General features: G+C 42.7%; 1 protein-coding gene across 1 annotated transcript; it reads left to right on the top strand.

Moving 5' to 3' along the window:
* Positions 1 to 21,303: 21,303 nt before the first annotated feature.
* On the top strand, positions 21,304 to 45,833 carry LOC142758996 (vomeronasal type-2 receptor 26-like). Its single transcript, XM_075860769.1, has 6 exons — positions 21,304 to 21,308; positions 21,423 to 21,714; positions 25,287 to 26,090; positions 44,320 to 44,529; positions 44,682 to 44,805; positions 44,926 to 45,833. The coding sequence occupies exons 1-6, from the start codon at positions 21,304 to 21,306 to the stop codon at positions 45,831 to 45,833; spliced, it is 2,343 nt and encodes a 780-aa protein (XP_075716884.1).
* The last annotated feature ends 15,115 nt before the right edge of the window (positions 45,834 to 60,948 follow it).

Here is a 60,948-nt window from a genome sequence, read left to right as displayed (position 1 = left end):
CCTAATATTGGTCAAGCTTCAAGAATACCTGAAATCATTGACACGACCCACGCATTTATTGTAGGAACTCTACTCATAGGAAGTGATCTAAATTTTTACTAGATCCACTACTTGACTTCATTTGAAGTCTCCTTATCAGGAAGAGCTTTACCAAACATTCTCTTTTACTAGGTGTCAACTGGAGACATATGTACCAGTCAGACATAAACTGTACCAAACACTCCTCTCCACACATCTTGTGTCACAAACTTGATTATGTTTTCTCCCCTTGTCTATACCCAACATAACTGATGTGAAAATACTCCCCTCTGTATATTCAGATAACTCCCCGATGATCCTCTGCACCTCTTTCACCAGACAACCTTTGCCGTGAAGGACATGGAGGCTCAACAGAAAACCTACTAAACTTCGAACACAACAGTTAGAGCATATCAGCAACCGTCCAATCATATTTCAAAATCAATGCCACCACATCGGTATCTGTTTATTAAGGGAAGACCATAATCAGAGGTGAACTATTATTTTTAAGTTCCTACCAGAATAAAATTAGAAAACATTCGGTCTCAACACTTTACGAAGAGATCTCTAAACTAGTACAAACACGTAAAATACCCCAAAGCACAGACATCTTCAGACAACTTTTCACTAAAAGACAAAACTCTAAAGATCTTTTAAATAAACAATCCGCCCTACGCAACCCATTCACAATACAGGAGAACAAGTCCATTCGGTCGAAGAGCCCATCCTGAAAGAGCCCCGGACCAAACAATACTATAAACCCTTCAGTACAATACTACTATCCCACTTACTTAACATGTGCAATGCCATTTTAAATAGATCTCAGTTTCCAAAAACAAACAATAGAAGCTCATATTTCACTCATACATAAAGAGAGTCAGGATCCAGAAATGTGCAGCCACCACAGACCTACATATTTCCCTGCTGAATACAGATGTGAAGGTCATTACAAGTATTCTAGCACAACTCCTCAGTTCACTATTGTCAAATCGAATCGCTCCAGAAGAATTGGACATTGTACATAAAAGAGAAGGGAAAGATGAAAGATATGAATGCTAAAGAAAAAGGCCCCCATTGGTAGTGTTGGCCACAGATGAGGAGAAGGCCTGTGACAGGGTGGACTGGATATTCATGCTGGAGACCTTAAGTTCAGTCAAGTTCCTGAAACTTTTATTTTGGCCATAATGCAAATGAACGCACAGCCAACTGCAAAAATGTGTCATAACCTCATACTCTCCCTGACTTTTCATATATTAAATGGCACAATATAGGGCTGCACCCTTGCTCCCCTGCTTTTTGTTTTAGTGATGTAAACCATACTACAGAACATCACACAACACCCCAATGTCAGTAGCATTACAACACAAAGTATACAACACAAAACAGCAGTCTTTACCGACGATCTACCCATAATCAAGACTAATCTCATAGTCCAAATCTAAACCATCCTTTATATCTTTAAGAACACTGAAAACTTATTAAACGTAACAAATATAATTCAATCTACGACTTACTACCTAAAGCTTCATCAGGCATGGTGGAGACTTGAGTAGTGTGGACAGCTGCTCTTTAACTTCATTTTGTCTTGTTAGCCATTCGGCGGTATCATATCTTCAGGACGGCTATTTTGTTTCTCTTACTGAGAGCAATAAAACTTTTTTAATGAACTAACACGATACCAAAAATGTTTTCTTCTTTTAACCACTTAAGGCGCTTTTAACTACCTTCTGATGGCCCTGTAGAGCTATTATCTCCTTAGGAATAAAACGCTGTAAACATTGACCCGACCATCTCAACCTTAATTCTTCTCCACTTATACAAACCACCAAAAATGTAAATAGAATCTTGTTCAGCGCTTTTTATTTCATGGATATTGCAAAAATGTAATTCCAGTTTTCAGATGTTATCCATGAAAGCTATCTAAAGCTTTTCTACAAAGATTTGTTTCTTGCTCTTCATTTTTTTCTGCAATAGTAAAGGTCGAAAGATTAACTTGACTACACTTGCAACACCCAAACATTTGGAGGAATGGGTGCCTCCGATCTACTAAAAAGCTTTCGCACAGCTGCCAATATGAGAACAATAGAATGGGTAAGCAAACCTGACAACACACATTGGGTAGTAGCTGAGGAACAAACAGCCCCAAAACCCCTAAGATCAGATTTACTAGCCCTTCAGATAGCATGAAAGGAACACTGTTCAGAAATAAACCAACAATAACAACTGTAAACCTGGTCTATTTATACAAACACCCTCAACCCAACCCCTTCTCCCTCAACTGAAGTTGCTGAACTCATTGGCCTATAAAAAGAAGGTTCATGCAACCAAATCTCCAACCCCTCGCCCAAAATACATGTCATACTAGACTCGCTCTGGTCAGATGTTAATACTATTCCAGAAATCTCAGACAGACTCTGCACGGCCCAAATTATACTTTCTCTACTATATCAGACTTAAGAAAGAAATCACTCCCTATAACACCACAAGTCCCCTCGATAGACAAATGACCACATATAAGACCTTTCTGGCACAATCCAAATACCCCCTAAAAAAAAAATTCAACATGTACCAGCAACTATTTTGTAGGGCGTGCATCTCACATGGACCATCACATTGAGTAAGAGCTAAAGAAAACTCATAGAAGGTCATCACTCGCTGGTTCACAACACTGGTCAAAACCCATAAGTGGTTCCCTTCTATACCAGACGCTTCCGGAGATGTAACCAAGAAAAGGAACTTACACATATGGTGGCTATGCCCAAAGCTACGGAGCTTCTGGGATACAGTTTTAGCTCACATCAGACGCATTTGCATAGTGCCCGACCAAATCTCACTAACCACTATGTAACTTATTAGACCAATACATCATTTAGCTAATAGCTGTAATATATTATATCTATATATTCAAGCGGGAGAAAAAACACAAATTCCCCCTCTTTGGAGTACAACACCCTACAGTCTGACGTTGGCTACATAAAGTAAATCGACTATATCATATAAAGAAATTGCAGCCTTCTCAAGTCGTTCCTACCCACATTTCCACCGCATGTGGAAACCTGGACCGGCATTTCTCACCACAACCTCAGTCTTTTCATTACTCACAAACTCCTATCAGACAGTTTATGATCATCATCCCACTACACTCTTCACTCGCGCTTTAGAGACGATTACTTTACCTTCAAACAACCTCATCCTTCCACCACCCCTTTTTTTTCTTACCTCCTCCCACTTACCAACCCTCCCCCATAGTTTCAAAAAGTTTTATAGCTTCAAAATTAAGTTCAATCTGAAATATGACAACGCTCACTATCTGGGATAAACACACTAACAAACACACTATTCCTGAAGTGTCTAACTAGAGAAGACTAAACCTACACTCCTGATGAACTCTCCGAGGATTTTTATTTTTCATATTGCAAATCTCTGTTATGGTTGACTAGAAGACATCCCTCGAGACTTGTACTTATGTTATTGTATTGAACTTCACTGGTTTGTGTTGTTCTAAGAGATTAAATAAAAAGAACATTGAAAAGAGAAGAGAAAGAGATAATTACTGCCCAACTGGAAACATTTTGTATTTTAAGACCATGAGGGACATCTCAGCCAATAAACAGCTATTCCTAAATACAGGTTACACGGAGGTGTATTATACTGTACTGTATAAAAAGAGGGGAGAAGCTGACATCTAGTACATTGTCCCCTGTCCTACACCATGCTTCATGACCCTGCGCTCTACAGACACCTGCTCCTGTTCTGTTATATTGGGGTGCTCTGTCCTACACCATGCTTCATGATCCTCAGCTTTACAGATACCCGCTCCTGTTCTGTGTTATTTGGGAACACCGGTCCTACACCATGCTTCATGACACTGAGCTCTACAGACACCTGCTCCTGTTCTGTGTTATATGGGGGTGCTCTGTGTTATTTGGGAGCCTCATGCGCAGACCTCTACTCTCAGCACACACCAGGACTGCCCTGTTACTTGTACTGATTCTGTATGTGACACATTGTAGATCCCAGAATCCTCCACCAGCCTGTCATCTGCATCTAGCCAAGATTGTTGAGGATTATGAATATTTTCAGGATGGAGACATCATTATCGGAGGAGTTTTCACCGTCAACTATTTTATGAATGGACTTGTAGAAAAGAACAATCTTCCTGATTACATCTGTTTGAGGTAAGTGTGAATGTCTCTGGTCAGTGTTGAGGGGCTCTCAGGTCCACGTCTTCTGGACACCACAGATCCTGTATCCATGAGATCTCTGACATTAGACAATGTTATATCCCCGCTCACAGGCTGCCTCTTCATGGTGTGGACAAGTCATGTCATCATTTACAGTAGAAAGTAATCAGGAATTTTCTCAGTCGTTAGGGACTTCTATATCATTATATTGGGAAAAACAGACTGGCACTGCCTTGCCCAAATTGTGGATCTTTAGCTACCTCAGAGATGAAGACAAACTGCTATCATATAATTTTCTGTACAACGCTGTGGCGGTGCTCTGCGGTTGACACAAATTGGAAGAACCTCGGCACCCACTACTGAAGCAAAATCTACTTTTATTAAAATCCTGGTAATGGGATGTGGAAGTTTTCATCATCCTCATCAAGGAGGCCTTGGTGAAGCATGACCACAGGTGAAATGGCTGTAGGTTAAAACTCCACATCCCATCACCAGGATTTTAATAAAGTAAGTTGTTGCTTTAGTAGTGAGTTTCGTGGTTCTTCCCATTTGTTATATGGCTTCTATGTAATGAAAATCTATCCCAGAGCCGCTGTCTACTGTACAGGGTCACTGGGCTCAGAGGTCATTTCATTATATTCTTTGACGTTTTTCTACACGTCTTGGTGCAGCCTGGAGAAGAAACAGTGGATGGGAATGCAGAATTGACAGCATCCGCTCAGACTCCAGCCCTACACAACAGCATTACTGAATTACTCGTATTTACAATGCCTGGAAATATTAACCCCCTGGACTTTTTCATCAAATAGCAGTTGATTCTATTCAGTTGTTTTTGACAGTGATCGACATAGGCAAACCCTCTCCAAAGTGCGGTATATACATAACAAACACCCTCTCCAAAGTGATGTATATACATGACAAACCGTAGTATAATTATCATTACTATTTACCCCGTCAGACCAGTATTCAGCCACTAATGTTTCATTGGATTGAGGCTTAGATTTCCATTCCCATTGTTGTTCCTGTGTAACTTGAAAACTGTAGTGGGGGAGGGGGCATGATATAACAGCACAGCATTGAGCTTCTCAAATTAAAGACATGCAGGTACAACACTGCAGGATCTATGTAACAGGCTCCAACAGGCACAGGAATATGAACAGCTTCATAAATTGCCATACAGCTCCAATATGAATAGTGCTACACAGTGCACATAGAAATAGTGCCGGACTGATTATGCCAATGTAAATAATGCCAGAGCATCCATAGTGCCAGTTACCCTCGGGCACTCCTGTAATAGACATAGCTAATCTGGAGGTGCCAGCCTCTCCCACATTGTGTCCGGAGGTGCTAGCCTCTCCCACGTTGTGTCCGGAAGTGCCAACCTCTCCTACATTGTGTCCGGAGGTGCCAGCCTCTCCTACATTGAGCCCGGACGTGCCAGCCTCTCCTACATTGAGCCCGGAGGTGCCAGCCTCTCCTACATTGAGCCCGGAGGTGCCAGCCTCTCCTACATTGTGCCCGGAGGGGCCAGCCTCTCCTACATTGTGCTCGGAGGTGCCAGTGTTTCCTACATTGCGTCTGGAGGTGCCAGCCTCTCTTACATTGTGCCTGGAGGTGCCAGCCTCTCCTACATTGTGCCCGGAGGTGCCAGCCTCTCCTACATTGTGCTCGGAGGTGCCAGCCTCTCCTATATTGTGCTCGGAGGTGCCAGTGTTTCCTACATTGTGTCTGGAGGTGCCAGCCTCTCTTACATTGTGCCCGGAGGTGCCAGCCTCTCCTACATTGTTCCCAGAGGTGCCAGCCTCTCCTACAATGTGTCTGTAGGTGCCAGCCTCTCTTACATTGAGCCCGGAGGTGCCATCCTCTCCTACATTGTCCTCGGAGGTGCCAGCCTCTCCTACATTGTGCCCGGGGGTGCCAGTCTCTCCTACATTGTGCCCGGGGGTGCCAGCCCCTCTTACATTGTGCCCGGGGGTGCCAGCCCCTCTTACATTGTGCTCGGAGGTGCCAGCCTCTCCTATATTGTGCTCGGAGGTGCCAGTGTTTCCTACATTGTGTCTGGAGGTGCCAGCCTCTCTTACATTGTGCCCGGAGGTGCCAGCCTCTCCTACATTGTTCCCAGAGGTGCCAGCCTCTCCTACAATGTGTCTGTAGGTGCCAGCCTCTCTTACATTGAGCCCGGAGGTGCCATCCTCTCCTACATTGTCCTCGGAGGTGCCAGCCTCTCCTACATTGTGCCCGGGGGTGCCAGTCTCTCCTACATTGTGCCCGGGGGTGCCAGCCCCTCTTACATTGTGCCGGGGGGTGCCAGCCTCTCCTACATTGTGCCCGGGGGTGCCAGTCTCTCTTACATTGTGTCTGGAGGTGCCAGCCCCTCTTACATTGTGCCCGGTGGTGCCAGCCTCTCCTACATTGTGCCCGGGGGTGCCAGTCTCTCCTACATTGTGTCTGGAGGTGCCAGCCCCTCTTACATTGTGCCCGGTGGTGCCAGCCTCTCCTACATTATGCCCGGGGGTGCCAGTCTCTCCTACATTGTGTCTGGAGGTGCCAGCCCCTCTTACATTGTGCCCGGTGGTGCCAGCCTCTCCTACATTGTGCTTGGAGGAGCTAGCCTCTCCTACATTGTGCCGGAGGTGGAAGCCTCTCCTACATTGTTCCTGGAGGTGCCAGCCTCCCCTACATTGTGTCTGGAGGTTCCAGTCTCTCTTACATTGTGTCCAGAGGTGCCAGCCTCTCCTACATTTTGCTCAAAGGTGCCAGCCTCTCTTAGCCAAGGCAACATGGGGCAGAAATCAAACAACAATCAGTTTTAAGATCCAGATGATTTTTAAGCTTCATTTTTCTGGCTCTCGAGAAGTAAAGTTGTACAAAACAGTAAACATTACAATGACGCTTATACATTTATAATATAAAAAGTGGCAAATATTAAATAAGAGAAGGAAACTGGTGCCACAAGCATGTGGCCCCAGAAAATAAGTGACCATTATATTAGATAAACAACAAAAAGCTACAGAACAATATGTAAGAAGAGAACAGATCATGCCGCGTGATATCTCAGACAGTAACCCCCCCCCCCCCCCCCCGGGATGGACTGGTGAATATTTCCCATGTACAACTAAATTGTGTAACCTTCCCTCCAGTCATAACAGGACATTGCCCCCATGTTATGTAATGAATATTGGGAAGTGGGGTATTCTTCCAATAACTTGTATACTAGGAAAGTCCTCATTTCCCAGAGAGAACATGTGAAATAATGAGTTTTTTGTTTCGTCCGGTCTAGTAGCGCTGCTTGGTAATGTGTATGGGAGCGCGGTCAGTCCACATAGTCAGACATATGGAGGATGAGGAAACGTGACGTAATAACCATTCATCCACTAGGAAAAAAATCAGTCCTGGTGTTTACCTTATGGTCATGTGAATAAAATGTGAAGTTCTTTTCATTTACATGTTAGGAACTTTTCTATACATGAAGTGCTCGAGATCAGACCCAATCATTTAGGGGAGTAGTGGGTTTCTAGTGGTGGGGGAAGTGGAGTCTAGTTATGGCTACAAAACAGAACTGAAGACTCCCATAACGGATAAGTGACCCTGTTCAGATTGTTAAATATCATGAGCAACTTTTTGTCAAATTTGCACTGGTGTTTATAAGCGACATTAAATGTCACGATGACAAATATATAAGTTCACATTGATTCCTCCCGCTTAACAACTTAAATGCCACGGTCAATCGCGACTGCAGCATTTAAATTGTTAGAATGATGGGGGCGCACTTTCAAACACGTCATCGTGACCCCCCCAGCGGCGGGATCGGCCGGTGACGACGGTTGTCATGGCAGCCTGGGGGCCTAATAAAAGCCCCCAGGTCTGCAATCTTTGACTGTCAAGATCACAATATACTGCAATACATTGTATTGCTGGTTCAAGTCCCCTAGGGGGACTAATAAAAAAAAGTTAAAAAAACTGTTAAAGATAAAAAAAAAAACCTTTGCCATTTTTTTCCCTAAAGCAATGTTCAAAAAAAAAAGTTTACATAACTGGTATCGCAGTGTCCATAAAAATCCAAGCTATCACAATATAATGTGCTAGCTGCTAGGTGAATGCCGTAAAAAATATTAGACATAAAACATGTAATTGCTGTTTTTTGGTCACCTTAGCTCTAAAAAATTTAAGCCCCCACATCGATAAATTCATGAAAAAATAAAAAAGATCTGGCCCTCAGAATATGGCGGCACAAAACATTTTTTTTTCAGCAAATACTTTTATGTTTTTAAAAGTCGTAAAACATAAAACAAAAACATATAAATTTGGTATCGCCATAATCGTATCAACCTGCAGAATAATGTGAATATGTTGTTTTTACCGCCTAATGGACGCCGTCAGGGCCGCCATCAGGAATTTCAGGGCCCCCTACAGCTACATTTTCTGGGCCCCCCTACCGTGGCACCGCCTGTTAACGGTACTCCGTCCAGCACTATATCATGGTACCCAGGGCCGCCATCAGGGGGGATATTAGGGGTACTGATGTGAGAGGCCTGGCCAAACCTAATTGAAAGGGGGGCCCAGCAAACTGCCGCGACTTGCCTTTGGTAGAAAAAAAAACAGGCCCCTGCAATGGGGCCCGTTTTTTTCACCAAAAAAATGTCATGAGCTGCGGGCCCCCCTTTCAATTAGGTTTGGCCGGGCCTCTCACATCAGTACCCCTAATACCCCCCCTGATAGCGGCCCTGGGTAGCATGGGGGACGTCAAACACCGCCGCCCGTGCGACCAATCGCGCGCACCCGCAAACTCCCGCGCATGCGCACCGGCGACCGCCTGGAACCGCGCACCGAATTTTGAGGCAGATTTTGACCTGCCCACACTATCTTGCCGCGTTTTTTGCCCGCGGCGATTGAGGACAGCAGACAGAAAACGCACCGAAAAATGCATTTTCTGCCCCCCATTGATTTCGATGGCAGGTCAGTGGCGGAACCGCGGCAAGAAAGGACGTGCTGCTTTTTCTTTTTTCCGCGACTGGCTCCCATTGATTTCAGATTAAATCAATGGGAGGCGGTTTTTTGGAAGTTGTTTGGTGCTGATTCTGACGCAGTGTCCGAGTCAATATCAAGGCCCAAAAACTCTGTGAACTGGGCCTTATTGTTAGGGCTTATTCAGACGAATTTGTAATACATCCGTGCAACGCGTGTGATTTTCACGCGCCTCGCACGGACCTATGTTACTCTATGGGGCCGTGCAGACTGTCAGTGATTTTCACGCAGCGTGTGTCCGTGTGTCCGCTGCGTAAAACTGACGACATGTCCTATATTTGTGCATTGTTCGCGCATCACGCACCCATTGAAGTCAATGGGTGTGTGAAAATCATGCCCAGCACTTCCGCAGCCGTATAAACTATGAATGAAACCAGAAAAGCACCACGTGCTACAAACATACAAACAGAGTGTCATAATGATTGCGGCTGCGCGAAAATCACAGCCACGCATCATACGCTGCTGCCACACGGAGCTGTTATGGACCTTTTGCATGCGCAAAATACCACGTTTTTTGCGCGTGCAAAAAGCACACGCTCGTGTAAATCCGGCCTTAGTGTAGGAACACACTAGGCATGAACACTGCGGATTTTATGCAGCACATTTTATTGTGGATAATCCGCAGCGTATCACAGTCGCAGTAGAGTGGGTCAGATATGAACAAATCTCATCCACACGCTGCAAAAAAAATGGACCTGCAGTCTGGCTTTTGGCTTTTTAAGCCGCAGCATGTCAATGTATTCTGTGGGATCGCTGCTCCTCTGTTCGGTCCAGACGTCCAGTCCTTCACCCCCAGCCAGGCTCCAGGTAAGTTTTGTCCATGTGTGTCCGCGGGTGCGCGCGCGCGGTTAATCGCGGTTGCGCGGGCGATCGCGGGTGCGCTCGCGGGTGCGCGCGCGGGCGGTCTCGAGTGCGGGCGTTCGTGGGTGCCCGCTCACGAATGTGCATGCGCAGGAGTTTCCTTGTGCGCGCGATCGGGTGCGTGCGCACGGGCGGACGGTTTGATGGCCCCCCATGACGAGGGGAGGGGGCCTGCAGCAGCAGCAGCTCACGTCATTCTTTTGGTGAAAAAAACGGGCCCCATTGCAGGGGCCCGTTTTTTCCTACCAAAAGAATGTTGCGGCAGTTGCCGGGGCCCCCTTTCAATTAGGTTTGGCCGGGCCCCTCACACCAGTACCCCTAATACCCTCCTGATGGCGGCCCTGGACGCCGTAAAAACAAAACCCCCCAAAAAATTGCATCATCGCTGTTTTTTGCCCATTTCAACCTACAAATAATGTTTTTTTCAGATTCCCAGTACATTATGTAATAAATAAATGGTGCCATGAAAAACTACATCTTGTCCCTCAAAAAACAAGACCTCATATGTAGGTCGTAATTTGCTAAATTAAACAAATCGTTTGTCGCCATATTCTGAGAGCATAACATTCATTTTTCCATCAATATAGCAATGTGAGGGATTACATTTTGCGGGGCGAGCTGTAGTTCAGTGATACCATTTTGGGGTTTATGCGACTTTTTGATCACTTTTTATATCATTTTTTTGAAGCGCTAAGGTTACCAAAAAACAGCAATTTGCGTGTTCAATATATATATATTTACGTCGTTTACCGAGTGGGTTAAATAATAATATATTGTGATAGTTCAGACTTTTACGGATGCGGTGATACCAGATATGTTGATATATTTTTTTTAACATTAATTTAGGAAAAAAATGTAAAAAGTTTTTTTTTTTTTTACTTTTAATACTTTAGTTTTTTTTAGTCTATTAGTTTTTTTGGAACATTATAAAAATAAACTTTATTTAACAGTTTTTGTTTTTTTTATTAGTTGAAACAGTGATCATCTGATCGCTTGCATGATATACTGCAATACTAATGTATTGCAGTATATCGTGATTCTGACAGTCTCCTTTGAAGCCCTGCCAGAGGTAGGACTTCAAAGGATTACAAAGATGGCAGACCTGGGGGTCTTTGTTAGGCCCCCAGGCTGCCATAACAACCATTGTTACCGACCAATCGGGCAGCGGGGTTGCGCGATGGCATGTTTGAGGGGGTGCCCCCCTGATTCTTCACTTTAAATGCAGCGGTCGCGATTGACTGCGGAATTCAAGGTGTTAAACGGGCGGAATCAAAGTGAACTTGGATGCCGCCCGTTGCAGTGAGGTGTCGGCTGTGTAACACAGCCGTCACCCGGGGTGTATGGAGTGAGCTCAGCCCGTGAGCTCGCTCCATACTTCCCTTTAACCCTCATCACGTACAGTTACGTGATAATGCGTTAAGAACACAGCCAATTTTTTCAAATCTGACATGTCACTTTATGTGGTAATAACTTTGGAATGCTTTTATGAATTCAACAGATTCTGATATTGTTTTCTCGTGACATATTGGACTTTATGTTAGTGGTAAAATTTAATCGATATGTTCAGTTTTTATTTGTGAAAAACACCAAAATTCTGAGAAAATTTGCAAAAATTAGAATTTTTCTAAATATACATGTATTTGCTTGTAAGACAGTTAGTAATACTACACAAAATAGTTACTAGTTTACATTTCCCAAATCCTTTTATTTTTCTAGGACGTTACAAGGCTTAGAACTTTAGCAGAAATTTCTCACATTTTCAAGAAAATTTCAAAAGGCTAATTTTGCAGAGACCAGTTCAGTTCTGAAGAGGCTTTGAGGGCCTTATATATTAAAAACCCCCAATAAATCACCCAATTTTAAAAACTGCACCCCTCAATGTATTTAAAACAGCATCAGAAAGTTTCTTAACCCTTTAGGTGTTTCACAGGAATTAAAGCACAATTTACAATTTTCATTTTTTTTGTTGCCAAAATTCATTTATAATAATTTTTTTTCTTTAACACAGAAGGTTTTACCACAGAAATGCAACAATATTTACCACAGAAATGCAACAATATTTACCACAGAAATGCAACAATATTTATTGCCCAGATTCTGCAGTTTTTAGAAATATCCCACATGTGGTCCTAGTGCCCTAATGGACTAAAACACTGGTCTCACAAGGGAAGAAGCGACATTTGGATTTTGCTGGAATGGTTTTCGGTGCCACGTCACATTTGCAACGCCCTGGAGGGACCAAAATTGTGGAAACCCCCCAAAAGTGACCACATTTTAGAAACTACACCCCTTTAAGGAATATTTCTAGGGGTATAGCTAGCATTTTTCCCCCACACATTTTTTGCAGAATTTATTGGAATTAGGCAGTGAAATAAAAAATCTAGTTTTAGCTCATATTTTTTCATTTTCACAATAGATAAAAGGAGAAAAAGCACCCCAACATTTGTAAAGCAAACTCTTCTGAGCACAGCAATACCCCATATGTGGTAATAAACTGCTGTTTGGACACACGGCCGGGCTCAGAAAGGACGGAGCGCCATTTGACTTTTGGGGCTCAAATTTTGCTGGATGGTTTGCGGCGCCATGTCACATTTGCAAAGCCCCTGAGGGACCATAACAGTGGAAACCACCAAAAAATTACCCCGTTTGGGAAACTACACCCCTCATGGAATTTATCTAGCAGTATACTGAGCATTATGACCCTGATGTTTTTTTATTGAATTTATTGGAACTAGGCAGTGAAAATCTACATTCTTTCCACTAAAATGTTGATTTTTTTTTTTCATTTTCACAAGGAATAAAGGAGAAGAAGCACCACAACACTTGCAAAACAATTTCTACTAAGTTTGGCAATACCCCATATGTGGTCACATACTTCTGTTTGGACACATGGCAGGGCTCAGAATGGCAGGAGTGATACTTGGCATGCAGATTTTGCTTCATTGGTTTTTAGGCACCATGTCGCATTTGCAGAGGCCCAGAGGTACTAGTACAGTAGGAACTCCTGAGAAGTGACTCCATTTTGGAAACTAAACCACTCAGGACATTCATCTAGGGGTGTAGAGAGCATTTTGACCCCACAGGTGTTTCATAGATTTTATTAGAATTAGGCAGTATAGGTGAAAAATTTAATTTTTTCAAAAAATATGTAGTTTTGCTCTCAATTTTTTTATTTTCACAAGGGAGAAAAAAACAACACACAATTTGTTGCCCAATTTCTCCCGAGTACCAAAATACCCTATGTGTGGCCCTAAACTGCTGTTTGGGCACATGGCAGAGCACAAAATGGAAGGCACGCCATTTGGCTTTTAGAGCGCAGATTTTGCTGGACTGGTGTACAGGCACCATTTCACATTTGCAGAGCTCCCCTAAGTACCAGAGAAGAGAGTAAAACCCTGAGAAGTGACCCCATTTTATAAACCGTCACCCCTCACAGCATTTATCATTTGCCTGGACATATGACAGGGCTTAGGAGTAAAAGAGCAAATGTGCATGTGAGGCCTATTTTGGTGATTTTTGCAGTATTGGCCCACTATTCCAGGGCTCTGGGGTCAAATAGTAAAACAAACCCCAAGTAGAGACCCGTAGTGTAGTGTGCATATTGACCCCATAGGTTTTTGTTTTATTAGAAATCAACGTTTAGCAGATTGTGCAAAGTGAAAATTGCAATTTTCAACAGGTATATGCCATTTTAGTGCACAATATGTTGTGCCCAGTTCATGCCACTAAAGACAAATACCTCAAACTGTTAAGCGGGTTCTCCTGGGTGTGGCAATGCAATATAAGTAGGCATGGGAGCAGGGGCGTAGCTAAAGGCTCAAGGGCCCCGATGCAAAAGTTCTTATTGGGCCCCCCGCCCCGCAAACTCCTCATGCCCGACGGTCCGCAGCTTTCAGCTGCATCGCTTGGGTCTCCTAAGTGACCCAACAATGCAGCACTAGCAGCCGGGGCGTCACTAAGGCTGGGTTCACACACCCTATTTACGGACGTAATTCGGGCATTTTAGCATTGAATTACGTCCGAAAATGTGGCTCAAAAGCGTTGGCAAACATCTGCCCATTCATTTGAATGGGTCTTACGATGTTCTGTGCCGACGGTCATTTTTTTTACGCGCCGATGTCAAAAGGCGGCGCGTAAAAAAGACGCCCGCGTCAAAGAAGTGCCTGTCACTTCTTCAGACGTAAATGGAGCCGTTTTCCATGAACTCCATGGAAAAACAACTCCAATTACGTCCGTAATGGACGCAGCGAAAGACGCCTGCACATGCCTTTATGGCTGAAATTACGGAGCTGTTTTCTCCTGAAAACAGCACCGTAATTTCAGCTGTAACGGATGCTGCCGTGTGAACATACCCTCAGGGCTTAAAATGTCAGGGAAATAGCCCCAATACATATGTGTCCGCCCCAAAAAATGTGTGTATAGGAGACAGCATAGCATATCTATAGCACTACGACCCTATAAACTATGGATAGGATTAGATACATTGGCTGAGCAGACAGTATCACACATGATAGGATTAGATACAGTGGCTGAGCAGACAGTATCATACATGATAGGATTAGATACAGGGCTCAGCAGACAGTATCACACATGATAGGATTAGATACAGGGCTCAGCATACAGTATCACACATGATAGGATTAGATACAATGGCTCAGAAGGCAGTATCACACATGATAGGATTAGATACAGTGGCTCGGAAGGCAGTATCACGCATGATAGGATTCGATACAGCGGCTCAGCAGACAGTATCACACATGATTGGATTAGATATAGGGCCCAGCAGACAGTATCACACATGATAGGATTAGATACAGTGGCTCAGCAGACAGTATCACACATGATAGGATTAGATATAGGGCCCAGCAGACAGTATCACACATGATACGATTAGATACAGGGCCCAGCAGACAGTATCACACATGATAGGATTAGATACAGTGGCTCAGCAGACAGTATCACACATGATAGGATTAGATACACAGCTCAGCAGACAGTATCACACATGATAGGATTAGATACAGTGGCTGAGCAGACAGTATCATACATGATAGGATTAGATGCAGTGGCCCAGCAGACAGTATCACACATGATAGGATTAGAGATAGGGCCCAGCAGACAGTATCACACATGATAGGATTAGATATAGGGCCCAGGAGACAGTATCACACATGATCGGATTAGATATAGGGCTCAGCTCGCTGACATTGCGGCTCCAGCGCTGGACCCAGGAAAGGTAAGAATAATAATTTTGCTTCTTTATGTGTTACTGATTATTTTTGTGTGTTTGTGTTTTTTTACAGGTTCGGTTGTTTGACTTCGGATACGAGGACTTCAATGACGGCGTTTTTTTTATTCTCAATAAAATGGTTATTGAGGGTTGTGTTTTTTTATTTCAATAAAATATTTTTTCTATGTGCTCGTATCTTTTTAAACTTTATTATCACCGCCTTAGTAATGGCCGCTGGCTGATTGACAACCTCCATTACTAAGGCGGGGCTTAATGTTAGCAGGTGCAGAGGCCAACACTAACCCCCATTATTACCGCGGTACCCACCACCACCAGGGGTGCTGGGAAGAGCCGGGTACGAACCAGTACCCGTCCATCTGTAGTGACGGTCAGGCACCGGGGTGGCCGCAGGCTGGTAGTATTAGGCTGGGGAAGGCCAAACACAGTGGCCCCTACCACCCTGGTAATGCTGCCTGCTGCTGTTGTGTTGTATCTGGCTGGTTATGAAAATTGGGGGGGACCCCACATCGTTTTTTACAATTATTTTTTTTATTTTTTTTTTTTTAAATGACGTGGGGTCCCCCCCCATTTTTCATAACCAGCCAGATACAATAAAGCAGCAGCAGCCTAGCATTACCAGGGTGGGAAGGGCCACTGTATCTGGCCTTTCCCCTCCTGATAATACCAGCCTGCGGCCACCCCAGTGCCCGACCATCACTACAGATGGTCAAGTACTGGATGGTACCCGGCTCTTCCCAGCACCCCTGGTGGCGGTGGGTACCGGGGTAATAAAGGGGATTAGTGTTAGCCTCTGCACCGGCTAACACTAAGCCCCGCCTTAGCAATGGATGCTGTCAATCAGCCGGCGGCCATTACTAAGGCGGTAGTAATATAGTTTAAAAAAAACACAAAGAAATAGAAAAAATATTTTATTGAAATAAAAAAAAAAAAAAAACACACAACCCTCATTAACTATTTTATTGATAATAAAAAAAAAGCCATCATCTAAGTAGTCCTGGAATCGGCTGTAGTCCAACAACCGAACCTGTAAGAAAACACACAAGAAAAACGATTAGTAACACATGGCTTAGATACAGGGCACATGTGTGATACTGTCTGTGGGACCCTGTATCTAAGCCTACCACAACGTAGGCTTAGATACAGGGTCCAGCAGACAGTAATCTTATACAGTATAAGATTACTGTGTGCTGGGGCCCTGTATCTAAACCTACAGTGTGGTAGGCTTATATACAGAGCCCAGCAGACAGGATCACGCATGGGCCATGTATCTAAGCCTACCATGTGATTGGATTAGATACAGGGCCCAGCAGACAGCATCACACAATCTGTGATCCTGTCTCATGGGCCCCCTAAGCCTGCTACATCGTAGGCTTAGGGGTTGTGCAGTCCCTAAACATTGATGGCCTATCCACAGGATAGGCCATCAATAGCTGGTGTGTCTCCCGGGACCTGCAAATCAGCTGTTTTGAAGGGGCCATAGCACTCGCACGAGGGCTGCTTCGCTTCATTTCACTACTCGCTCACACTGTGAATCGCCGACACCGATTCACAGTGTGACCGGAATGAAGTGACCGGAATGAAGGAGAGCAGCTCTCGTACGAGTGCGGTGGACCCTTCAAAACAAATGATTGGCGGGTCCCGGGAGTCGGACCCCGCCAGTCAGGGCTAATCTTACCTTCCTCTTCAGCCGCGGCGGTAGTTCTGTCGTCTCGATGTTGTGCGCGGCTCATAGCGCTTGACGTCAGGACCTCCGCTGCGATCCGGAACCAGGAAGGTAAGTAAAGTCTGTTACTATAGTAACAGGGGCCCGTAGTAAGTAAGTTTTTATTGATGTGGTGCGGGGGGCTGTGGGCCCCCCTGGCTTCGGGGCCCGGTCGCAATTGCGACCGCTGCGACCCCTATAGCTATGCCAGTGCATGGGAGCACCATGTGGCTTTTGGAGTGCTGATTTTGCTCGGTAGTAGTTTTGTTTAAGATTTTAGTGGTATTCCAGGTTATAATGTGAGGGCATATGTAAGCTGTGCGCAGTACATCAGACTATATGAAAACTGTGTATAGTACATCAGGGTATATGTAATATGTGAGGAGTACATCAGGGTATATGTAATATGTGAGGAGTACATCAGGATATATGTAATATGTGACGAGTACATCAGGATATATGTAATATGTGAGGAGTACATCAGGGTATATGTAATATGTGAGGAGTACATCAGGATATATGTAATATGTGAGGAGTACATCAGGGTATATGTAATATGTGAGGAGTACATCAGGATATATGTAATATGTGAGGAGAACATCAGGATATATGTAATATGTGAGGAGAACATCAGGGTATATCTAATATGTGAGGAGTACATCAGGATATATGTAATATGTGAGGAGTACATCAGGTTATATGTAATATGTGAGGAGTACATCAGGTTATATGTAATATGTGTGGAGTACATCAGGATATATGTAATATGTGAGGAGTACATCAGGATATATGTAATATGTGAGGAGTACATCAGGGTATATATAATATGTGAGGAGTACATCAGGATATATGTAATATGTGTGGAGTACATCAGGATATATGTAATATGTGAGGAGTACATCAGGGTATATGTAATATGTGAGGAGTACATCAGGGTATATGTAATATGTGAGGAGTACATCAGGATATATGTAATATGTGAGGAGAACATCAGGGTATATCTAATTTGTGAGGAGTACATCAGGATATATGTAATATGTGAGGAGTACATCAGGTTATATGTAATATGTGTGGAGTACATCAGGATATATGTAATATGTGAGGAGTACATCAGGATATATGTAATATGTGAGGAGTACATCAGGATATATGTAATATGTGAGGAGTACATCAGGATATATGTAATATGTGAGGAGTACATCAGGGTATATGTAATATGTGAGGAGTACATCAGGGTATATGTAATATGTGAGGAGTACATCAGGGTATATATAATATGTGAGGAGTACATCAGGATATATGTAATATGTGAGGAGTACATCAGGATATATGTAATATGTGAGGAGTACATCAGGGTATATGTAATATGTGAGGAGTACATCAGGGTATATGTAATTTGTGAGGAGTACATCAGTGTATATGTAATATGCGTGGAGTACATCAGGATATATGTAATATGTGAGGAGCACATCAGGATATATGTAATATGTGAGGAGTACATCAGTGTATATGTAATATGTGTGTAGTACATCAGGATATATGTAATATGTGAGGAGTACATCAGGGTATATGTAATATGTGAGGAGTACATTAGGGTATATGTAATATGTGAGGAATACATCAGGATATATGTAATATGTGAGGAGTACATCAGGATATATGTAATATGTGTGGAGTACATCAGGATATATGTAATATGTGAGGAGTACATCAGGATATATGTAATATGTGAGGAGTACATCAGGATATATGTAATATGTGAGGAGTACATCAGTTTATGTGTAATATGTGTGGAGTACATGAGGATATATGTATTATGTGAGGAGCACATCAGGATATATGTAATATGTGAGGAGTACATCAGGGTATATGTAATATGTGATTAGTACATCAGGGTATATGTAATATGTGAGGTGTACTTCAGGGTATATGTAATATGTGAGGAGTACCTCAGGGTACATGTAATATGTGAGGAGTACATCAGGATATATGTAATATGTGAGGAATACATCAGGATATATGTAATATGTGAGGAGTACATCAGGGTATATGTAATATGTGAGGTGTACATCAGGGTATATGTAATATGTGAGGAGTAAATCAGGATATATGTAATATGTTTGGAGTACATCAGGATATATGTAATATGTGAGGAGTACATCAGGATATATGTAATATGTGAGGAGTACATCAGGGTATATGTAAGATGTGGAGAGTACATCAGGGTATATGTAATATGTGAGGAGTACATCAGGATATATGTAATATGTGAGGAGTACATCAGGGTATATGTAATATGTGAGGAGTACATCAGGACATATGTAATATGTGAGGAGTATATCAGGGTATATGTAATATGTGAGGAGTAAATCAGGATATATGTAATATGTGAGTAGTACATCAGGTTATATGTAATATGTGAGGAGTACATCAGGATATATGTAATATGTGAGGAGTACATCAGGGTATATGTAATATGTGAGGAGTACATCAGGATATATGTAATATGTGAGGAGTACATCAGGGTATATGTAATATGTGAGGAGTACATCAGGATATATGTAATATGTATAGAGTACATCAGTTTATATGTAATATGTGAGGAGTACATCAGGGTATATGTAATATGTGAGGAGTACATCAGGGTATATGTAATATGTGAGGAGTACATCAGGATATATGTAATATGTGAGGAGTACATCAGGGTATATGTAATATGTGAGGAGTACATCAGGGTATATGTAATATGTGAGGAGTACATCAGGATATATGTAATATGTGAGGAGTACATCAGGATATATGTAATATGTGAGGAGTACATCAGGGTATATGTAATATGTGAGGAGTACATCAGGATATATGTAATATGTGAGGAGTACATCAGGGTATATGTAATATGTGCGGAGTACATCAGGATATATGTAATATGTGAGGAGTACATCAGGGTATATGTAATATGTGGAGTACATCAGGGTATATGTAATATGTGAGGAGTACATCAGGGTATATGTAATATGTGAGGAGTACATCAGGGTATATGCAATATGTGAGGAGTACATCAGTGTATATGTAATCTGTGAGGAGTACATCAGGATATATGTAATATGTGAGAAGTACATCAGGATATATGTAATATGTGAGGAGTACATCAGTGTATATGTAATATGTGAGGAGTACATCAGGATATATGTAATATGTGAGGAGTACATCAGGTTATATGTAATATGTGAGGAGTACATCAGGGTATATGTAATATGTGAGGAGTACATCAGGGTATATGTAATCTGTGAGGAGTACATCAGGGTATATGTAATATGTGAGGAGTACATCAGGGTATATGTAATATGTGAGGAGTACATCAGGATATATGTAATCTGTGAGGAGTACATCAGGGTATATGTAATATGTGAGGAGTACATCAGGGTATATGTAATATGTGAGGAGTACATCAGGGTATATGTAATATGTGAGGAGTACATCAGGGTATATGTAATATGTGAGGAGTACATCAGGATATATGTAATATGTGAGGAGTACATCAGGATATATGTAATATGTGAGGAGTACATCAGGATATATGTAATATGTGAGGAGTACATCAGGGTATATGTAATATGTGAGGAGTACATCAGTGTATATGTAATATGTGAGGAGTACATCAGGGTATATGTAATGTGTGAGGAGTATATCAGGGTATATGTAATATGTGAGGAGTATATCAGGATATATGTAATATGTGAGGAGTACATCAGGGTATATGTAATATGTGAGGAGTATATCAGGGTATATGTAATATGTGAGGAGTACATCAGGGTATATGTATTCTGTGAGGAGTACATCAGGATATCAATATCTAGGGAGATAATCTTAAAATAATTGAGGAGATCATCCCTGTGGACACAGAAACCTCAGATGAGGAAATAGAGACCCTCGCTAAAACTTCATGCTTTATACACCTCTTCGTGTACAATCTAATTAATGATCGATAGGATCCCGAGACTTGGAAGTCCAAAAATATCTTCTTTGAGCTCCACCAAAGAGAAACAAGATCTCTAACCCAAGTCATCATCTACTAAGACATGGATGAGCCCTGTATCCAGTCACATTCTCCTTGAAGGTAAACATGGGAACCAATTTCCGGCCATGACACAGGTCCGTCCTGCACTTTATAGAGGTCATGTACAGTCTTACGATGATCAGACCAGGGATTAACCCCATATGTGCTGATGATTTGGGATTTTAAGGAACTACTAATTTATATCATGTTGTAAATGTGTGATTTAGCTGTTTTATGTCATGTGAATTGTGTGTGATTAATCACCACTAGTTCAGACTTAACCATCACATTCATAGTTCCTATCATTTTCTATCATCTCCACAGACCCGCGCCTCTGTATTACAAGTATCTTCTGACATTCCGTTTCGCCATTGAGGAAATTAACCGAGATCAGACAATTTTACCTAATATCTCTCTGGGATATCACGTATACGACTCGTGCTCCGATAGCAGGAAGGCTGTGAAAAGTGTCCTACAGATTTTATCAGGACTAAGAACGACCGTCCCCAATTATTCCTGTACCGGGCAGAGGAAGGTAGCTGGTTTTATTGGAGATCACAGTTCAGTGAATACCGTGTCCATGGCTCAGATACTGGCATTATACCGATACTCACAAGTAGGTGGTCTCAACTTCTCATAGTCCTTGTCCCTCTTTTCTTCCTGTTGTTCTTCATAGTCCGTGCTGAGAAAAAGTTTTTAAGTCCTCCCTACAGTCGCTCCCCTTTTGCATCTTTCATCCGTCCTCTATCTGGGTTACAATCCTTCATCATCTCTCTGGCTCAGCCACCAGTTTCTTGAGTATTTGCTTTCCTTCTACAATTCTATCTTCACACTTATCATAGGTTATAAATTAAACAACATTGATGAACCACTGTACTCTTCAGTGTTACATCCTGCTTTACACGTTCTCAAATTACTAACTCGGCTACACATGAAGGCTAGCATCTTTCTTATAGGGAAAGTGTGATTTTCCTCCTCATTCAGCCGCCTGTAGCTCCAGTTTCCCACCTGCAGGATCTCTGTAAAGTCCACAAACCTCCTCAGTCACCCAATAAATCCATCTACTGTAAAACATATAGTAGAAAGGGAAGGAGGGAGATGTAGGTGCAGTGTGTCTGTCAGTGTGGGTGTAAGACTGCAGGTGAGGGAGCAGGAGAATCTGGGGGAGGCATCTGATTGGTCAGAACACATAGCACAGCTCTTACATCACAGCAGGAGGAGCCTTCCCACTCCGCAAGCATGAAGAGCAAAATGTACATTCACAAAAACCAGCAAAGGTATGAAGAGGCCCGAAATCCACAACATACCCGTATTTCTGTGCTGCTGCCTGATGGGGGAGGGAATTATTATTTTTTTATTATTGATATTTGAAATTTAATCCTTGGATTTCATCCACTGTCAACTCTCAACCTCGTCATCTATAGGAATTGTCTCGTATCCATTCTGATTTCAATAATAAACAGTACTTACCACTAATCCTCGTCTTGACTATTGTCACTCATTAGATGAAGATCCTCCACTTCAACCTGCTTTATATCCATCAGATAACAGTGGTCAGAGGAAGAAAAGACAGAGTAAGGGTTCTTTTACACCAGCCCATTTTGACCGTTTAAACGAGTGCCGATCAACGAGACAGCTTGTTGATCGGCACTCGTTTGCTCCTATCACAAGGAGCTATGTATGGGGACGAGCGCTCGTTACTCCGATCGCTCATTACCATACATTTCTATCACGTCGGCAGCGCATATTCCTGTTTATACACCAAAATGTGCTGCCGACAACCAGAATATTTTATGCGGCAGAAACGATATGATCAGCCGATAAATGAGGGTTTTGCCATTAATGGACCCTAAGAGGTAACAGAAAGGGAGGTGGAGGGAGAGCAGAGGAAATGATCCCACATGAAGCCGGGAATGTCAGCTCCTCTTATGGTGACCACAGGCTCTCAGGGTACAGAGAGAGAAGAGTACATAGGAAATTCACATGTTCCACAAATGCAGCGAGATGAAGAGCTGTGATTCACCAAGTCGCAAAGACAAAAAGTCTTCCCATTGTCTTCTGAGAGATGATGTGAACGTCTGTAGCATTTCCTCATCCAACAATCTAAGGATTAGAACAATTCCAGAATGGGGGCTCCCTCTGCCACAAAGATCACATTTGAAAGAATGTTTTGCACAGTAGACAAACCCAAATAATTGACACCATAACAGATCAGATCAGGCAGAACACTCCCGTATATTACAAAAATCAATAAATTAGTTCTAAAAATTTCTCTGTGAATAGAAACGGACGTTCAGATTCCCTAAAAGTGCATTTTAAAAATTACACTGATCTCTGTTCATAATGTCCCTATTCCTTCCTCTCATCTCCATCTATAAATTCACTCAAGCTCTCTAACTATGACATGTAGCTCTCATCTAGAATATGCAGTTCAGTTCTGGGCTCCAATTCATAGAAAGGATGAAAAATACAAAGAAGAGCAACAAAGCTAATTAGGGGCATGGAGAATGTAAGTTATGAGGAAAGATTAAAAGAATTAAACCTATTTAGCCTTGAAAAGAACGACTAAGGGGAGACATGATTAACTTATATAAATATATTAATGGCACATACAAAAAATATGGTGAAATCCTGTTCCATGTAAAACCCCATCAGAAAACAAAGGGGCACTCCCTCCGTCTAGAGAATAAAAGGTTCACTCTGCAGAGGCGACAAGTCTTCTTTACTGTGAGAACTGTGAATCTATGGAATAGCCGAGCGCAGGAGCCGTCACAGCAGCGACAGGAGACACCGCAGGAGCCGTCACAGCAGGGACAGGAGACACCGCAGGAGCCGTCACAGCAGGGACAGGAGACACCGCAGGAGCCATCACAGCAGGGACAGGAGATGGCTTTAAAAAAGGGTTAGATAATTTTCTAGAACAAAAAAATATTAGCTCCTATGTGTAGAAATGTTTTACTTCCCTTTTCCCTTCCCTTGGTTGAACTTGATGGACATGTGTCTTTTTTCAACCGTACCAACTATGTAACTATGTAACTATGTAACTGCTCTGTGGATCACCTATGCTCCTCACCTCTATAGTGTGCGCAGTCCGGCACGTTACTATCCGTGCACCGGCAGGCTGGTCAGATATGAAGCTTTACTGACTGCTTCATCTTTCAGAAAACTGAAACAGAAGGTAGAACAATCAAAAGCAACCACATGAAATGGATTCAGAGAATCTGCTCTGTGGATCACAATATAAATGTAGGGTTCATGTGAGATCAATAGCTAATACATAAGACTGGTCCTGTCTGTCTTTCTCAGACCTGATGGTGACCAGTTATGGTAAGTGAAGCTGCTCTGCTCTGCCTCCACAGCCTGTAAGGAAGGCCATCTATTCTTTGTGTTCTGGGATATTTGGAAAGTAAACCTTGTATATTGGCTGCTCTTTGGCTTAGAACACACTGAGCTCTCCTATATGCCCAAAGGTATATGGACACCAGACCATTAAACCTACATGAACTTGTTGGGTGATACCATTCATAAACCATGATATTAATATGAAGCTTTTGCGACAATATATATATTGAGATATGATTCATTACTTCAGAGAACACGTTGCTCTAGAGTTGAGTGGCGACGGACTTTACACCCCTCCAGCTGCTTCTTTACATTGTCCATTGAGATCTTGGGCTTGTGTGCAGCAACCATGGAAACCCTTTTCATGACTCCCTGGATGCACAGATCTGGTGCTGATGTAACTTCCAGAGGCAGTGTGAAGCCATGTAGTAAGTAATATAACAGAGGACAGGTGATTTCTACACACCGTGCGCTTTAGCACTTGGCGGCCCCGCTCTTTGGGTTTGCCGGGTCTACCACTTCGTGGCTGAGCTGTTCTTCCTCCAAGACACTTCTACTTTACAATATTAGCACTTACAAGCAATCAGGACAGATCCAGCATAAATTTCATGAATTGACTTGTGGCAGAGGTGGAATCCTATGAACTGCCATGCGTAAATTCACTAGGCTCTCCAGTACTGCCCATACTACTAGCAGTGTAGAGTACTTGGCTGTGTTCTTGGTTCTATGAATTTCTTTGCAGTGGGTATGACGTAAACATGCAAACTCAATAATTCGGAGGGTAGTCCACATACTTTTGGCCATATAATGTACATAATTATTCTAATATATCCCAATTTTTTGCAGATCAGCTACGGGGCAACAAGTTATGTCCTAAATGACAGAAATCTCTACCCAACTTTTTACAGAACCATTTTAAGTGTCCGGATCAGTTACTTTGTGTTATCAAAGTTAATCATGTTCTTTAGGTGGATATGGGTTGGAATAATATCTTCCGATGATGACATTGGCAGTGAGGAAGTTCAGATTCTGACACAATATCTGACCATGAATCAAATTTGTGTGGCCTACACCATAAAAGTGAAATTTGTGAGCTTAAGTCTTCTAGATAACATTGAACACAAAAACATGGAGATTATTAGACAGTCATCAGCCCAGGTTATTATACTCTGTGGGACATATACTCCACATCTTGAAGATCGGTTATATGCAATACGAGGTGTGCTCCATGATAAGACTCTGGTCTTTGGTCCGACTTTTGCTTTAAACACTTTTCTAATGGAGCATCACAGAGAAGCATTTAATGGGAGTTTGGCTCTTGAGCCTTCTCCACTGCCTGTACCAGATATGAGAAGCTTCTATGAAAGTTTCCAGGTCATAAGTCATCCAGAAGATATGTTACTGGCTCATATATGGCTGCTAAACCTGCGCTGTTTATCAAGAGATCCTCAAATGAATGAAATCCATCAATTCATATACAATATATCTCTTCATAACTGTTCTGAGACACTACGGGTAACAGATTTTTTAAGCTTTCAAGGCAAAGGACTCTCTGACCGAGTGTATAAAGCTGTTTACTTATTGGCTCAAGCTCTACATGATCTACACATGACCAGGAAGGTCAATCATCCCCATAAATACAGACACCAGGCAAGTGAAGGAAAAATTAAAAAAAATTATATTTTCGAACCAAAAATATACAGTTAATTTTAATATTGTGAATTTTTTTTCTTTGATATTCTTAAGTTTCTTATTTTGACATGAAATTATTTTAAAAAAATGTAAAAAAAAAATGAATACAGTTGCTCAATGTGACAGGAAAAAGGATAAAAGTGATTGAAGGTGCGTACATTTCCGGGGTCCTGTCTAATAAAATTGTAATTGTTGGTTTATTGATGAGACAGCATTTATTATAGGTTTACCAGTCATTCTAAGGGGTTTCCAACGTTACTAAGTGATGATGTCACTTGGCCACTTTCCAGCGGTACATCCATGATGGGGGCCTTGGTCCTCCTGGCTTCAATTGCCTGCTGCTTCAGGTTGCCTTAATAACAAGGCAACCTTACTTTTCCCTAATCGTTTTTGCGATTTCCTCCTGTTCACAGACGTGACTGCCTTCTTCAAGCTGCTAAACACCTGCCAACTGGCACTCACCAATGACATCAGTCCTTTCTAAATAGGAATTTTTGACCACTGGCCTGTCCTATGACTACATCTCCGTCTCATCATTTTACTTGTACCTGTCGCCAATCATTGACTACTCTGGTGACCTTGACCTGGTAATTCGACTGGTAAAGTTCATACAGTATTATCACCTATATAAATATATTTCTTGCCAATTTATTATACTCAAGATACCACAATATTCACATATATTAAACCAAAAAAGAGATCTTGATATAATGCAACTATTTTGTCAAAATACTATTTAATTTTTATTTTAATACTTTACAATTTATTATACATCAATACAAAAATAACCCCCCTCCCAAGTATATACTATAGACATGTAAAAAATTTAAAAGATAGCCAGATGACCTCAAGTATGATGTCATAAATCATGAATGGTAATGACTCCTCATGAAATGCAAATACACCTCAGGTGAAGTGAATAACATATATATTCTCGTAGAGCACGATCAACATGGCAATTGAAATCACAGTGCAGTAAATTTATTTAAACAACATGACCATGCTGGTAATCCTGCTAAAAGCAGTACAAGAAAAATAGCACTACAAATGGCACAATAAATGCAAAGGAATAACCAATGTTAGTAGTTAAGCATACCTGAGGAGGACATAGTGAGTATATGGTAGGGCACCTGGACACCGAGCACCTCGACGCGCGTTTCGCATCCTTCGTCAGGAGGTGTAATAGCTACTCTTACAGCTTCGTTTTAAATACCCAATCGGAAAACCCCTGTAACCAATGGCGCGCCGCGCACCGCTCACATCCACCGACGTAATCCCGTCAGCGTCATGACGAGCACCTCTGAACGCAAAGCATAATAGAGATGCCCGTCATAATCCAGACAACTTCTGGTCTGAGGACGGTAAGTGCAAGAGAGCGCACGCGTGCACATCGCGGACATAATTCATGTATAGAAAATTCCTTAATAAAAAGGGATTGTGGATAAAACATTAATTCAAAGATATTTAAATTTTTAGATTATTAATGTTGTACTAATACCGACCCATACGATGGCATTTTCAGTATACATCACCAATTATGCGATGCATATAGATATGTTACCAAAAATGTGTATATATATATTTCGATGAGATGTGATGTAAACTGTACTGTACCAATGTGCACACAATTGGTGGCGCTATATGTACATACTCCAAACATCCCATACAATTGGGCTAAAAGATAACATATACATGCGTATTTAAATAACTAGAACTCATAAATCATTATAAATAAAAATAATACAAAAGAAAAATATACATATATATGATACATAAAAAAAAACCCATGTGAAATGATAATAAAATGTCAAAAAGTGTAAAAAATCTAATGTGTATATATATATATATATATATATATATATATATATATATATATATATATATATAAAAAGTGTGATAATACACAAATTTCATATATAACACCAAAGTAATATACAAATCGGCCATATATAATATGACAAATTGTAAATAATAATTTGCGTATAAAAAATATATATATATAAGATATACAAATGTATAAAAATGTGAAAAATTCCCTGGTGAGACAGTGAATGCCTCAGCGAAAGCACATGAAAGTCCAACAGGTGACGGACACCCGGGATACCCACCAGGCGTGGGCCCTCCGCCCAGAGACGTACACCGGGTCCCAAACACCCGTCGGAACAGCCAGGCGATCGCCGGAGCAATCACATACCACCAGGAAAAATTAATTATATATGTGTGTATTACATAAAATTAGTGCCTTAATCAAAAATATATAAATGATTATATAATTGTGTATATTATGGGCATATACTATACCATATACCACTATTAAGTGGTTTCAAATATATTTCCACAAATAATTAATAAATATATATAAATAATAAATAAAAACAAACATAATACAAAACAAAACCAAAAAAATATATATTATTTTGTATAAATTATATAATAAACAAATATATCCACACATGTATATGAAAATCATAGGCATAACAGCTCATTAGATATTCCAAAAATATGTTATATTATACATATACATTCATGCCCAACAATTGTCATACATATACATACAAATACATCACAAACAACTACAACATAATATCATTAGGATGAACACATATAACAGCCAATTGCCTATCCACTACATCAATTTATGCAGTATATATAGGAGTTACAAAACAGATATCAACCCTGTCGAAGGACGGGTAAAGTTCACAGATGAAAATTACATTAAACCAAATAATGGTATAAATTTCATAGTAGTAATTCTTCTCATCATCGATTATCTTTTCCATCGCATCATCACACGGATGTACAGGTCGTTGGCAAATGGATTCATATCAGAATCAGTCAAACGGAATCTAGTCAGAGTAGCAAAAGTATAGATTAAAAAATATATATTAAAAAACATAAAACAATACTTACAAGAAGGATGCAAAGCTTTGAGATTCATTTAGGCCTTTAGGAGACATAGTATCCAAGATCACAATCCATTTGGTCTCCTTCCGCAAAAGGTCCCTAAAGACATCACCACCACGATCCCCCTGATAAATCCGATCAATCCCCTTGATTTTAAGCTGCCTCCAATTTTTGTCATCTTAGTCCCTAAAGAGCCTAGCCAATGGCTTATTACGATCACCGAAACCTTCATCAAACTCTCCATTGGTAATCCCCTTGATGTCCCGAATGTGCTCCATCACGCGCACTTTTAACTCCCTCGTGGTCATCCCCACATAGATTTTATTACAGGGACACTGCGCGTGATAGATCACATTCCGCACATTACAGTTGATGAAGTGTACTATGCTAAAAGATTTCGCACAGTCTGACCCCAAAAAGGAATCCGTTCTCTCCATTACTGGGCAAGCACCACACGATCCACAAGGTACATTGCCCCATCTGGGTCCCCTAGATCCAAATAAATATTTGTTCACAGGGGGAACATAATGACTCCGAACCAACATATCCCGTAAATTCGGGCTTCGACGTGGTGTCATCGCTGGATTATCATTCAATATCTTTCTTAATCTTTTATCCGTAAGTAATATAGACCAGTGTTTCTGGAAGATATTGCGAAAAGAGTTCCAATTTTTATTAAATCTGGAGATAAATCTCACAGTGTTATCATCTGGTTGTTTTTTTGTTTTAGGTTTCAGAAGATCATTTCTTTTAAGGGTCCGTGCATACTCATATTCCCGTTTGACATGAGTATTGTCATAACCTCGTTTCAGAAATCTTTCAGTTAGGTCCCTAGATCTATTCTCAAAACATGTATCCGAGGAACAAATACGTCTTGCACGTATAAATTGTCCCCTAGGTCTAGCCTTGATAACATGCTTTGGATGTGAGGAGTCAGCCTTCAAATAGGAGTTTATGGAGGTGTCTTTCCTAAATATATCGGTCACCACCCGACCATCTGGTTCTATCCGAATTTTGAGATCCAAAAATTCTATCTCGGTTTGGCTATACTTACTGACAAGTTTGACATTCATGTCATTATCATTCAAATAGTCAAGAAATAATGTCAAGTCCCGCTCACAGCCCTGCCATACAAACAGCACGTCATCTATGAATCGCCTGCATGAAACAACAGAGGATTCATAAGGGTTATTGTCACTCAAGATAATTTGTCTTTCCCAAAAACCCATAAAAGGGTTGGCATATGATGGGGCACAAGTGGCCCCCATAGCCGTGCCACGGCTCTGTAGATAATACTTGTCCTTGAAAACGAAGAAATTGTGACAAAGCACAAATTCCAGTAGCTCAAGGACAAGTTCAGCAAGATCAGGTGCCAGATTCCCAGCCTGCAAAAATAATTTACATGCCTGCAGGCCATGGTTGTGATGGATGCAAGTGTACAGGGACTCAACATCACTTGTGACTATATACATGTCATGTTCAAATTTCAAGCCTTCCAGAGATAGCAAAATGTCAGTGGAGTCACGAGTATAGAAGGGAAGGGTCTCAACATGGGGTCGAAGGTAAAAGTCTATAAATCTACATGAGGCTTCACATAGACTCCCTATCCCGGAGATAATTGGTCGACCCGGGGGACATTTAAAGGGAATGTGTTGCCAGCAAAACATGTTTTTTTTTTTTTAATTAAACATTTAGTGTGTAGGTGATTAAACATTGTTCAAATTTTTTTTATTTTTTTCACGAGTCAGGAAATATTATAAATTAGATTCTATGTAATGGCAGGAAGGAGGTGAAGGGAACAAGTGAGCCCTAATCTACCCACCGCCCTGTCCCTGCCTACTTGCAACGACCCGCCCTAGGCGACGGGGTACAACTTGGCGGCGGTCCCTACGCTGTCTAAGTGCAAGGGAGTACAAACAGGGAACACGCAAGGGAAGGGGCAGTAGGCCACGGTAGGCCTCGAGGAAACGGAGCGGTGAATGAGCCAGTCAGGATCAGGATGTAGTGGAGTATACCAACGAGAGCACGGAGCAGGAAGCAAGCCAGGGGCAAAGCGAAGCAGGAAAAGGGGAACTGAAGCAAGGCAGAAGCACGGCAGAAGCACGGCAGAAGCAGGCTGGAGCAAGGCAGCAGTGGGGCCAGGAATCCAAGAAGAATAACAAGCACTGAGGAAGAGAACACAGCAGGTATAAATGGACAGGGGGCGGAGCTAACTCCGACTGACCAGGCCGCGATAGGCTCTCCCACTCCTGAGCCTGCCACCCTGGTATGTGGGAGCCGGTGTCAATCTAAGAGGTCTGGCCTCAGGTGTCGACTGATTAATCCCGGGAGTATACACAGACGTAGTACCTGGCAGATCCTTTACAGTACTCCCCCTTTTATGAGGGGCCACCGGACCCTTACTAAGAGGACCCGGTTTAGTGGGGAAGGGAAGGTGGAACCTCCTGATCAATACCCCAGCGTGAACATCTCGAGCAGGTACCCAAGTCCTCTCCTCCGGCCCGTATCCTCTCCAATGGACCAGGTACTGGAGGGAGCCCTGGATCATCCTACTGTCCATAATCTTGGCCACCTCGAATTCCACCCCCTCAGGGGTGAGAACGGGAACAGGAGGTTTCCTCGAGGGGGACCAGGATGGGGAGCAGCGTTTAAGGAGGGAGGCATGGAAGACGTCATGTATGCGAAAGGATGGGGGCAGCTCCAGACGGAAGGATACAGGGTTGAGGACTTCAATGACCTTATAAGGTCCAATAAATCGGGGAGCAAACTTCCTGGACGGGACCTTAAGGCGCAAGTTCCTGGGCGACAACCAGACCAGATCCCCGACAACAAACCGGGGGTTAGCAGAACGTCTACTATCAGCCTGAATCTTTTGTACGCTCTGGGACGCCTCTAGGTTCTTCTGAACCTGGGCCCAGACTGTGCACAGTTCCCGATGAACGTCCTCTACCTCGGGATTATTGGAACAACCAGGAGAAACAGAGGAGAACCTTGGGTTAAACCCGAAATTACAGAAAAACGGGGAGACCCCTGACCAGTTACTGACCCGGTTATTCAGGGAAAATTCGGCGAGGGGAAGGAATGAGACCCAATCAAATTGACAGTCAGAGATGAAACACCTTAAATATTGTTCCAGGGATTGGTTAGTCCTTTCCGTTTGGCCATTAGTTTCGGGATGGAAGGTGGAGGAGAAGGACAGATCAATCTCCAACTTTTTACAAAAAGCTCTCCAAAATAAGGAAACAAAATGTACCCCTCTGTCAGAAACGATATTGACTGGGGCCCCATGGAGACGCAGAATGTGTTTAACAAACAAAGAAGCTAACGTCTTGGCGTTAGGTAGTTTATTAAGGGGCACAAAGTGGCACATCTTGCTGAAGCGGTCTACTACCACCCACACCACCGACTTGCCCTGAGATGGAGGCAAATCGGTGATAAAATCCATGGAGATATGGGTCCAAGGTCTCTGGGGAATGGGCAAGGAACGTAGTAAGCCCGCAGGTCGGGACCTAGGGGTCTTGGACCTAGCACAAACCTCACAAGCGGCGACATAAGCCCTAACGTCTTTAGGCAACCTAGGCCACCAATAGTTTCTGGTAATGAGGTGTTTGGTACCCAAGATGCCAGGATGACCAGATAGTGCGGTGTCATGGTTTTCCCTGAGTACCCTTAGCCAGTATTGCAGGGGGACAAACAGTTTGTCCCCAGGGAGGTTCCCGGGATCTGAACCTTGATCAGCCGCGATGTCAGAAGCTAAATCAGAATCAGTGGCAGAAACGATTATACCAGGGGGTAAAATACAAGCAGGATCCTTCTCGGGAGGAGGATTGGCCATGAAACTACGTGACAGTGCATCAGCCTTAATATTTTTGGACCCAGCCCTATAGGTAACCAAGAAATTAAATCTGGTAAAGAATAGTGCCCAACGAGCTTGTCTAGGATTAAGCCTCCGGGCAGATTCTAGGAAAACCAGATTCTTGTGGTCAGTAAGGACCGTTACCTGGTGTCTGGCCCCCTCCAGGAAGTGACGCCACTCTTCAAAAGCCCATTTAATGGCTAAAAGTTTGCGGTTGCCAATATCATAGTTACTCTCCGTGGGCGAAAACTTCCTAGAGAAGTAAGCACAGGGGCGGAGATGGGTGAGGGAGCTGGTACCCTGGGACAAGACGGCCCCCACTCCCACCTCGGATGCGTCAACCTCCACAATAAATGGCTCCCTTTGGTTGGGCTGAACCAGCACGGGGACCGAGATAAAGCACTTCTTGAGGGTCTCAAAAGCCTGGACGGCCTCAGGGGGCCAATGGAGGACATCAGCACCCTTGCGAGTAAGGTCCGTAAGAGGCTTAGCGACGACCGAGAAGTTGGCAATAAATCTCCTGTAATTGTTAGCGAACCCAAAAAAACACTGTAGCGCCTTCAGGGAGGCAGGTTGGACCCATTCCGCCACAGCCTGAACCTTGGCAGGGTCCATGCGGAATTCATGAGGAGTGAGGATTTGACCTAAAAATGGTATCTCCTGTACCCCAAACACACATTTTTCGGTCTTCGCAAACAGATTATTTTCCCGGAGGACCTGGAGGACCTTCCTGACATGCTCCACATGGGAGGACCAGTCCTTGGAAAACACCAGTATGTCATCAAGGTACACTACAAGAAAATTACCCAGGTAATCTCTCAGAATTTCATTAATAAAATTCTGGAAGACGGCAGGGGAATTACACAACCCAAAGGGCATGACCAGGTATTCGAAATGACCTTCGGGTGTGTTGAACGCAGTTTTCCACTCATCCCCCTCTTTGATGCGGATAAGGTTATATGCCCCCCGTAGATCGAACTTAGAAAACCATTGGGCCCCCTGAACCTGATTAAAAAGATCCGGAATCAAAGGAAGGGGATACTGGTTCCTTACGGTGACCTTATTCAGGTTCCGATAATCAATGCACGGCCTAAGACCACCATCCTTCTTCCCCACGAAGAAGAAGCCAGCACCTACAGGAGAAGTCGAGGGGCGAATGAAACCCTTGGCCAGGCATTCTTGGATATACTCCCTCATAGCTTCACGTTCAGGACATGAAAGATTAAATATCCTACCCTTAGGAAGCTTGGCACCAGGCACCAAATCGATGGCGCAATCGTAATTTCTATGAGGGGGCAACACCTCGGAGGCCTCCTTAGAAAACACATCAGCGAAGTCCTGAACAAACTCAGGAAGCGTGTTTACCTCCTCCCGGGGAGAAATAGAGTTAACCGAAAGACATGACATCAGGCATTCACTACCCCATTTGGTGAGATCCCCAGTATTCCAATCAAACGTGGGATTATGCAGCTGCAACCAGGGAAGACCTAATACCAGATCGGACGATAATCCCTGCATCACCAGTACAGAGCACTGCTCCAAATGCATGGAGCCAACAAGGAGTTCAAAAACAGGAGTATGCTGAGTAAAATAACCATTAGCAAGAGGAGTGGAGTCGATACCCACTACCGGGATAGGATAAGGCAAATCAATAAAAGGCATTTTTAGAGACATAGCAAATTCCACAGACATGATATTAGCAGATGAGCCAGAATCCACGAAGGCACTGCCAGTGGCAGACCGGCCAGCAAACGAGACCTGAAAGGGAAGCAAAATGTTATTGCGTTTCATATTAACGGGAAATACCTGTGCGCCCAAGTGACCTCCCCGATGATCACTTAGGCGCGGAAGTTTTCCGGCTGTTTATTCTTGCGCCTGGGACAGGTGTTCAGTAGATGCTTGTCGTCCCCACAATAGAAGCAGAGACCATTCTTCCTGCCAAACTCTCTACGTTGTCGAGGGGACATGGAGGCCCCGAGTTGCATAGGTACCTCCGAGTCCTCCGTGGAAGAGCGAGGAGACGGGACCTCGGGGGGAATCGCAGGGAAGTCAGAGGGGAAAACATTGAAACGTTCAAGCTGACGTTCCCTGAGACGTCGGTCAAGTCGTACTGCTAGGGCCATAACCTGGTCTAGGGAGTCAGAAGAGGGGTAGCTAACCAGCAGATCCTTCAGGGCGTCAGATAATCCTAACCTAAACTGGCACCTTAGGGCCGGGTCGTTCCACCGAGAAGCTACGCACCACTTTCTAAAATCAGAACAGTATTCCTCAACAGGTCTCCTACCCTGACGTAAGGTCACCAGCTGACTCTCGGCTAAGGCAGTACTGTCAGTCTCGTCGTAAATGAGTCCGAGGGCAGAGAAAAAACGATCAACGGAGGAAAGTTCAGGGGCGTCAGGAGCCAAGGAGAAGGCCCACTCTTGGGGCCCTTCCTGGAGTCGGGATATAATGATACCCACCCGCTGGTTCTCGGAACCTGAGGAGTGAGGTTTTAGGCGGAAATAAAGTCTGCAACTCTCCCGGAAGGAGAGAAAAGTCTTACGGTCCCCTGAGAACCGGTCAGGTAACTTGAGGTCGGGTTCTAGAGGTGAGGTGAGGGGTACTACTAAGGCAGCGTCAGCCTGGTTGACCCTCTGAGCCAGGGCCTGGACCTGTAGGGAGAGGCCCTGCATCTGCTGGGTCAGGGTCTCAAGGGGGTCCATGATAGCGTCAGCGTAGGAGAAATGGTAGACTAGGTATGGGCTTGTTATTATGTAATGGCAGGAAAGAGGTGAAGGGAACAAGTGAGCCCTAATCTACCCACCGCCCTGTCCCTGCCTACTTGCAACGACCCGCCCTAGGCGACGGGGTACAACTTGGCGGCGGTCCCTACGCTGTCTAAGTGCAAGGGAGTACAAACAGGGAACACGCAAGGGAAGGGGCAGTAGGCCACGGTAGGCCGCGAGGAAACGGAGCGGTGAATGAGCCAGTCAGGATCAGGATGTAGTGGAGTATACCAACGAGAGCACGGAGCAGGAAGCAAGCCAGGGGCAAAGCGAAGCAGGATAAGCGGAACTGAAGCAAGGCAGAAGCACGGCAGAAGCACGGCAGAAGCAGGCTGGAGCAAGGCAGCAGTGGGGCCAGGAATCCAAGAAGAATAACAAGCACTGAGGAAGAGAACACGGCAGGTATAAATGGACAGGGGGCGGAGCTAACTCCAACTGACCAGGCCGCGATAGGCTCTCCCACTCCTGAGCCTGCCACCCTGGTAGGTGGGAGCCGGTGTCAGTCTAAGAGGTCTGGCCTCAGGTGTCGACTGATTAATCCCGGGAGTATACACAGACGTAGTACCTGGCAGATCCTTTACATTCTAATTTATAATATTTCCCATTGCTGGTCACTAGATGGAGCTATTCCCAAAATTGCAGCATTGCATGTGGTAAAGCAACCACATTGCTTTTTGCTGCAAAATTGGGAAAAAAGCACTCGCTCTAGTGAGCTCTGAGAATCCCCCCTCCTTTATCCTGGCTAGTGCCGGGATAAACGAGGGGATTGAACGGTCTAACCTCCTACACTGTGTGTCGCCATTTTTTGAGCTAACACACAGTGTAGTAGGTTTACATACAGTAGTAAACACAAACACGAACATACATAGAAATCTCTTACCTGCTCCTGCCGCCGCGGCTCCCTCCGGCCCGTCCGCTCCATCTGCTGCCGCTGGTCCAAGTGCACAAGTCCGGAAGCCGCGACCGGAAGTAGTAATCTTACTGTCCGGCCGCGACTTCCGGTCCACAGGAAAATTGCGCCGGACGGCGCGCATTTCAAATTGGACTGTGTGGGAGCGGCACATGCGCAGTTCCCACACAGACGGCGTACACAGAAGTGGATGGGACGGGACCCGTTCGCAGTCCCTATGGGACTGTGGCTGCCGTATTCCATGTCTGTATGTGTCGTTAATCGACACATACAGAAATGGACAAAAAAATGGCAGCCCCCATAGGGAAGAAAAAGTGTAAAAATAAGAAAAAGTAACACACAAACACACAAATTAATCCAAACGTTTTTAATAAAGCACTAACATCTTTAACATATTAAAAAAAAATTGTGATGACACTGTTCCTTTAACATCCTTATGGACCTTTGGCAAAAGATATAAGGTGGGAACTTTCGGTTCCTTCACCATCAATCCCTCATACACACCCTTGGTAATGATTCCCTTGATAACAGCCCTATTCAGGATTGCTTCAAGTTTGTTCTTAAATAGAAAGGTAGGATTGTGTTCAAGGATCCTATAAGTTTGAACATCGTTCAGTTGTCTCTTTGCCTCACGTTCATACAAGTCACTTGGCCATGCTACGATATTACCCCCTTAGTCCGCAGGTTTAAATACAATGTCATTCATATGTTTAAGATCTTTCAAAGCCTTACGTTTACCTGGGCTTAAATTATCATTGAAGTTATTTTTCAGGTCTCTCAATTCCTCAGTAACCAACCTGACAAAAATATCAACCTGCGGACAAAGGGATAATGATGGAAAAGTAGTAGATTTTTTATTTACACATGATGGAAAACCAGACCTAGGCCCTTCCTCCCCCTCTTCCAACAATGACTCCAATATTTTTAATGTCTCCTTTTCCAAATCACTACTAGTAGTAAATTGGTTTGGATTAAAAAAGTGGCGTTTCAATAAAAGCTTTCGAGCGAACAGATGTACATCTTTTACTACTTCTAAAAAATCTAAATTGGCTGTAGGAGAGAATGTTAACCCCCTTCTTAAAACCGAGAATTCGTCATCAGTGAATTGTCGCTCAGAGAGATTAATTACCTCTAGTGTTTCCTTGTCTTTTTCTTGATCTCTCTGGCCCCTCCATAATTCCTTTTGTTGTACTGACTCCGAGTGTGTATTTGGGGTTGTTCTGTAGTTCCTTCCCGATCTAATGTGGGGGTCTGTCTGTCTAAAAAATGATCCCCTTGAATACTTCTGACCGATGACACAGAGGAGGATCGTGATGACGAATATAATCTTCCCGATTTTTGCCATTTATATACCGTATTGGTCTGGTAATCCGATAAATCCCGTTTAAATTTATTCACCTTATTGGCCTGTATTTCACTCTCCCACTTTTTAAATTCTTGATCCAATTCACTTTCAAATTCTTTCAGTGAACCACCATTTAATTAATTTTTCAATCTATCTTGTAGAATCTCTATCTTTGTTTCTACAGACTTCAGAGTTGCTACATCCAGCCCAATCAATAGCTCCAAGAAATTTCTAGAACACACTCTACACATTTCTTCCCACTTTTGTTTAAAAGTCAAATCCTCAATTGGGAAAGAGGGGGAAATTTGGACTCTGAGGCCCCGTGGAATTAAGTCCTATGATAAGTAACTTTCAAGTGTGGCCTTGTTCCACCACACCTTTGTGCGTTTTTTCAACAGGTGTTTAAGTGATACCTTAATCTCCTTCACATCACCATTTGCATCCTCATGGGTTAAATTAGTACCATCAAAAATTATTGCCAGTTGTGTGACCCAAGCCTGGTCACGTACTTTATAATCCATATATAGTTTTTCTGCTCAGAAATATACAACAACAAAAACGTATTATCACCTACAGTGAAGGAAATAAGTATTTGATCCCTTGCTGATTTTGTAAGTTTGCCCACTGTCAAAGACATGAACAGTCTAGAATTTTTAGGCTGGGTTAATTTTACCAGTGAGAGATAGATTATATTTAAAAAAAAAAAAGAAAATAACACTGTGTCAAAATGATATATATGTATTTGCATTGTGCACAGAGAAATAAGTATTTGATCCCCGACCAACCATTAAGAGTTCAGCCTCCTCCAGACCAGTTACACGCTCCAAATCAACTTGGTGCCTGCATTATAGACAGCTCTTACATGGTCACCTGTATAAGAGACTCCTGTCCACAGACTCAATTAATCAGTCTGACTCTAACTTCTACAACATGGGCAAGACCAAAGAGCTTTCTAAGGATGTCAGGGACAAGATCATAGACCTGCACAAGGCTGGAATGGGCTACAAAACCATAAGTAAGACGCTGGGTGAGAAGGAGACAACTGTTGGTGCAATAGTAAGAAAATGGAAGACATACAAAATGACTGTCAATCGACATCGATCTGGGGCTCCATGCAAAATCTCACCTCGTGGGGTATCCTTGATCCTGAGGAAGGTGAGAGCTCAGCCGAAAACTACACAGGGGGAACTTGTTAATGATCTCAAGGCAGCTGGGACCACAGTCACCAAGAAAACCATTGGTAACACATTACGCCGTAATGGATTAAAATCCTGCAGTGCCCGCAAGGTCCCCCTGCTCAAGAAGGCACATGTACAGGCCCGTCTGAAGTTTGCAAATGAACATCTGGATGATTCTGAGAGTGATTGGGAGAAGGTGCTGTGGTCAGATGAGACTAAAATTGAGCTCTTTGGCATTAACTCAACTCGCCGTGTTTGGAGGAAGAGAAATGCTGCCTATGACCCAAAGAACACCGTCCCCACTGTCAAGCATGGAGGTGGAAACATTATGTTTTGGGGGTGTTTCTCTGCTAAGGGCACAGGACTACTTCACCGCATCAATGGGAGAATGGATGGAGCCATGTACCGTCAAATCCTAAGTGACAACCTCCTTCCCTCCACCAGGACATTAAAAATGGCTTGTGGCTGGGTCTTCCAGCACGACAATGACCCGAAACATACAGCCAAGGCAACAAAGGAGTGGCTCAAAAAGAAGCACATTAAGGTCATGGAGTGGCCTAGCCAGTCTCCAGACCTTAATCCCATCGAAAATTTATGGAGGGAGCTGAAGATCCGAGTTGCCAAGCGACAGCCTCGAGATCTTAATGATTTACAGATGATCTGCAAAGAGGAGTGGGCCAAAATTCCATATAACATGTGTGTAAACCTCATCATCAACTAAAAAAAGTCTGACTGCTGTGCTTGCCAACAAGGGTTTGGCCACCAAGTATTAAGTCTTGTTTGCCAAAGGGATCAAATACTTATTTCTCTGTGCACAATGCAAATAAATATATATAATTTTGACAATGTGATTTTCTGTTTTTTTATATAATCTATCTCTCACTGGTAAAATTAACCTAGCCTAAAAATTCTAGACTGTTCATGTCTTTGACAGTGGGCAAACTTACAAAATCAGCAAAGAATCAAATACTTATTTCCTTCACTGTATATAAATATATTTCTTGCCAATTTATTATACTCAAGATACCACAATATTCACATATATTAAACCAAAAAAGAGATCTTGATATAATGCAACTATTTTGTCAAAATACTATTTAATTTTTATTTTAATACTTTACAATTTATTATACATCAATACAAAAATAACCCCCGGCCCAAGTATATACTATAGACATGTAAAAAATGTAAAAGATAGCCAGATGACCTCAAGTATGATGTCATAAATCATGAATGGTAATGACTCCTCATTAAATGCAAATACACCTCAGGTGAAGTGAATAACATATATATTCTCGTAGAGCACGATCAACATGGCAATTGAAATCACAGTGCATTAAATTTATTTAAACAACATGACCATGCTGGTAATCCTGCTAAAAGCAGTACAAGAAAAATAGCACTACAAATGGCACAATAAATGCAAAGGAATAACCAATGTTAGTAGTTAAGCATACCTGAGGAGGACATAGTGAGTATATGGTAGGGCACCTGGACACCGAGCACCTCGACGCGCGTTTCGCAACCTTCGTCAGGAGGTGTAATAGCTACTCTGTTCATACAGGTACCTCCTGGCAGGGGTAAAAGGGGAAGAACGGGGATATTCCTTAGACTCCACACACCATATTAGACACTGCCAAGGCGATTGCGACTCTAAGGATCAACTTCTCTGGTGAGAAACAAAATATTATAGACATGCCATGAATCCCAAAGCGCTGTCATGTCTACTCCCTTGCCTGTGGATGTCTATGAACTTGCAGACCAATCGATCCAGCAAGGTTCCTGTTAGCAAGAAATTACCTGAGCACTATAATAAATTTCTTCTTACATGGATGCTCTGAACCGCTCTGCAGCTACCATGATTCAGCAGACTACCATTCTGTATTCCACCTCGACGCCTCCGCTGCATCTATCAGCTCCGCCATGCGTGGGGACTCTAAGGCCTATTGAAGATTCATTAGTGAGCTATATATTTTGAACTTTGTCCTCAGTGGCCCACCATATATTTCTTACTCAGCTTCAAGTCTGGGTCCTACGTACATTCTGAAGGAATTTTCTTTCTGGTCATTCAACATTTCAGCAGTGTAGTTCTACTTGGGCTGCCCTGGCTCAAACAAGAATCACCCGTTAATGAATTGTCCTTTGGTCAAATTGTGGTGGCGGCTTCCTCTTTTCAGCGTTGTCTTCAGAGACTAATTTGTACTTGACAGCTTCTTACATGTTACATTCTTCAATGTTTAACTCCAATACCAGGACGTGAAGACTCTTCGGTAGCATCGTCCTAACCATTGTGCCATACCTCTACTTTCAGATCATGAACCTCCTAGGAGGTCAGCTTTGCCTTTTATCTCTACCCGAATATAAGGCAATATAAGGCATACATACAAAATAAATTAGAAAGTTCATCCATCTAGGGCCAAGTTCTTTTTTTTTTTTTGTTAAAAAGGACTGCTCTCTGAGACTTTGCATTGACTATTGAGAACTGAATAAAGTCACGGTTAAGAATAGATTTCTGGTTCCATTGTTCTCTGAGTTGTGTATTCACATCAAGGGATCCTGCTATTTTTCCTAATTGGATCTCCGGGGAGCCTATAATTAATTTTTGTATGACGAAATGAGTGGAAAACTGCCTTCAACACTCGTGACGAGCACTATGAGTATTTAGTTATGCTCTTCTGTCTCTGCAATGCCCCAGCAATGTCTCAAAAATTAATTATCTTAATATTTCAGGATGTTCTGTATTAGTCTACATTTACAATATTATTATCTACTCCAAGGATTTGAAGACCCACAGGTTATATGTCCATTCAATTTTACAATGACTTTGTGAAAATTATCTTTACACGTAAATGGAGAAAAATATGTTTTTTTTAGAAACCAGAACTTGCAGCATGTCTTAAAATGGATCCATAGAAGGTATTCTCCAGAATTGGCCTCAACCCCTGGATCTCAATGCCCTCCAGAGATTTCTTAAGTTCGACAATTATTACCAACAATTTATCCAACATTTCTCCCAAGTAGTGTCTCCACTAACTTCTCTAACTCAGTAATGAGCAAATTATCAAGTCTGGCCAACTTCTCCGGCTCAATCCTTTAATCATGTCAAGTCCTGCTTCTCTTCTGCTCTTGTTCTTCACCATCCAAATTCTGACAGGCCATTATCCCTAGCGGTTGGTTAGAGGTTCTATTCGAGATGGTACAGATCTCTCAGCAGTCAGAAAATAAAAAACTACACTCAGTACTTTGTTCTCAGAGAGGTTCTCTACTGCTGGGAAGAATTATTATCCCTAAAGACCTGGTACACATTATTGACCCAAATTGTATTCTTGTCATGACTAATGTTTCTCCTAAAAATTCTCCAAGAGGACAGTCCTTAATATCTAGTCCCAGTGCTGCAATATGTTGACCTGAACCCATTCATCGCTGCTGTTAGGTCATCCTGGAGTCAAACACACCTGTGAACTTTTCTCTCACCACTAGTGGTGGCCAGGATGGAAACAAGATGTGAAAGTTTGTTTCTTCTTGTACCATATGCTCAGTTTAAACCATTCAGGCATGCCAGGCACACTCGGGTATTCTCCAGCTACTGCTTATTCTTATAGAACATTGGATAGAAATCTTGATAGATTTCATCATCGATTTGCCTCCAGTTAAGAATTTACTACCATCTGTATAATTTAAAAAAAATAAAATCATTTTGTACCATTGCCAGGATTACCACCTTTTCTTCTCTAGATCGGAGTTGTCTCAGAGAGCTCAGACCCGACCCGATCATAATGTTATGGCATATCCGAGTGTTATACCACAACATAGTAAACCCCCATAATTTGGTTGAGTGCTGATTGCAGGTCTCACTTCTGCTGAGGATATGTACAGGACAGATGAGGCATTACAGGAGGAACTTAGAGTTGTTGATGCTTGAGCAATTTTTCGAAGCCTGCTGGAGTCTGCCAGGAGAGAGCATGCACGTGCAACCTCTAATCCATAACCACTCTAATCGACAGAGTCTAAGGCTACTCTAAGGTGTTCATCAGAGCCGACCGCAAGGTGGGATGGTCTTTGCTGCTTAGAACCCAGGTTGACTTAGCAGAGTACTGTGTTGGATAAAAGGTGCAATGCAGGCAAACCTGAGCTGAAAACCAGACAGCCAGAGGGTTAACTGAAAGTCCAAAACTAGAGCGATTGGTAATCAGGCAATGCAAAGTTCAAACCAGCCAGGTATTTCGATTTCAGTAATAATATACTCTTTACGGATCAATGGGATTCTTGGATTAAGACATTTCCAATTATGAAGTTCTAATGGGTTTTCTAGCTTCCTATCTTTATTATTATTATTTTTTATTTACTTAATTTAATTACATTTATTATTATTTTTTTTCCAGCACGGGAGCTTGTGATAATTTGGGGTGGGAAGAGGGGAAAAAAGAGCAAAAAAAAAAAAAGGGGGAAGAGGGAAGAAAAAGCAAAGATAAGGAAATAGACTAAGGAAATAACTGAACAACATCTTCCCTATTTTATGTTATTACTGTAAATGTACTCTTCTTTGATGTACTGGTTATTATTCTGTAAAATTTTAAAACTTTTGAAAAACGAAGTAAATACTCAGGCAAAGTAAAAGGTCAAACCAGCCGGGAGAAGATAATCAGAATTGGTAAGCAGAGGGTAAACGAGAGACAAGACGAGGTCAGTATTCATGAGGTCCAGAAGTCAGAAGGGCAGGAAATGTCAGGAGCTTGATCAGAATACCAGAAGATAGGAGAATCACAAGCAAAGGAGAGGTGGAAGAAGGTGGGATTAAATACTAATCCACACCTGACAGGCAGAAGGACAGACAAAAGAGTTAAGATCAAGGTAAAAAAAGACACGCCCAGAAGCCAGAACCATAGCCATGGAAATCTTAAGGGAACAGGAGTTTCCTAACAGTTGATGGAGGAGGGGAAAAAATATAATTAAACAGCAGCAGAGGGTCTTCCAAGTCATTATATCAGGATCATGTCTTTAGGAAAAGGTGATTATATGGATTGAAGTTCAATAAACTGAAGTCTCAACTCGTGTGATGCATCTCGAAAAGAGGCCAGACAATCTTCTGAAAGTAGAGAAATCAACCCCTTTGACCGACCCTTTGACCTATCCTTTATGTTTCACACAGTGCTCTTTGGAGGTTTAGTTTACCACTGTTTTGACTCTCTGTGGCATAATAAAACCCATATCCTTCTTTCTGTTTCCCAGCTCCATCTTTTTTTGAGAAATCAAAGATCCTTTGATGGAAATCCTTATTTTTCTCAAAATGGAGATTTCATTGACCAATATTCTATTGTAAATTGGATAGATTTAAAAAATGCAAATTATATTTTTAAACATGTTGGTCGCACAGAAACAGAGCAACATGAACTAAGTATAAAAATAAAGAGGATCATTTGGAAGACCTACAGTAACCAGGTGAGATCCTTCATGCCTTTGAGACATAAATGTATTAAACTAAAGATAGACGTTAAACAATAAATTTGAGTTGGGTTGAAGAAAAACCTGGTTTGTACTTCACAGTTCTTGTACCAATGCACATTAAAAACATTTTTATTTATTGTTCTTAGGTCCCAAAATCTCAGTGTTCAGAGAATTGTTTACCAGGAACCCGGAAAGTCTCAAAGTCCAGAATCTATTCCTGCTGCTATGATTGTGTCCAGTGCTCTCCGGGAGAAATCTCCAACTTGACAGGTATGAAGACATTAGAAATAGGTGTTCTCCACTGATCATTATGGAGGGAAGGTATATTGACCACATTTTGGATACTGAATATTCTGTAGTATTGATGTTTTTTATTCTTCTATTTCCCAGACAGTGAAAGCTGCATTAAATGTACAGACCTCGACTGGCCCAATGAGAAGAAGGATCGTTGTGTTCCTAGATTGCTGGAATTTCTCTCCTACACAGATGACACAATCGTCCTGGTTATTTGTCTGGTTTCTATTATATTTTGTTTCCTTTCATTCATGATTCTTATGGCTTTTATTTTGTACCAAGACACGGCCATTGTGAAAGCCAATAACAGAAACCTGAGCTTCCTTCTCCTGGTCTCCATCATGCTGAGCTTCCTTTGTGTCTTCTTGTTCCTTGGACGTCCAGTGGACCTCACTTGCCTGCTACGTCAGGTCTCATTTGGAATCCTCTTCTCAGTAGCTGTTTCCTGTGTCTTGGCCAAAACTGTCATGGTTTGCATCGCTTTCAGAGCCACCAAGCCCGGCAGCGCCTGGAAACGCTGGATTGGAAGCAAGTGGTCAAATTCTCTTGTGTTGTTCTGCTCATCCATCCAAGTAATGATCTGTATGGGTTGGTTGACTCTAGCACCTCCCTTCCCGGAGCTGGACATACACTCCTATCAGGGAAAGATCATTGTGCAGTGTAATGAGGGCTCGGTTATTTGGTTCTACTCTGTCCTGGGTTATATGGGGGTCTTGGCGGCTGTTAGTTTTACTATGGCTTTTTTAGCTCGGACTTTACCGGACAGTTTTAATGAGGCCAAGTACATCACCTTCAGCATGCTGGTGTTCTGCAGTGTCTGGATAGCCATGATCCCGGCTTATCTGAGTACCAAAGGGAAACACATGGTGGCTGTGGAGATATTTGCCATATTAACCTCTAGTGCTGGACTTTTAGGGTGTATATTCTTCCCAAAATGCTACATTATCCTATGGAGACCAGAACTGAACTCAAGAACACATTTACTGGAAGGAAGAACCAGATGAGATAATGTGATGATTGATGATATCTGCTAGATATAGAACTTCAACTTTATCCCATGAAATATGTTTTCTTAGATAGACCTGTACTTACATATCTGGCTATTGGATTGTATTTTAAGCAATTTGGAAAGAGACAAATCCTCCAACCATATGAATAGTGGGGTCATTTATTCTTCCAGCTTTAGTTCTTTGTTATAATTACATTAAACATAAGGTAATTTTAAAATTCAGATATTGTTCTTCCCTGAACATGAGTGATCATTCTTCATCTATCAGATGCATTCCGGTGCGATTAAACACGGAGAGTAGGAGAAGTACACACACTGCAGTGCCAGAAGGCCACAGATCAGGAATGCACCTAGCCTTTCTACTGCCAGAGGCAAACTGTAAAATGGCATCCCCCAACATAGGGAACATTCATAGACAGCAAAGAAAAAAAATTATATAACTTTTATGTTCACATATTATAGAATTCTGTTTAATACGAGTGTAAAGATTCAACAAAAATCCTGGCCACATGCTGCATGAATCCCTCAGTGTACCACTTACCTGCAGATAAAGGAGATACTGATGTGTCCACCCTTACCTTTTCTTAAAACATCATTGCAATATGCCTGTAAAATCCTCGACAGGCTTAAATCCACATCAAGACAACTAGGTGGCCACAAATAAACTAAGCAACTCCCAACAGAGTGTAGTTATAGAACCAAGCACACAACATATAAAAAAAAACAGAACCAAGCTCAGTACAGATATACAGCACCGGAACAAAGCTCAGTACATATATACAGCTCCAGAACCAAGCTCATACATATATACAGTACCAGAACAAAGCTCAGTACATATATACAGCACCATAACCAAGCTCATACATATATACAACACCAGAACAAAGCTCAGTACATATATACAGCTCCAGAACCAAGCTCATACATATATACAGTACCAGAACAAAGCTCAGTACATATATACAGCACCATAACCAAGCTCATACATATATACAGTACCAGAACAAAGCTCAGTAGATATATACAGCACCAGAACCAAGCTCAGTACATATATACAGCTCCAGAACCAAGCTCAGTACATATATACAGCACAAAAACCAAGCCCAGTACATTTATACAGTACCATAACAAAGCTCAGTACATATATACAGCACCAGAACAAAGCTCAGTACATATATACAGCACAAATACCAAGCCCAGTACATTTATACAGCACCATAACCAAGCTCAGTAAATATATACAGCACCAGAACAAAGCTCAATACATATAAACCACACCAAAATCAAGCTCAATACATATATACAGTACCAGAACAAAGCTCAGTACATATATACAGCTCCAGAACAAAGCTCAGTACATATATACAGCACAAAAAACAAGCCCAGTACATATATGCAACACCAGAACCAAGTTCAGTACATAAATACAGCACTAGAACCAAGCTCATTACATATATACAACACAAGAATCATGGCTAGTACATATATAGAGCACTAGAAACAAGCTCAGTTTATATATACAATACCAGTAGCAAGCTGATACGTATATACAGCACCAGAAAAAGCTCAGTACATATAAACAGCACCAGAACCAAGCTCAGTACGTAAATACAACACCAGAACAAAGCTCAGTACGTAAATGTAGCACCAGAACAAAGCTCTGTACATACATACAGCACCAGAACAAAGCTCAGTACATATATACATCACCAGTACAAAGCTTCCTACATATATACAGCACCAGAACCATGCTCAGTACATAGCTAAAGCACAAGCACCAAGTTCGGTACATATATACAGCACCAAAACAAAGCTCAGTACATAGCTACCGCACAAGCACCAAGCTCAGTTTATAAATACAGCACCAGAACCATGCTCAGCGTACGTATGTATATATATATATATATATATATATATATATATATAAAATCCAAAAAAATGAAGAGGCAGCACTCCAAGGAAATTGGTGAAAAAATGTGGTGTGTTTATTCACCCCAGGCAGGCAACGTTTCGATCCGTCTCTATGGGATCTTTGTCAAGCAATGACCAACAATCTTAACAGGGTATATATAACCCAGTGTGGTAATACAATCAGTGATTCAACCTGAGTTAACAAGTAGGAACAGGTGGTCCATTAGTGGTTACTACATAACAACCTAAGTGAGTGTGAGGCATCTGCGCAGAGAGCCCTCTGTATAACAGTGTGTATAGCGGTACAGTGTGTATAGCGGTACAGTGTGTATAGCGGTGCAGTGTGTATAGCGGTGCAGTGTGTATAGCGGTGCAGTGTGTATAGCGGTGCAGTGTGTATAGGGGTGCAGTGTGTATAGCGGTACAGTGTGTATAGCGGTACAGTGTATACAGTGTTAAGTAAACATTGGGGAAGTAGCAGATTTACAATAAAATGTACAGTACAGGAAAGACGATACTCACCGTTGGACAACAATCAATGAAGAGAAACTCACTACATCAGCGTCCCCGGCTCACGTATGCTCATGCGCGCATGTGATGCATAAGGGGAGGAGACGGGCGATGACAGTACGAACGTACTGCGCATGCGCACCGCTTATATGATGTTTTCAGTGCGGCAGGTAAAAGAGGAAAGAAAAGAAGAAAAAGTACCAAGAATGGCAGATAACAGGACCAGGAGTTTGACCCTCACCCCCAATGGACACACATACAAATTATGTTTCCCCCTTTTTTCAGTCTGGCAACTGTATTAATTTTTTGTCACCAGATATGCCGAACCAGGACCAGATAGTTTGCATTATCATTATTATTCTGTTTACGGTAACTCAATTATGAAAGCATATTTATTACACTTCATGTCTCTGTGTTTTTGTATTCTTGAATTGGAAGTGCCTCCACAATATCTACACTGCCACCCTATGCAGACACTGGAGGTTGGGATACTCACTTGTGTGTACACGAATGAGTTATCCCTTTTTCCTTTGTACCCCTAGGAGTGGACCCCATCACGTGGGGACCCTGCGACGGGTTGTGTTCTGTGCAATTGGGTCCTGGTTTTTAATAAGTATTAGGCCTTCCTAGGGTTCCCCCCTTTTGCTATTTTCATAGGACATAAATGTTATAGTTTTAAACGGGAATGTCACCCAGCTTTCCCAGACCCCTGAATGGCAAATCTGCCTAAGTAGACAGACAACCTAAAAAAAACTCACACCAGAGAGATGGCGTATATTGGGGTCCCTTATTGTAAGTAGACAACCTAAAATTGAACCATAAAGGGACATAGCCCTAAGAAAGATAGTATACTCAAATAATATACAAAGATGCAAACAAAATACTTTATTGAATATAATCGACAATAACATATAATGAAAAGAGAATGGGATACGTCATACACAGAAATACAAACAGCAGGGTCAGGTGGAATAGACCATGACAGCAGAGTCAATCATCCAAAACTGTGACCAGACCACGCTCCAATAGTGCATATAGTATAATAGTGCACCTATGAATATAGATAGCAAAGTCCACACAAGGTATATTACTACCAACTGATGATAGCGACACACAAAAGTAGACAATGGATAATATCCATGCCCACTATAACCTGCAAGATATATCTAATGCACGAAGGAATGAAGTGTCAAGAAAACTCAAATAGTTTCCAGAAGATCGCCAGAATATGAATAAAACACTGACTAAGACACAATCAAAACAACAGCTGCACATACCCTGGGACATGATGCAGAGCGCAGAAGGTCAAAGGAGATGAATGGCTGAATAAACGCCTCGACGCGCGTTTCGCCCTGTGACCGGCTTCGTCAGGAGGCTACATACATTAAAACTCTAGGGGTTTAAATAATAAATAGACAAAGTTAGGCTCACCTGCGGCGAATGAAAATCGTCGCTCGACACGCCCACCGGGCGGCGCACGCATCATGGGACGCACCGCGCGTCATGTGACAGGCGCCACGTGATGAATCATCACCATGGCAACCCTAGACGCTGAGCGGCACTCCCGAATGCCTGCCCCACCACAGGCGCGCGATCGAGCGTCTGTGCAGACACCGCAGGAGAGACAACGCAGAATAGCAAGGACAAAATAAAAAATAAAAAATTGACAAATAAAGTCATGTGGAATACCTGCAGCAAAGGGACCGGCTAGCAATAGTTATATGTAAGCGAGACAAGTATAGTAGATATAAAAAAGCAAATATACAAATGTCAGTAGTAGATGCATATATTAAAAAATATAGTGTAGAGAATATACAGCAATAATTAACAATTATTAATGGTTTATTAAACGTTAATAAAAACGTGCAAAAATGAGAAAGAAGACACACGAAAAATAATGGTGATGAGAGTGATAGTGAATAATAAATGAAAAAATAAAAAACGTGCAAAGATGAGAAAGAAGACACACACCAAAAAGATGGTAATGAAGATAATAAAGTGCAATAAACAAAGTAAGTATAAAAAATAATAATAATAATAATAAAAGTGTGAATATAAATATATGAATATATATTGAAGTGAAAAAAGTGAAATACTGTTATGATATATGAACCATACAAAATAAGTTAAAATATGAAAATAGATATATATATAAAAATATATTACATGAAGAGCATAAATATATACACATATATATAAAAAGCATCATACAATACATACATAAATACATATGAAATCATATACAGTCTCTCAAATAAAAAACAAAAACTGGATGATACAATATACAATATACAGAGTCAAATATGGTAATAAACGTATAAGACTCCACAGTACAGATAATAGTGATAAATATACAGACAAATATATAGAATTCATAATAAACATTATTACACATTATTATCTTCTCCAATCCTGAATTCAAATACAACCGGTCTTCTCCAATATATAGGGGGGTATATCCACTCACTGCAAAGAACACACTGAAATACAAAAAAAAAATATTAAAAACAAGAAGAAAACCCTAGAGGAGATAAAATTCACGCAAAGTTACAAGAAGGGCCTAAAACTGGTGGCCTCATTGAGGCCAAATGGCGACACAGTATTAAGTAGGGTAATCCATTTCTGCCTAAGTATCCAGCTTTCCCAGACTCCTGAATGGCAAATCTGCCTAAGTATGCAGTAATACCGCAGCGGTTAGTAACATTGTCTTGAAAATCGGTTACGCACTAGTTACGATTACTTACCTGGTCCTGTTATCTGCCGTTCTTGGTACTTTTTCTTTTTTTCTTTCCTCTTTTACCTGCCGCACTGAACACATCATATAAGCGGTGCGCATGCGCAGTATGTTCGTACTGTCATCGCCCGTCTCCTCCCCTTATGCATCACATGCGCGCATGCGCATACGTGAGCCGGGGACGCTGATGTAGTGAGTTTCTCTTCATTGATTGTTGTCCAACGGTGAGTATCGTCTTTCCTGTACTGTACATTTTATTGTAAATCTGCCACTTCCCCAATGTTTACTTAACACTGTATACACTGCACCCCTATACACACTGTACCGCTATACACACTGCACCGCTGTACACACTGCACCGCTATACACACCGCACCGCTATACACACTGTACCGCTATACACACCGCACCGCTATACACACCGCACCGCCATACACACCGTACCGCTATACACACCGCACCCCTATACACACTGTACCGCTATACACACCGCACCGCTATACACACTGTACCGCTATACACACCGTACCGCTATACACACCGTACCGCTATACACACCGCACCGCTATACACACCGCACCGCTATACACACCGCACCGCTATACACACCGTACCGCTATACACACCGCACCGCTATACACACCGTACCGCTATACACACCGCACCGCTATACACACCGCACCGCTATACACACCGTACCGCTATACACACCGTACCGCTATACACACCGTACCGCTATACACACCGCACCGCTATACACACCGCACCGCTATACACACCGCACCGCTATACACACCGCACCGCTATACACACCGCACCGCTATACACACCGCACGGCTATACACACCGCACCGCTATACACACCGCACCGCTATACACACCGCACCGCTATACACACCGCACCGCTATACACACCGTACCGCTATACACACCGCACCGCTATACACACCGTACCGCTATACACACCGCACCGCTATACACACCGCACCGCTATACACACCGTACCGCTATACACACCGTACCGCTATACACACCGTACCGCTATACACACCGCACCGCTATACACACCGCACCGCTATACACACCGCACCGCTATACACACCGCACCGCTATACACACCGCACCGCTATACACACCGCACGGCTATACACACCGCACCGCTATACACACCGCACCGCTATACACACCGCACGGCTATACACACCGTACCGCTATACACACCGCACCGCTATACACACCGCACCGCTATACACACTGTTATACAGAGGGCTCTCTGCGCAGATGCCTCACACTCACTTAGGTTGTTATGTAGTAACCACTAATGGATCACCTGTTCCTACTTGTTAACTCAGGTTGAATCACTGATTGTATTACCACACTGGGTTATATATACCCTGTTAAGATTGTTGGTCATTGCTTGACAAAGATCCCATAGAGATGGATCGAAACGTTGCCTGCCTGGGGTGAATAAACACACCACTTTTTTTCACCAATTTCCTTGGAGTGCTGCCTCTTCATTTTTTTGGATTTAATTAACAAGGGTTCCTAGCCTCAACCTAGGCGGCCGGCACCCACTGCTGTCACTGCGCTGCTTTAGGGTATGTGCACACGAGAAGTGCCTTGTTTGCCGACGTATTGTAGCCCTATTTTCAGACGTAAAACGAGGCATAATACGCCTCGTTTACGTCTGAAAATAGGTCGTGTGAACCCAGCCGTACTCTTCTTCTCATTATATATAAATTATACTTAATAATTCCTTATGCAGAAATAGTAATAGGCTAGGTAATGTCCCTACTGAACAACCTCCTTATATAATGGAAAGGCAACGCCACAATATATATAAACACATAAGAACAGAGTCTAATGCCAAATATATGTGAAAGAAATAACAAATCTTTATGAAATACATATAAAAACACACATGTTAAAAAGGTACATGAAGAGGGAGACTATATAATGCAAACACAGGTAAAAAACCAATGCCAAGTATATGGTATGTTTTGAAAACCCTATATTAGGGGCATGTGACAAGGGCAGTATATTATCTTGTATAACATAAATAATTTGGGTATGAGCTATAATAGTGAAAAAGGATGACCAAGGTAAGTCCTTTCTATAGCAGATAAACCCTTGCAATTAGTGACTCAGATAGTCTTACCCATAGTAGTCATTCTGATGGCCTGGATACCTGTGTATGGACCCTGACGCGCGTTTCGCGATGTCCGCTTCCTCAGGGGGTGTAGAGGTGTCTAGATGGTATGTGTCCTAAGTAGTCCATGACCAGGTGTTTGCAATCTAAATGAGTAATTGTTTCTGCGTCTGTCGGTGTATGGCACACTTCCATCGACGCAACAGGAAGTGTGGCATGCCCACATCCGATCTCCAGTGCTGCGGCACACGTCCGGGTTCCTGACGCGTACCAGGAATTCTGGACATGCGCACCACACAATAGGAGGCTTGGACGGGGTCAGCAACAGTCCCGGTCACGTGCGTATGGAGCGCGCACCCCATAGGACGATGAAAGCAGGAGAAAAGGTAAGTGTCAAACGTCAGTGTGTTTGGAACGTGTCAAAAAAACTGCCTATTTCACATATCTTCCGATCAAAGGAGCAACATACATCAATGTACAGTCAATAAACTGTTATTAAAGAGAAGAACGCTATAATAATATCATAATACAGCTTTATCCTAATGTTAACTGGTTAAGGACTGGGCTGTTTTACAGCTAAATGACCAGAGCAAATTTCACAATTTTTCTCTGCGCTTCTTTAGATGACTATAAATCTGCAGGTGAATTAAGTTCATCTTTGACTTTTACTCTCTTTTTAAAGGACAGACAGGGCTTTGTTTTAGTGGCATTTGTCAGTATATATCATTTTTATTTTTTTCTCTAAAGTGGGCAAAATTGAAAAAAATTGCAAGAATTTAGCAATTGCGCCAGTTTATGCCAGCATTTTTCACACACAGTATAGACCACGACCAAAATTAATCTCCTTTCACATTCTGCCACTTCTCCCGTGAATGGGGATACCAAATATGTGTGCCTTATTCACTGTGCGGGCATGTGCCAGGGCTTGGCATAAAAGGAGGCTTTTTGGCCTTTTCGGTCCAGGAATTCTGCACTTGACTTTATAGCCGCGTACTGTTTTCTGGGGGGCCTAATGCTGCTGAAAGATTAGAAACACCCCATAAATGACTTCATTCACACAAGTAGACCCCACAAGGTTTCCTTCAAGGGGTTTATCATATTTTTAGACAGTCCAGTTTTCTTCTGAAAGTTTCTTGAATAAGATGGAACAAAATAAAATTAGCTTTTTTTTTTAGCAAATGCGTCAGTTTACTTGAGCATTTTTCACACACAAAATGGACCACGGACAAAATTCATCTCCTTTCACATTCTGCCACTTCTCCCGTGCACGGGGATACCAAATATGTGGCCTTATTATCACATAGAGATGTAGGAGGGCGGAGGATAGAAGAAGATTATTTCACAAATCGCCTTTTTTCTAAGCTGGTTTTACAAAACCCAACAGAGTTTCTATAACACCCAAAATATCTGCTCTTGAAGCAGAAATCCCAAAATATTCATCTAGGGGTATAATGGGAATTTATTTTTTGGGGTTTTCTAAAATAAGAAATTGCAGGTTTATGCAAATGGAGCCCTCCAGCAGATGAACTTTAGAGAATATGCAAACATGACATCCACCCACCCACCCATTCCCTCCCCCACCCCCCACCCATTCCCTCCCCCACCCTTGGAGTAAAATCAGGGGAAAAATAAAAATGTAATGTAGGGCAAATTTATTTTCAACTAATTAACTAAAATCTAATAATGCAGAACAGTGTGGTATTTTTTAAAACATGGCTCAATGCCCAGGCCTGGTTGCGAGGGACATGAGGGACAGAAATATCGGGAATCTTTGCGGTGCCCGTCTTTTCTGCAGACGCGGCACTTTTTCTTGGGGTTGCTTCTGGTTGGTGTTGGGGGAAGCGAGCGATGAAGTGTCTTTCAGTCAGTCGCGTGACATCCTCAGACTGGGGGCTTCTCGGGTGTCCTGAACATCAAAAATGAGGCCTTCAATAATTTTTTCCTGGAAATCCGGGTATGTGTCTCTGCCTCTGTTTTTTTTATAGAGCACAAATGAGTTGTGGATTTGCCACCTGTAACAGATAAATGGCCACTTTTTTGTACCAGGCTTTTGTTTTTCGCTTCACTAAATAGGGCTGTAAAACCTGGTCGTTTAAATCCACCCCCCCATGTACTTGTTATATTCGGACACGCTCACTGGTTTGTGCTTGTCCGATGTTGCCCCTCTTTCCCTCACTGCCACTGTTCCTGCGGTATGAATCGTGCTTAGCACATACACATCTTTGCGATCCCTGAACTTGACCGCCAGCAATTCTTCAGATGCATAAGCACAGGAGTCCCCCTTTACCATGCGCTTCCCCACTAATTGCTGTGGAAAACCAATTCGGTTTTTGCGCATGGTACCACATGCCCCAGTCCTTGCAGCATGCAAATGCCTAAAGAGGGGCACACTGGAATAAAAAATTATCACAGTACAGGTGGTGCCCCTTGTGAAGCAGAGGCTGCATTATCTCCCACACGATCTTACTGCTGGTGGAAAGATCAGGGGGGCATCCAGGAATATTTATTGAGCGGTCCAGCCCTTCATAAATCCTGAAGGCGGTGGTATATCCTGACCTGCTTTCGCACAGTTTATAAAGCTTAACGCCATGTCTTGCCCTTTTGGAAGGTAGATATTGGCGAAAGCTAAGTCTGCCATGGAAGTTGAGGAGGAATTCGTCCACACTTACATTCTGCTCAGGGGTGTAGAGTTGCAGGAATAAATTATTGAGGGAATTTATCAGTGGTCTTATTTTGAACAACCAATCCCGGTTTGCATCGGTACTTGGGGGGGCCTGTGTGTTGTCATTGAAGTGGAGGAACCTGATTATTGTCTCATAACGAGACCTGGGCATTACTGCAGAATATACTGGGGTGGCTTGGGCGGGTCTTGTTGACCAGTAAGACCTAATGGAGGGCTTTTTAACAATACCCATATTTAGGGTGAGCCCCAAAAATTTTTTTAATTCCTGCAAATTGGTGGGCGTCCAATCTCTGGCATGGGTGGATGAAGGTTTCTGCCTTATATATTGAGTGGCATATAAATTAGTTTCGTGGACAATCAGATTTAGGATATCGTCCGTTATAAATAAATGGAAGTAATCCATTTGGAAAAAAAATTGTATTGTCCACGGTTATGCCAGGAGTGGCAGTAAATCCATGGATTCTAGGCCCAAAAGATGGGACAGGGCCCATACAAGAGCCTGGACTACTTGGCCCTGCGCTTTCATGTTCTGCAGTTTCCAACTGCATCAGGGACAACGTCCCCTGAAGATGAACCTGAAGTGACGCTGTCATCGTCACTGCCCAAAACAGGTTCCATCTCTGACGCCATCTCTGATGCGGTCACCGACTCAGACCACAGCATGGCGTATGCCTCCTCGGCGCTAAACAACTTCCTCGCCATAACGTCACTAACACTAACTTTTTTTTTTATAAAACACACAAACTAACTGGTATATATATCTACACTACCACTAACAGAAAAATAAACCGCTATTGCTATATATATTATATATATGTGGATATATACACTACCGTTCAAAAGTTTGGGATCACCCAGACAATTTTGTGTTTTCCATGAAAACTCACACTTATATTTATCAAATGAGTTGCAAAATGACTAGAAAATATAGTCAAGACATTGACAAGGTTAGAAATAATAATTTTCTCCTTCAGACTTTGCTTTAGTCGCTCCATTTGCAGCAATTCCAGCATTGCAGACCTTTGGCATTCTAGCTGTTAATTTGCTGAGGTAATCGGGAGAAATTTCACCCCATGCTTCCAGAAGCCCCTCCCACAAGTTGGATTGGCTTGATGGGCACTTCTGGCGTACCATACGGTCAAGCTGCTCCCACAACAGCTCTATGGGGGTGAGATCTGGTGACTGCGCTGGCCACTCCATTACAGATAGAATACCAGCTGCCGGCTTCTTCCCTAAATAGTTCTTGCATCATTTGGAGGTGCTTTGGGTCATTGTCCTGTTGTAGGATGAAATTGGCTCCAATCAAGCGCTGTCCACATGGTATGGCATGGCGTTGCAAAATGGAGTGATAGCCTTCCTTATTCAAAATCCCTTTTACCTTGTACAAATCTCCCACTTTACCAGCACCAAAGCAACCCCAGACCATCACATGACCTCCACCATGCTTGACAGATGGCGTCAGGCACTCTTCCAGCATCTTTTCAGTTGTTCTGCGTCTCACAAATGTTCTTCTGTGTGATCCAAACACCTCAAACTTCCATTCGTCTGTCCATAACACTTTTTTCCAATCTTCCTCTGTCCAATGTCTGAGCTTTTGCCCATATTAATCTTTTCCTTTTATTAGCCAGTCTCAGATATGGCTTTTTCTTTGCCACTCTGCCCTGAAGGCCAGCATCCCGGAGTCGCCTCTTCACTGTAGACGTTGACACTGGCGTTTTGCGGGTACTATTTAATGAAGCTGCCAGTTGAGGACCTGTGAGGCGTCTATTTCTCAAACTAGAGACTCTAATGTACTTGTCTTGTTGCTCAGTTTTGCAGCGGGGCCTCCCACTTCTCTTTCTACTCTGGTTAGAGCCTGTGTGTGCTGTCCTCTGAAGGGAGTAGTACACACCGTTGTAGGAAATCTTCAGTTTCTTGGCAATTTCTCGCATGGAATAGCCTTCATTTCTAAGAACAAGAATAGATTGTCGAGTTTCACATGAAAGCTCTCTTTTTTCTAGCCATTTTGAGAGTTTAATCGAACCCACAAATGTAATGCTCCAGATTCTCAACTAGCTCAAAGGAAGGTCAGTTTTATAGCTCCTCTAAACAGCAAAACTGTTTACAGTGGTGCTAACATAATTGCACAAGGATTTTCAAGTTTTTTCTAATCATCCATTAGCCTTCTAACACAGTTAGCAAACACAATGTACCATTAGAACACTGGAGTGATGGTTGCTGGAAATGGGCCTCTATACACCTATGTAGATATTGCATTAAAAACCAGACGTTTGCAGCTAGAATAGTCATTTAGCACATTAACAATGTAGAGAGTGGATTTCTGATTAATTTAATTCTCTGGCCTTGAACTCGTCTGGCGCCCCCCTCGGGACACCAATCGTATCTATATATGTGAAGGATCACCACTATGTATATTTGTGTGCTTGCAAAAATCATTATTATCTTTACATAAAGCTTCTCAGTATATCATATTCTGCTATAATGCTGCGTAGTATGATAAGATGGCACAAGATGGCGCCGGAGCATGAGACAACGCCCTGGAATGTGAAAAAAGCAACATGAAGTATTAACCCACAAACTTCTACAAATTACTGAACAAATAAGAAAAGGACATGTTTGAACAAGAACCAATTAGCACCTTGGAGGTGTCACAAGATCATATACTGATAATTGACGCCATTTTTGCTATATAAGTTTTGCATTGTTTTAAATAAAGTTGTTGTGCTCCTATCTCATCGAGAGAGGATATTCTACCTGAGCTCTGCTTCTGGTTTAATTCTTCCCGCGCAACTCGGTGAAAACCAGGCTGACTAACTGGGAACGAGACTTCACATTTGGCGCCCAACCCGTGGGGCTGTATTAGCCACTGACCGGTCCTTCCCATGACCTGACGTTTACATCGTCCTGATCGATCCGGGGACACTCACCGAGCTTGATCACCTCTAGGACACGGTAAGTTGCTGATAATATCGGCATCTTATTTGTTGTCCGTGAGTGTTTCTGCAGATTGTGACGGGTTGTGTTAGTCAGTCTGGGGGGAGAGTCTGAACAACAGAGACTGTGTTAGTTGGCATACAGTCCCAAGAACCTAGTGTAAAGAATTGTTGTTTCCCTTTAAGTTAGCCTGTAGGTAAAATATAAATTCAAGATAAAGAAGAGAATGGTAATATTTGTGAAAATAACACACGAGAGATAGCATTAGTGGTAGGGGGTTGAAAACCCATATTAGTGGTAGGATTAGTGGTAGGGGGTTGAAAACCCATATTAGTGGTAGCATTAGTGGTAGGGGGTTGAAAACCCATATTTAGTGGTAGGATTAGTGGTAGGAGGTATAACCTGAATCAATTTAGTGGTAGCATTAGTGGTAGGAGGTAAAAACCTATAGTGGTAGGGATGTGTAGGGACGATGGAAGTCCTAAAAAGTGTGTTTAAAACAAAAGGAGGGGCGCCTCCCAACTTTAAGTTCAGCGCGCGCGAGTTAGTTGAGAAAAAAGAAGGAAAAAATATGTTGGTAAGATGAAGAAACTGATGGGAATATGTGGATTGCCCGCTAAAGGTAGATTGCAGTCTGAAAAATGGCCGGGAATTGTGAAAGAACGTAAAGGCAAGTTAGAAGATGAAGGTCTAACGGACTCAGCCCACGCGTGGGCACGAACAACCGCAGCCATTAGTAAAGAATGTTTTGTTGAAATAGAATGTAGAGACAAGAAAGGACAAGTGACTCATTATATGTATGGAAAGAATGAACAGCCACCGCTTTATAATGGCTGCCAATGTTGGTTATGTCCACAATGTGGACAACAAAACCCCCTAGTGGCAGAAAATTGTGCAGTATGTGGATTGCCCCGCCAATACCCAGTCCCTCCTTGTGTTCCACCAGATGATGCAACTCAGCCCCCTCCACTGCGGCCCAAAACACTGGAAGCCCCCCCCATGCCGGTGGAACGCACCAGGACACTCCCCCCAGCGGCCATCTTGCTACCCCACAGGAAACTCCCATCCAGAAGCCAATCCCTTCCGCCCCCAGCGGCCATCTTGCTACCCCACAGGAAACTCCCATCCAGAAGCCATCCCCTTCCCCCCCAGCGGCCATCTTGCTACCCCACAGGAAACTCCCATCCAGAAGCCATCCCCTTCCGCCCCCAGCGGCCATTTTGCTACTCCTTCCGGGCCCTATACACCCATATTCCCTCTCCTGACACCGGAAGGTACTTATTACGTACCTCTAAAGCCTGTAACACCCCTGTTTCCAGCAATAGAAACGGCGACCACCACCCTACAATCCACACTACTCAATAGTACCGCATTCCAAAGTCATCAACGTCAAAGGTCAACAGAGACACCCGACCCGCCCATTTTGTCTCCATATGCACCAATGCCACCTAGCCCGCCTCCACCCATTTCCTATATACGTACAGTTCATACAGTCCCCGATACAACCCCAGTCACGACGCCCTTCAGACCCGAGAGACGGCCCGTCCTCCCCACCCAGATTCACTTCAATTCCTCTGGTCGCTCACCGGCACAGAGTGACAGGACACCACCTCCCGGAATTGTACAACAATGGCGATAGTAGAGACAGGAGGAAACACCATCCAGGAACAAAGTGACCTTCTCATATACGAACAATGCCCTCTTCCTGAAACCGGAAATAGCGGTGACCGGCCCTGGGGCCCTCCCTTGTAGGTTGATTATACATGCAGCTGGTCCCAAATATGAGATAAAATTCCCAGACGAATCAAACAAGCTACTTGAACGGACGGTCCAACATGTTTTAGCCGTAGCAGCTATGTATAATGCCCCTTATCAGTTCCGGGATTTACGGGTTCCCATCCTTAACCGGGGCCAAGACACTAATACAGGCCATAAAGAATTCCCCATCGGCCACCGTATTAACAGAAATCAGAGTAGTACATAATGGACTAGCTGTCGCCCAAGCCCTGGCTGAAGCAGTAAAACATGTTCACGACCAAATCCCGGACTCCTCCATTGTACAACCCCGGGTGATACTACCAGAAATACGCGTCTGGGATTTCCCTCCTCCGCTTATGGCCACGGCCTCTGATGTACCCAACTATCCTCCTCCACCCATTGCTGTTCACGAGAGTGAATGTTACCCCAGT

The sequence above is a fragment of the Rhinoderma darwinii genome, chromosome 4 (assembly GCF_050947455.1).
Source record: "Rhinoderma darwinii isolate aRhiDar2 chromosome 4, aRhiDar2.hap1, whole genome shotgun sequence".
Classification (NCBI taxonomy): Eukaryota; Metazoa; Chordata; class Amphibia; order Anura; family Rhinodermatidae; genus Rhinoderma; species Rhinoderma darwinii.
Note: the sequence above shows the minus strand (reverse complement) of the source record. Positions and strands in the feature narration are given on the sequence as shown.

What these genes read in the sequence shown, in the direction of transcription:
- LOC142758996 (XM_075860769.1), top strand. An exon ending in CATTATACCGATACTCACAA is followed by an intron (nt 21,715 to 25,286) that starts GTAGGTGGTCTC and finishes AATTTTTTGCAG; the next exon opens with ATCAGCTACGGGGCAACAAG. An exon ending in GGAAGACCTACAGTAACCAG is followed by an intron (nt 44,530 to 44,681) that starts GTGAGATCCTTC and finishes TATTGTTCTTAG; the next exon opens with GTCCCAAAATCTCAGTGTTC.